At 47.7% G+C, this 70,541-nt stretch overlaps 1 protein-coding gene, 4 long non-coding RNA genes and 1 pseudogene across 5 annotated transcripts in view; 2 read left to right on the forward strand and 4 right to left on the reverse strand.

Annotated features, from left to right (window-relative positions):
- The first annotated feature begins 568 nt into the window (after nucleotides 1–568).
- On the forward strand, nucleotides 569–23,215 carry RAMP3 (receptor activity modifying protein 3). The gene is made up of 3 exons (XM_020893276.2): nucleotides 569–897; nucleotides 19,277–19,409; nucleotides 22,957–23,215. Exons 1-3 carry the CDS (start codon nucleotides 834–836, stop codon nucleotides 23,210–23,212), a joined length of 453 nt encoding a protein of 150 aa, XP_020748935.2. The 5' UTR covers nucleotides 569–833; the 3' UTR covers nucleotides 23,213–23,215.
- Nucleotides 17,455–17,960, reverse strand: LOC139035101 (small ribosomal subunit protein eS24 pseudogene; annotated as a pseudogene).
- LOC139035103 (uncharacterized) lies at nucleotides 22,674–23,695 on the reverse strand. Its single transcript, XR_011487611.1, has 2 exons — nucleotides 23,622–23,695; nucleotides 22,674–23,535 (listed from the first exon to the last, which is right to left on the reverse strand). It is a non-coding gene; the product is annotated as an uncharacterized lncRNA (long non-coding RNA).
- An 8-nt stretch (nucleotides 23,696–23,703) lies between these two features.
- Nucleotides 23,704–37,294, forward strand: LOC110137083 (uncharacterized). Its single transcript, XR_011487609.1, has 3 exons — nucleotides 23,704–31,378; nucleotides 32,143–32,389; nucleotides 34,040–37,294. It is a non-coding gene; the product is annotated as an uncharacterized lncRNA (long non-coding RNA).
- A 4,754-nt stretch (nucleotides 37,295–42,048) lies between these two features.
- LOC139035104 (uncharacterized) lies at nucleotides 42,049–47,485 on the reverse strand. The gene is made up of 2 exons (XR_011487614.1): nucleotides 45,261–47,485; nucleotides 42,049–44,197 (listed from the first exon to the last, which is right to left on the reverse strand). It is a non-coding gene; the product is annotated as an uncharacterized lncRNA (long non-coding RNA).
- A 22,045-nt stretch (nucleotides 47,486–69,530) lies between these two features.
- LOC139035979 (uncharacterized) overlaps nucleotides 69,531–70,541 on the reverse strand; it is a 3,472-nt gene continuing 2,461 nt past the window's right edge. Inside the window, exon 2 of the long non-coding RNA XR_011488655.1 lies at nucleotides 69,531–70,366. This is a non-coding gene — a long non-coding RNA (uncharacterized lncRNA). The remainder of the gene's footprint in view (nucleotides 70,367–70,541) is intronic.

A 70,541-nucleotide genomic window follows, 5' to 3' on the forward strand; every position in this document is an offset into this window, starting at 1 on the left:
AGGACTTGGTTCTAGCTGTGGGCAGTGGGGGGGTGTGTGTCAGTGTAGATGTGTGCATGCCCCCCTCTCTCTGGTCCAGAGGGGTGCAAAGGTTCTTGGCAGAGGGAAGCCCCAGGAAGGTATCCTAGGGCCTGAGGCCCATAAGAACTTGGGGATCCACCCTGAAGTCCCCACCTCGCACCCCCACGCAGAGATGCCTCCACTCACGGCCAACTTTCTCCCCATGGGGCTGCCCCCTGCACCCACTTGCTCCTTCCCTGGTCTCCCATGACACCGAGTCACACAGCCATCTTCCTCCAGACACGTTCCCGGGCTCCTTTGTGGGCTGGGGTGAGGGTGGGTGCACCTGCTGGGTCCCACCCACTCCCTGCCAGGCTCCCACCCACTCCCTGCCAGGCTCCCACCCGCCTCCCAGCCCGCTCCCCAGCACAGCTGGACACCAGGTCTTCTAGGAGCGCACCCTTAGGGCAGAAGGAAGGGGGCTTGCGCTGGGGAGGGGATGCGTTCTGGGGGAAGGACCGGTCAGTGAGGGGAGAACACGTCCTTGAGGATAGGACGCGTCCTTGCGGGGCTCGTCATAGGGATGGGAGCGTCCTGAGGGGCAGCGCGTCCCAGGGGAGCGCAACCTGATGGAGGCACCTGCTGGGGGGGAGGGAGGTGCTTCCTAGAGGGCGGAGAGCACAGCCTAGGGGCAGGCACCTGCTGGGGGCGGGCTCTCGGCGGCCCCTCCCCGCCTGGACTCGGTCCCCGGGCGCCCCCAGCCGGGACGCAGCTGCACCGCGCGCCGCTGGACGTTGCGTCACAGCTGGACCGCGCGCGACAGCTGGCCAGCCATGGGGACAAGAGCGCTGCGGTGCCCCCACTTTTCCCCACTACTGCTGCTGCTGCTGCTCTGCGGTAAGGGGACGCTGGGTCCGGCGCCGGGGCGCCCCAACCTCCTCGCGGGTCGTGGGATCCCCGCGGCCTTTGGCATCCCGCCTCTGCACCTGGCTGCTCCTCCTCCTCAGCACCGACCTGGGCCAGCCCGGCGCGCCGGGCTCTGGAGGAACTGTCCCCAGGATGCTCCAGCTGATGGTGACGGACCGGGCTTGGAAGGAAGGCGAAGGGTCTCCTGCTGGCTGTGTTTCGCCAGCGGGCTCGGCCAGAACCCGCTGCTCCCTGCTCCGATGTCCCCGGCCTCGCTGTTCTGGGGCTGGGGACGGGCGGGCGTGTCCATCACCCTCCTCCCTGTGAGGCAGTGTGCTCCTGCGTGCACAGCCGGCGCAGGGGTGTGCATGAGACGACTAGAAGTGGGAGTGCTAGATCTTCCCTCCTGTGTCTGTCCTCCGAGGACAGTGTTTCAGTGTGAGTGTGTATCCCTGTGTCTGGAGCAACTGGCTGGAGGGGGCAGAGGGCGGCTTTCTGAGGTTTCCCTTCCCAGATCCTGGGAAGACACGTTGCTCACAAACTGGGAATGGATTGAATGAAATGCTTGTTTTGAAAAATCCTTCTAAGGAAATCATCCAAGAACTAGTGAGAGGGTATCCATGTTTGGGGAGGGCTTTCGTGGGAGAGCCTTCCTGAGCCTGGCCAGTTCTGAGAAGGGGAAGCCCTGGCCTGGGGGGACCACTGTCCCCTGGGTCCTTTGGGGTGCTCCCTTGTTCTCACTGGCCTCAGTTTCCCTGACTGTAAGATGTAAAGTTGGGCTTGTTTGCATTGCCACTGTCAGCTTCCATGACCTGGCATTTGGAAAAAGCTGCTTAGGCCCATTGGCATCTTGAACTCCAGGTTATCTTTCCACTGGTGATGTCTGGGGTGGATAAAGTATGACTTCATTTCATATTCAAGGGTTAGAGCCCTAGGGTTAGCTGGATTTTTGTGTTAGAGGAAAGAGTGATTGGTGGCTTCCAGAAATCAGGAGATCAGGAGCACACTTATACAGGATTTCAGCAAGCTTCAAATGCAAAGCCCTTGGATGAAGATTTTTTTTTAATTTTAATTTTTTTATTGGAGGATAATTACTTTAAAATGTGCTGGTTTCTGCCATACAACAATGTGAATCAATCATAATTACATATACATCCCCTCCCTCTCCCCTTTCCCATTCCACCCCTCCAGGTCATCACAGAGCATATATATATACATATATGTATATATACATATGACATATGTATATATGTCAGTGTACATGTATATGTATATACATATGCCATATGTATATATGTCAGTGCTACTTCCTTAATTCGTCCTACCCTCTTCTTCCCCTCCTGTGTACACAAGTCCGTTTTCTACGTCTGGATGGAGATTTTGGTTCTTGTAATGGGAGAAGACTCTGATTCATTACGACGGACACTGAGGCTCTCCTTGCCTGCCTACAGCATGGAATTGAGAAGGACCAAAGGCAGGCCCTGTGGAGAAACCTTCCATGTTAATAGCCTTGGGTTCATGTTGGCGTGGTTCTGGGAGCCACCTCATCTTGTCTCATTGGACCTGGTGTCCCTCGCCCACAGAACCTGGGCTCAGGCTCCCCAGCCAGGGTCAGGGTCCGGGTCAGCCCCTCAGCAGATGCAGTCCAGTGCTGGCCCCATCAGAGTGAGGACCTCAGGAACTGGCTCCTGACTGAGTCAAGGAGATGCAGAGGGTAGACCTGCTCACGGGCACGTACTGCTTTGTCATACATGGGGCAGGGGCCATATCAGCCCCAGAGGCTGCTGCATCTTGAAGGAGAGTCCCAGGGCTGCTCTGGCTGCTGACACCCGGCCATCCCTGAGCTGCCTCTGGGCAGTACAAAGTGGGTACAGGGAGCTGGGCTAGCAAGGGGGCTGTTCCTAGTGATCATAAGGGCCCATTGAAGACAGGCTCTGAAGGGCCCATCAGGGAAGGTGCTTTGAGAATTACAAACCCTAATTCAGAAGCAGGTGCTGCTGTGCAGGGCCCTGGGGTGGTGAGGTCCAGCAGGAGTCTGCTCAGCCAGGGCTCTGCCTCTGTGCCTGTTACTGACCGGGGTGAAACTGAACTCAGGTTTGACTGCTCAATGCTCAGAAATCAGTGTTCAAGACACAAGGGCTAGTGGGGGAAAAAATGCTCTATTCAGGAAGCCAGAAACCTAGGAAGATGGCAGCCCATCCAAATAAACTCCAAGTTGCCAACCAGAGGGCAAGAGCTTTTACAATTTTTTAAATAATAATTTTATGTTTTTTAAAATTTTATGTTTTTTTAATGTGGACCATTTTAAAAGTCTTTATTGAATTTGTTGACCGACCTAGACAGCATATTAAAAAGCAGAGACATTAGTTTGCCAACAAAGGTCCATCTAGTCAAAGCTATGGTTTTTCCAGTAGTCTTGTATGGATGTGAGAGTTGGACCATAAAGAGAGCTGAGTGCAGAAGAAGTGAGACTTTTGAACTGTGGTGTTGGAGAAGACTCTTTTTTAAAAAAAATTTTATTTTTTTCCCCAATTATTTTTATTAGTTGGAGGCTAATTACTTTACAATATTGTAGTGGTTTTTGCCATACATTGACATGAATCAGCCATGGATTTACATGTGTTCCCCATCCTGAACCCCCCTCCCACATCCCTCCCCATCCCATCCCTCTGCGTCATCCCAGTGCACCAGCCCCGAGCACTTGTCTCATGCATCCAACCTGGACTGGCGATCTGTTTCACACTTGATAATATACATGTCTCGATGCTATTCTCTCAGATTATCCCACCCTCGCCTTCTCCCATAGAGTTCAAAATTCTGTTCTATACATCTGTGTCTCTTTTTCTGTCTTGCATATAGGGTTATCATTACCATCTTTCTAAATTCCATATATATGCGTTAGTATACTATATTGGTGTTTTTCTTTCTGGCTTACTTCAGTCTGTATAATGGGCTCCAGTTTTATCCACCTCATTAGAACTGATTCAAATGAATTCTTTTTAATGGCTGAGTAATATTCCATTGTGTATATGTATCACAGCTTTCTTATCCATTCATCTGCTGATAGGCATCTAGGTTGCTTCCATGTCCTGGCTATTATAAACAGTGCTGTGATGAACATCGGGGTACACGTGTCTCTTTCAGATCTGGTTTCCTCGGTGTGTATGCCTAGGAGTGGGGTTTCTGGGTCATATGGCAGTTCTATTTCCAGTTTTTAAAGAAATCTCCACACTGTTCTCCATAGTGGCTGTACTAGTTTGGATTCCCACCAACAGTGTAAGAGGGTTCCCTTTTCTCCACACCCTCTGGAGAAGACTCTTGAGAGTCCCTTGGACTGCAAGGAGATCAAACCAGTCAATCCTAAAGGAAATCAGTCCTGAATATTCATTGGAAGGACTGATGCTGAAGCTGAAGCTCCAGTACTTTGGCTACCTGATGTGAAGAGCTGACTCATTAGAAAAGACCCTGATGCTGGGGAAGATTGAAGGCAGGAGGAGAAGGGGACAACAGAAGATGAGATGGTTGGATGGCATCACCAACTCCATGGATATGAGTTTGAGCAAGCTCTGGGAGTTGGTGATGGATGGGGAAGCCTGGCATGCTGTAGTCCATGGGGTCACAAAGAGTTGGATACAACTGAGAGACTGAACTGAACTGATTGAATTTGTTACAATATTGCTTCCGTTTTATGTTTTAGTTGTTTGGCCTCAAGGCATGTGGGATCTTAGCTCCCTGACCAGGGACCCAACTTGTGCCCCCTGCCCTGGAAGGCAAGGTCTTAACCACTGGACTGCCAGGGAAGTCCCAGGGCAAGAGCTTTTAAGGGAAAGCTTCAAGGATGTGCAGATGGGGGCTATGTGCAGAACAACCCTCCTCAAATTGGAGCAGCTTGTATTATGGCTGCAGTTTGATCATCAGGCAGTTAGCTCTTTCTCCCTGGTGGTTTTATTATCTTAAGACAACTCAGGAATATGTATTGGACAGTGGTATCTAAGTTCTTCAGGGAAGAGCTAAAGATTCTGAGACTGCTATAGGCCTAACTGCTATTTTTGTCACTCCATGTCTACAACCTTTCAGTCATTAATTCTTTTAAAAATATTTATTTCTTTTATTTATTTATTCAGCAGTGCAGGGTCTTAGTTGCAGCATGCAGTCTTTTAGTTGTGGCATGTGAACTTTTAGTTTCAACTTGTGGGATCTAATTCCCTGACAAGGGATGGACCTCAGGTCCCTTGCATTGGGAGCATGGAGTCTTAGCCACTGGACCACCAGGGAAGCCCTACGATGTGTGTTAAATAGGCCACAAACAGGCTGTTTTAAGTTAGCATAAAATTTGAGTTAAATCATGTAAGTCAGAATGACTTCCACATACCTCAATATGTGAAAATTTCTTCTATCATTTTCCCCTTTTGATTGCAAGTCTTTCAGTAGAAAGCATTGATGATAAAACTATTTGTCCCTTGATCATATTTGCTGCTTGCCCTGGGTCTGTCCTCTGCCTTGGTGCTAGTCCTACTTTTCATTTATATGTTCGCCTAGTTATCCATGTTGGAGGAAAACTAACCAGACATAACAAAGGACTACAAAGGTATGTTGACCAGTGGGACATTTTACAGGTTATATGTGTGTGCTGAGTTGCTTCCGTCATGTCTGACTCTTGGCAACCCTGTGGACTCTTGCTGCCAGGCCCTCTGTCCATGGGATTCTCCAGGCAAGAATATTGGAGTGGGTTGCTGTGCGGTACTCCAGGGGATCTTCACACCCAGGGATTGAACCCATGTCTTTTATGTCTTCTCCATTGACAGACCTTGCTAGTTCTTTGCCACTAGCACCACATGGGAAGCCCTTTATAGGTTACACATCTTATCAGTTATATCAAGTTGTCACACAAATATTGTACATGCACTTCAGGCTGTAGACTTAAAGCGAGCAGGATACATGTCATGAGTAGTTATACTCTGACAACTTTACTAGGTCAATTTTTCATTTAATGCTCTCCGTGAAGTTTAATAAACCAAATAATTTGACTAGTTTAATATTTCTGTCAGAGATGCTTCAGGGGCCATTTGGAGAACTCAAAGTTAGCTAGAGAAGGAAACCTAAAATCTCTTATCAAAAACAGCTCAATATTCCAGGAAACATTGCTCTTTTAACAGAGTTAGAAAACCAAACTCCAGTCTTGTATTAGTTTACTTTTGATAATAAAATTCATTTATTAACTTCAATCTAATCTTATTCAATCCTGACCATGCATAAAACTTTTCTTAAGATTCCTTTTACATAAACCTCCACGACTTCTGTATTCATGTAAGTTTGTCCCTTATCTTTTCCCCATCTAGAAACAATGAGCTCTAGGGCAAAATTGTTTTTCTTTTCTCTTTAACAAAACTATCTCCATTCTTTTTTTAAAAAAGCTAAATAGCTGTGCCAGGTCTTAGTTGCGACACAGGATCTTTGATCTTCGTCAGACATGCAAACTCTTAGTTGTGGCATGTGGGATCTTTGTTCCAGCCTGTATATGCTTTGTTGCAGCATATGGGATCTAGTTTGCTGACCAGGGTTTGAACCTGGGCCCCCTGCACTGGGACTGCAGAGTTTTAGCCACTGGCTACCTGACTTTAGTTTTCTTGCCTGAAGAATTCCATGGATGGAGGAGCCTGGCAGGCTACAGTCCATAGGGTCGCACAGAGTCGGACACAACTGACTATTATTTTTAGTAGTTTTAATTACATATTTATTATAATTTTCATCCTTAAAAACCCTAATCTCTAGCAAAACCCAAAAGGCAAGTAATTGAACTGTTTGTTATACTAACATTTTCTAATTGACAAACTTATAAACATGTTTTATAACCTCTAAAAACATACACTTTTATAGCATAATTTCTCTCTTTAACGTGGTACAAACGTCTTTAGTTTTTTCTCTCCTAAGAAGACAAAAGATTGCTAGACTTGTATAATAATCAGTGTTCCAGTATTTTATCTTAAAATAATGACCTAGACCTTCAATGAATTTTTATCATTTAGCTTAATTTAGCAAAACTCTAAAGTTTCAGGTTACTGAGAATCTGAAAAAGTTAAAACATAATCATTTCTAAAGAGTTTGTCTAAAAACTTCTATACCATTTGTATTTTACTACTTATGACAATATCATCATGGCAAATCAATTTTTTTGTTGATAATTTTTTAAATAGATATACATGAATTTACTGACTTTCAGTAAACCTTTGTATAAGAGAAGTATCATATGTAGTACTGATGACTCTGAAGACGTATCTGTATTAATTAACAAATCTTAATACTGGATATTAATTTAATACTTAATATTCTGCAGATCACATGAACCTGAAATTCATTTTGGTTAGTTTTTTGTTGTATTTAGAAATGTTTGATTTGTAAGTGCTCACTTTTCTTTAAGACAGTTAAGTAGAGATCATAGATTAATTTTGGTAATTTATAGATTAATTTTGGTAATATTATCCAAAGATAAAGACACAATTATGATGTGGCTTCCTGGTGGCTCAGACAGTAAGGAGTCTGCCTGAAGTGCAGGAGACCAGGGTTCAATCCCTGGGTTGGGAAGCTCCCCTGGAGAAGAGAATGGCAACCCACTCCAGTATTCTCGTCTGGAGAATTTCATGGACAGAGGAGCCTGGCGGGCTACAGTCCATGGGGTCCTAAACTTACTTGCGTTTAAAAAGCCTTTCCCTGCCCCCCACCTTTTTTTTTTTCCTTTTGGCTTGAAGTTCTACTAATTAACCCAAGGCCTGCTGGCTCAGTTTCATGCCTTGCCCTTGACCAAACTGTTGGGTTTGGATATTACTCCCGGGATGCCTCTCTTGGCAGCACTTCATCCCCATGATCATAAAACATTTAGTGGCACTTAGTCTCAGGTTTTCCCACTCTAGCAACCTAGAAAGGGCTGTTGTGACTGCCAGTTGGGCTTCCCTGGTGACTTAGCAGTAAAGAATCCGCCTGCAATGCAGGAGCTACAAGAGATGTGAGTTCGATCCCTGGGTTGGGAAGATCCCCCGGAGGAGGGCATGGCAACCCACTCCAGTATTCTTGCTTGGGAAATCCCATGGACAGAGGAGCCTGGAGGACTGCATTCCATGGGGTCCCAAAGAGTCAGACATGACTGAAGCAACTGAGCATGCACGCATGCACGTGACTGCCGGTGGGATTCAATCAGTTTAATCCCCATAGCTCTGTGTGGGGACCTAGGAGTATGGAATGGAGGATTGCATGTATGGGAAGCCCCTGCCAGTGCCTGGCACACATTCTGTGAGCACTTGAGTTTGCTAGCATCTGTGGCCCCAGGGGCTCACTTACAGCACCACCGGATGGAGTACCTATGCTGGTGTGTCTGTGTATACACATGGCTCTGTCACTGTTTTTGTCACTGGTGGAGTAATGTCCTGCTGTCGAGCCATCTCCTGTCACATTGGATTCTGTGCACTCAAGCGGGCCCAGGATCTGTGCTGGATATCAGGTACCCCAGTGGCTGCAAGGAGGTGCTTGGTTCAGAGGTGCCTTGGAGGTCCTCTGACGTCACTATATGGAAACTGAGGTCCAGGATGGGGAGGGAACTCGCCAGACCACAAGGGCTGAGGGCAGAACCTTCCAGACACCACAGTGTCCCAGAGCCGTACTGGCCATGGCCCATCACTGCTGAGCCCACTGAGGCCGTGGTCAGCTTGCTGCTTGCTTGCACTGGAGGAGAATGAGAGCTCCTGTTTTTCATTTCCAAATGACTGGCCATAAAAGCCTTTTCTCTTGGAAATGCATCTGTTTGGCTCTTTATCATCTCCCAGAGTCTGAAAGTCCCCTAGACAAAAGAAACACAGGCCTGCCTTTCCTTTGTTTCCCTGATAGAACCACTGAAATGGTTTTCTATTCCAGGTTAATTCCTGAGACCTTTACTAATGCAGCTGGTAGCCTGAATGGATGGCAGCCATCTACCTTCTTGGTGTTGTCAGGAATCTGCATCTTTACCTCATTCTTTTTTTGTTTTTCTTTTTAATTTATTGTTTTATTGAAGGAAAATTGCTTTATACAATTTTGTTGTTTTCTGTCAAACATGAATCAGCCATAGGTATACATAGATCCCCTCCCTTTTGAACCTCCCTCCCATCTCCCTCCCCATCCCACCGCTCTAGGTTGACACAGAGCCCCTGTTTGAGTTTCCTGAGCCACACAGCAAATTCCCGTTGGCTATCTATTTTAAATGTGGTAATGTATGTTTCCATGTTACTCTTTCTATACATCTCACCCTCTCCTCCCCTCTCCCCATGTCCATAAGTCCATTCTCTATGTTTGCTTCTCCACTGCTGCCCTGTAAATAAGTTCTTCAGTACCATTCTTCTAGATTCCGTATATATGTGTTAGAACACAATATTTATCTTTCTCTTTCTGACTCTGTATAATAGATTCTAGCTTCATCCACCTCATCAGAACTGACTCAAATGCATTCCTTTTTATGGCTGAGTAACATTCCATTGTGTATGTGTACCACAACTTCTTTATCCATTCATCTGTCGATGAACATCTAGGTTGCTTCCATATTCTGGCTATTGTAAATAGTGCTGCAATGAACAATGGGATACATGTGCTTTTTTCAATTTTGGTTTCCTCAGGGTATATGCCTAGGAGTGGGATTGCTGGGTCATATGGTGATTTTATTCCTAGTTTTTTTAAGGAATCTCCATACTGTCTTCCATAGTGGCTGTATCAATTTACATTCCACCAACAGTGCAAGAGCTTCCCTTTTCTCCACATCCTCTCCAGCATTTGTTGTTTGTAGACTTTTTGATGATGGCCATTCTGCCTGGTGTGAGGTGATATCTCATTGTGGTTTTGATTCGCATTTCTCTAATAATGAGCAATGTTGAGCATCTTTTCATGTGTTTGTTATCCATCTGTATGTCTTCTTTGGATAAATGTCTGTTTAGGTCTTTTTCCCACTTTTTGATTGGGTTGTTTGCTTTTCTGGCATTGAGTTGTATCAGCTGCTTGTATATTTTGGAAACGAGTCCTTTGTCAATTGTTTCATTTGCTATTATTTTCTCCCATTCTGAGGGTTGTCTTTTCACCTTGCTTGTAGTTTCCTTTGCTGTGCAAAAGCTTTTAAGTTTAATAAGGTCCCACCTGTTTACTTTTGTTTTTATTTCTGTTACTCTAGGAGGTGGGTCATAGAGGATCTTGCTTTGATTTATGTCATCGAGTGTTCTGCTTGTTTTCCCATAAGAGTTTTATAGTTTCTGGTCTTACATTTAGGTCTTTAATCCATTTTTAGTTTCTCTTTGTGTATGGTGTTAGGAAGTGTTCTAATTTCATTCTTTTACATGTAGCTGTCCAGTTTTCCCAGCACTATTTATTGAAGAGGCTGTCTTTGCCCCATTGTATATTCTTGCCTCCTTTGTCAGAAATAAGGTAACCATAGGTGCATGGGTTTATCTCTGGGCTTTCTATCTTGTTCCATTGGTCTATATTTCTGTTTTTGTGCCAGTGCCATACTGTCTTGATGACTGTAGCTTTGTAGTATAATCTGAGTCAGGAAGGTTGATTCCTCCAGCTCCATTCTTCTTTCTCAAGACTGCTTTGGCCATTTGGGGTCTTTTGTGTTTCCATGTGAATTGTGAAATTTTTTGTTCTATTTCTGTGAAAAATGCCATTGGTAATTTGATAGGGATTGCATTGAATCTTGTAGATTGCATTTGGTAGTATAGTCATTTTCACAATATTGATTCTTCCTACCCAGGAACATGGAATATATCTCCATCTGTTTATGTCATCTTTGATTTCTTTCATTAGTGTCATAATTTTCTGTGTACAGTTCTTTTGTCTCCTTAGGTAAGTTTATTCCTAGATATTTAATTCTTCTTGTTGCAGTGGTGAATGGGATTGATTCCTTAATTTCTCTTTCTGATTTTTCATTATTAGTATATAGAAATGCAAGTGATTTCTGTGTATTGATTTTGTATCCCGTAACTTTGCTAAATTCACTGATTAGCTCTAGTAATTTTCTGATACTGTCTTTAGGGTTTTCTATGTACAGTATCATGTCATCTGCAAACAGTGAGAGCTTTACTTCTTCTTTTCTGATCTGGATTTCTTTTATTTCTCTTTCTTCTCTGATTGCTATAGCTAGGACATCCAGAACTATGTTAAATAATAGTGGTGAAAGTGGACACCTTTGTCTTGTTCCTGATCTTAGGGGGAATGCTTTCAGTTTTTCACCTTTGGGAATAATGTTTGCTATAGGCTTATCATATAGGGCCTTTACTATGTTGAGGTAGGTTCCTTCTATGCCCATTTTTTTTGAAGAATTTTAATCATAAATAGGTGCTGTTTTTTGTCAAAGGCTTTATCTGCATCTATTGAGATTATCATATGATTTTTATCTTTCAATTTGTTAATATGATGTATCACATTGATTGGTTTTCATATACTGAAGAATCCTTGCATTCTTGGAATAAACCCAACTTGATCATGGTGCATGAGCTTTTTGATGTGTTTCTGAATTCTCTTTGCCAAAATTTTGTTAAAGATTTTTGCATCTACATTCATCAGTGATATTGGCCTATAGTTTTCTTTTTTTGTGTTGTCTTTGTCTGGTTTTGGTATCAGGGTGATGGTGGCCTTGTAGAATGAGTTTGGAAGTGTTCCTTCCTCTGCAATTTTTTGAAAGTTTTACAAGGATAGGCATTAGCTCGTCTCTAAATGTTTGATAGAATTCTCCTGTGAAGCCATCTGGTCCTGGGCTTTTGTTTTTTGAGAGATTTTTGATCACAACTTCAATTTCATTGGTTGTAATTGGGTTGTTCATAATTTCTATTTCTTCCTGGTTCAGTCTTGGAAGATTGAACTTTTCTAAGAATCTGCTTATTTCTTCCAGGTTATCCATTTTATTGTCATATAGTTGTTCATAATAGTCTCTTATAATCCTTTGTATTTCTGCATTGTCTGCTGTAACCTCTCCTTTTTCATTTCTAATTTTGTTGATTTGATTCTTCTCTCTTTTTTTCTTGATGGGTCTGGCTAAAGGTTTGTCAATTTTGTTTATCTTCTCAAAGAGCCAGCTTTTAGTTTTATTGGTATTTACTATTGTTTCTTTCTTTTTCATTTATTTCCAATCGGATCTTCATGATTTCTTTCCTTCTACTAAGTTTGGGGTTTTTTTGTTCTTCCTTTTCCAGTTGTTTTAGGTGTAAAGTTAGGTTGTCTAGTCGATGTTTTTTGTGTTTCTTGAGGTAGGATTGTATTGTTCTAAACTTCCCTCTTAGAACTGCTTTTGCTGTATCCCATAGGTTTTGAGTTGTCATGTTTTCATTGTCATTTATTTCTAGAGATTTTTTGATTTATCTTTTGATTTCTTCAGTAACCTGTTGGTTATTTAGAAATATGTTGTTTAATCTCCATGTGTTTGTGTTTCTTACAGTTTTTTTCTTGTATTGATATCTAGTCTCATAGCACTGTGGTCAGAGAAGATTCTTAATACGATTTCAATTTTATTAAATTTACTGAGGTTTGATTTGTGACCCAAAATGTGGTCTGTCCTGGAGAATGTTCCATGTGCACTTGAGAAGAAGGTGTATTCTTTTGCATTTGGGTGGAATGTCCTGAAGATATCAGTAAGATCCATCTCATCTAATGCATCATTTAAGACTTGTGTTTCCTTATTAATTTTCTGTTTTGATGATTTGTCCATTGGTGTGAGTGGGGGTGTTAAAGTCTCCTACTATTATTGTGTTATTGTCAATTTATCCTTTTATGTCTGTTGGCGTTTGTCTTATTGAGGTGCTCCTATGTTGGGTGCATAGATATTTACAGTTGTTATGTCTTCCTCTTGGATTGATCCCTTGATCATTATGTAGTGTCCTTCCTTATCTCTTGTAATATTCTTTATTTTAAGGTCTATTTTGTCCGATATGAGGATTGCTACTTCAGCTTTCTTTTGCTTCCCATTTTCATGAAATATATTTTTCCATCCTTTCACTTTCAGTCTATATGTGTCTTTAGGTCTGAAGTGAGTTTCTTGTAGGCATCATATATATGGGTCTTGTTTTTGCATACATTCAGCCAGTCTGTGTCTTTTGGTTGGATCATTTAATCCATTTACATTTAAAGTAATTATTGATAGATATGTTCCTATCACCACTTTCTTAATTGTTTGGGATTGATTTTGTAGATCTTTTTTCTTCTCTTGTATTTCTTGACTATATAAGAAGTTTGTTGTCCCTTTAACATTTGTTGTAAAGCTGGTTTGTTGGTACTGAATTCTCTTTACTATTGCTTGTCTGAAAAGCTTTTATTTCTCCATCAATTTTAAATGAGATCCTTGCCAGGTACAGTAATCTTGGTTGTATATTTTTTCCCTTTCAGTACTTTAAATATATCCTGCCATTCCCTTCTGGCCTGCAGAGTTTCTGCTGAAAGATCAGCTGTTAAGCATACGGGATTTCCCTTGTTTGTTACTTGTTGCTTCTTCCTTGCTATTTTAATATTCTTTCTTTGTGTTTAGTCTTTGTTAGCTTGATTAGTATGTGTCTTGGCATGTTTCTCTTTGGGTTTATCCTGTATGGGACTCTTTGTGCCTCTTGGACTTGATTGACTATTTCCTTTTCCATGTTGGGAAATTTTCAACTATAATCTCTTCAAAAAATTTCTCATACCCTTTCTTTTTCTCTTCTTCTTCTGGGACCCCTATAATTCTAATGTTGGTACTTTTGATATTGTCCCAGATGTCTTTGAGTTTAGCCTCAGTTCTTTTCATTCTTTTTACTTTATTCTGCTCTGCAGAAGTTATTTCCACCATTTTATCTTCCAGCTCTCTGATTTGTTCTTCTGCTTCAGATATTCTGCTATTAATTCCTTCTAGAGTATTTTTAATTTCAGTAATTGTATTGTCTCTGTGTGTTTATTCTTTAGTTCTTCTAGGTCTTTGTTAATTGATTTTTGCATTTCCTCCATTTTGTTTTCAAGGTTTTTGATCATCTTTACTATCATTATTCTGAATCCTTTTTCAGGGAGTTTGCCTATTTCCTCTTCATTAATTTGGACTTCAGTGTTTCTAGTTTGTTCCCTCATTTGTGTAGTATTTCTCTGCCTTTTCATTATTTTTTAAAAAATTTATTGTGTTTGAGGCCTCCTTTCCCCAGGCTTCATGGTTGAATTTGTTCTTCCTTTTGGTTTCTGCCCTCCTAAGGTTGGTCCAGTGTTTATGTGAGATTTGTGCTGAGTTTTTGTTTGTTTGTTTTTCCTCTGATAGGCAAGGCTGAGTGAAGTGGTAATCCTGTCTGCTGATGACTGGGTTTGTATTTTTGCTTTGCTTGTTTAGATGAGGCATCCTGCACTGGGTGCTACTGGTGGTTGGGTGATGCGGGTCTTGTATTCAAGTGGTTTCCCTTGTGTGAGTTCTCACTATTTGATACTCCCTAGGGTTAGTTCTCTGGTAGTCTAGGGTCTTGGAGTCAGTGCTTCCATTCCAAAGGCTCAGGACTTGATCTCTAAAACTCAATGAGGAAACAGCATGAACTTTCCAAAACCAACTATCTTCTTTTCTTTGAAATGGCAGTCAGTTCAGGCATTTAAAGACTTTCCAAGTATTTCATCCAGGGACTTGTAAATCTCACTTATCTTCTCAAAGGCAAACCTCAAGCTCACCAGAGAGGAAAGTTTTACTTCCAAGTCCCAGTCTTGGTACCGCTGAGCCCAGCCCCACATCCCTCTTCTCTCCTTGGTGCTGGACTTTAGACAGATACCTCGCCACCTCCCATCCCGGTACCAGAAACTTACCTCACTCTTATAACACTGGATGGATTGTTGGGTTTTGCTGGGAGTTCCTTAAGCCTGTGTGTCAGAAATGGTGCTCTACTTAACTGTTCCTCCATCCCCTCATGGAGGTCACTTGACAGGTGTCCCATGGTGCCTGTCCTGTGCATCCTCATAGCACACTGCCCACTCCCCCCACGGGCAGGAGAAGTTATCCCAGGAAACTCGCCTCAGGATGTCACGTGGTCCTTGATGGCACATCCTCAACCTGCTCTGGCCAGGCCCCTGCCATGTTGGTGTGTGGCAATTCTGGGATATATATGGAGATTCTTGTCAATGAGGAAGGAGGAAGGGAGAGGGGGAAGGAGTTCCAAGAGGGAGGATGTGCAGGGGGAAGGAGGAGAATGAGATGGAGGAGGAGGAAGCACTGAACTGGGTCTCAGTGATCTGACAGGTGGTGGCTGGGTTAGGCTGAGGATGTCCAGATGTTCCAGGTCCAGGGGTCCAGGCCCAGAGAATTAAAGTCCAGATCATCCAGGTCCATGGATCCAGGTCCAGTTGGATTTTGGTGGTGGTCCAGAGGGTCTAGATGGCCAGGTCCAGTTGGGCTGCACCTGGGAGGAGAGGCAGTATCAGTAGGGGCACACCACAGTGTGAGATCTGCCTGGCTCGTGCCCGTGGGTGGAGGGTGGCACTCAGGAGACCCAAGTAAATACCCTGCAGAGACTGCCAGCCAGACCCAGGAATGGGCACATGGCTGGATGTGGAGGACATTAAGTGGACTGGAGCCTGTGTTGGGGTCCCTGTCAAGGAGCTGCAGGAAAAGATGCCCATGCAACAGGGTGGTCAGAGGGGAATGGAGCACAGGTGGACTTCTCAGTTGCCTCCACACAGCCCGAGAGCCTGTGCCCCCCAGAGCCACTAACTCTAGGCCTGCACGGCCTGGACCCAGGGCTGCATGTGGGTTTGGCCCCCGACCCTGTTACTGAGCAAGTGGTCACAGGGACCCTGTGTTGTTGGGCTGTTGCGGGGCTCAGCGAGTTGGACCACACTTAGGACAGGGCACTCAATGGACATTGGTCAGTACTGAAGCTGAGGGAAGCCCAGCAAGGGGCAACCAGGCCAGTGTTCATTTCCAGAAGGGGAAACTGAGGCTCAGAGAGGAGAGTGAGTGCATCTGGGCTGGGAATAGAGTCATGGAGAACATGCAGGGCTTTTCGACCACCTCTGACTCCTCAGCTCTCCCATTGTCTGCCTCTTAACTCTGCAGAGTGTGGGCAGGGCCTCTTAGCACCTGGAACTTGTCAGAGATTAGCATCTTGGTGCTGCAGGCCTACTGGCTCAGAATCTTCATTGCACAAGATCTCCATGCCTGTGTGCACATCATTGTGAGCAAGCATTGCTTTCCTTACTTGTTTGCAGCTCTGGCAGCACATTGGAATCATGCAGGGGTGGGTTTTTTTTTTTTTTTAAACAAATGCGAATGTTTGGTCCCAATCTCAGAGTCACCCTTGCCATGGGCCAGGGCTGTGGCCTCAGGAAGTGTGGGTGTGCAGCCAAGTCAGACACCTTTGTTCCACTTCACGTGGTCATCCTGAGAGACTCAGTGCTGAGAGGGGCTGGGAGGGAGGCCCCTAGCCCCAGAGATCTCCAGGTGGGCTCTGGTATGGTGGTCTGCACCAGCCTTAGAGGGGAATGGCTTTGTTCTGCCTTCGGAAGAATTGTATTACAATAGATTGTTTCCATCAAGGACTTCAGAATTGAGAGCTATGTTAAAATAGAACTGGATCGACAGCCTGGGAGCACATAAGCCAGACCTGCTGCAGCCTGGGAAGGGGGCTAGGTGGCTGGGGGTCCAGGCAGAGTGGTGTGTGGGTGGGGCAGTTGTGGCCAGATGGAGACAAGTTGAAAGAGATGCATGACTATTAACTAGTGAAAACACCCAGAATCAGTACCACTCTCTTTTATAAAGGAGGAGACACAGGCCCAGCAAGGTGAAGGGTCTGTCCAGAGTCACGCAGCAAACCAGTGACTCCAAGGGGTTGGGGCTGGGCATCTAGCTGTGGTTAACTTCAGAAGGGCACTCTCTTCCTTCCTGCAGAGATGGCAAGGCTCCTCTTTGAGGGGTGTCAGTTTCTGGCTTGGCTGCTGCTTGCCTGGGACTGCATGATGTGAAGGTTCTGAGGCTCAGGGTGGGTTCAGTGGGGGAGTGTGGAGTTTGGAAACCCACCTCTGCCTTCTGTTAGGCTTTATGTGAACTGGGAAGGCCTGCACACCTGCACTAGTCTGCCTTTGGGTCCAGCCTCCAACGTCACTTCTTCCCCTTTCACCCAACTACTGTTAATGAATTGAGTCTTTAGTTATTATGGAAAGACTCATCTCTGGTGATACTCTTGGCTCTGAAATATACTTTGTACAGTATTAATGTAGCCATTACACCTTTCTTTGGATTAGTGGTAGCATGGCATATTGTTTCCCACCTTTTGCTCTGAATCTGTTTGAGTCATTTTAAGGTCGGGTACATATAAATAGTCTGTGATTGGATTTTTCCTTTTGATTTCATCTAACAATCCTTGTTTCATTTTTTGAATTTTGGCTATGCCATGTGGCATGTAGGATCTTAGCTCCCTGACTAAAGGTCGAACCTGCGCCCCCTGCAGGGGAAGCTTGGAGTCTTAACCCCTGGACCACCAATTAAGTCCTAACAATTTTTCTTTCTTTATTGAGGTGCTAAGATCATTTACTTTCAATGTGATAATTTATTGATATGGTTAGTTTTTTTTTTTTTTTGGAAAAGGTCTTAGTTTATTCTTTCATGAAAAATCTGCACAAGCACCACAGATACAGTCACTGCAGAATCTTTACTCCTTCTTTTTGCCAGCACCAACATTGGCCTTTGCAGTCCCCCTAACTTTCTTCATTCTGTTCTTGCGTTCTTTTCGCTGTTTTCTTGAGGTCCTTTTCTTCTCATACAGGCCGTGTCTTGCAAGCCTATGTTTGGGCTCATTCTTCTTCGCGTAATCCAAGGAATCGTAAATCATGCCGAAGCCAGTTGTCTTGCCACCACCAAAATGGGTTCTGAATCCAAATACAAAGATGACATCTGGTGTGGTCTTGTACATTTTGGCCAGTTTTGCCCGAATTTCTGTTTTAGGTACTGTTGCCTTTCCAGGGTGAAGAACATCAATGATCATTTGATTCCGCTGAAGCAGCCGGTTGGTCATGAACTTCCTAGTCCGGATAGGTACTGTGTCGTTCATGATGGCGGCTGATCTTCAAGCAGCCAGGGAGGAAAAGAGCGATATGGTTAGTTTTAAATCTACCATGGTACCATCAGTTCTTTCCCTCACTTCTCTCTTTTTCTTCTTTTAGACTTTGTACTTTTTTCCACTTTTTATTTCTCCTTCTTCCTCCCCTTCACTAATTGGCAGTAATTATTACTATTTTTTGGTTACTGTAGTGGTTGATTTAGGATTTGTAGTATGTATCTTTAACTTATCACAGTCTAAGTGATATTATATCAATTCATATATAGAACAAGAACCTTCCAAACCTTTCATTCCTTTTTTGCCCCGCCTTGGCTGTGCCACATGATTTGTGGGATCTTAGTTCCCCAACCAGGGTTTGAACCCAGGTCCTGACAGGGAAAGCACTGAGTCCTAACCACTGGACCACCAGGGAATTCCCCTTTTGCCAATTTTTAAAGGAGTCATTGCTTTTGTTTAATAGTCATAGGAGTTCTTTATATATTTTAGATATAAACCCTGTATCAGAGATATGATTTTCATATATTTGCTTTCATTGTGGGATGTCTTCACTCTTTCGATGGTATCTTTTGAAGCACAAAAGTCTAAAAATTTGATATAGTTCAATTTCTATATTTTTCTTTTGTTTGTATTTTTAGTGTCATATGAGAAGACTTCATCTTATACAAGAACACAGTGACTTTCTCCTATATATTTATTTTATTTAAATATTTTATTTATTCATTTTTGGCTATGTTGGGTCTTTGTTGCTTCATGCAAGCTTTCTCTAGCTGCAGAGACCAATGAGAGCTACTCTCTAGCTGTGACATAGGGGCTTCTCATTGCCATTTTTCAAGTGGCTTCTCTTGTTGCAGACCATGGGCTCTAGGTGCTTGGGCTTCAGTAGTTGTGGTGTACGGACTTATTTGCCCCCATGGCATGTGGACCTTCCCAGACCAGAGATTGAACCCGTGTCCTCTGCATTGGCAGGTAGATTCTTAACCACTGGACCGCCAGGGAAGTCCTCTCCTATATTTTATCCCACTGGAACCCATCTTCCCTCAGCCTCTCCACTCCCAAGACCCCCATCTTTCTGCATGCTGCCTTCCCCTTGCCTGTTTCTTTCCATGCCTCACTAGAGGACTTCTTTCTGTGACCCCTCTGGGTCCTGTCTCAGTGACACCTCAACGTGGGTTCCTCTTTCTGCACTGGCTTCAACCTTCTTGAGTTACATGGAGGCCAAGGTGATGGAAGAAGACCCCCAGCTGACCTTGAGGGGCATCAGCACGTGCCTTCAGGTTCATGACGGCACCTAGCCTTCCTAGTGATGCTCACAACTCTCTCCTCTCTAGGGGAGTCTCCTCCGGTGGGTGGCTGCAATGAGAAGCATATGTTGGCCATGCTGCCCCACTGCAGCAAGACCTTCGCCGAAAAGATGAAGAAGGTAGAGGTCTGGAAGTGGTGCAACCTCTCGGAGTTCATCGTGTGAGTGTCCCTGCCCATGCCCTGCCCACTGCGCCTGTGCTCCCCAAGTTCCGAGGTTCATTCCAAGCCTCCCAGCCCCTCACTCCCCTCACTGACCACACTAGCTGCTCCAAACTGGACACTCCAGGTTGTGCGTCCTCCACTCTCCTGAGGGTGGTCATTTCTCTGGGAACCACTGACACCCACTCCCCTTTCTGATTGTGGTTGGTGCCCTGCCCTCGGGTGCCTGCCTCTCTTCACGGTCCGTGCTGGGGGGACTTGTCATTTTGGGTTTTCCTCACAGCACCAGCCAGGGCTGGGTTGGCAGTCAGGACTATCGGACCCCAGAGAAACTGAGTCCCACTGGTTTCTACCTGGTGTGGTGCGGGCAGTGCCCCACCACAGAGGGCCCCACTTTCTGGAAGCTTCTGAGATATTTTTCATCTCCCTTGATCACATCCAGCATCAAGTGTCTCGGTACACCTTTCACCTCCTCGGAAATCACTGGTGGCCTGTGCCTGCCTTCCCCCACTTCCCACTTAGAAGTCTCTGCCTGGCATGCTGCTGGTGGCTGCCGCATTCATGTCCTGCGGGCCATGCCTGCTGGGACCCCTGGGTTTCTGTCTGTTGCATCAGCCGTTTCCACTCCAAGGCCCTGGCCCCTATGCTCTCTGTTCCCAGAGGCTGTTCTGTGGGCTTCCATGGCCATCTCCCTAGGGGACAGTGGCTCCTTGTGGGCACATCCACAGCCCCCTCATGGACTCCACACATAGCTGTTCACTGAACCAAATGGAACAAAATTCTTGTGTCTGCTGGGAAAGGGGATGTGGGGTTCAAGAAGGCCTTGGCCAGGCTTCTTATTTTCCTTGGAACCTGGTCTGAACACCAAGCCTGAAGTGGACACACGGGGGTGGAGGTTTAGGGAAGAGGTGTGAGTTTCCTGTCCTGGGCCTCTGTCACCTGCTAAAGCCTCAGTGAGATCAAACAGACATCCAGCCCCAGGGCCAGAGGACAGTAGAGGGGTCAGCCAGGAGGGGGTCTTGGAGTTGAAGAGAGAGGGGCCGATGCCTATTGGACTAGGGAAAAGTTTGCTGGCGGAAGAGGGAATCTGCCAGGGGCAGTTTGCCTGGCTTCTGGGCTCCACATCCCAACTTTCCCCTCTGGACCATGGCTGTGTTTTTGCTCATTGTGAGAGCACCCCAGGGGCTGGAGGGAAGGTGCTTTGGGAGACAGACTGAAGGGAGGGCTTGGAAAGGCCCCGGGGTGACCAGAGTCGCTTGGGAAGAACAGAGCTTGTCGTGACCCTGGTTCCGTGATGCCACACAAATGGCAGCTTCCTTGGGAAGAACACCTTGATTTTATCTCCAGTTTGAATGCAGGCTGATGAGTTAACAGCACCTGGAACCTGTGTGTGGAAAGGTGTGTGTCCCTGCCTCATCTCCCTCCCCAGCCCTGGGAAGGGCGGGGTGCTGGGCTGTGGGTGTTGACTTCTGCAACTGTTGCCTTGTGCCTGAGTGCCTCACCTTTGCTGTCTTTTATTGTAACAACATTTTCTGTCACAATACAGTCAGTTCCCAGTGATCTTGAGAAGCAGCAAGCGTGGGCAGTCTGCACATGGCCCTGTAGGTCTCAGCCCTGCCCAAGTCCTAGTCTTTGGGACTCACCCATGACCTCACTGAGAACCTACTATGTGCCAGGCACTTACCAGAAGTGTATTCACGGCACCTAATGTGGTCTTTTCACCAAGGTGGGGGCTTTCACCTAATAAGGTCCATTACCTTATTGGCTGAGAATTATGAACTCCATTTACAGGTGGAGAAACTGAGGCTCAGGGAGGCTAGGCAATGTGGGCAAAGTCAGGAAGATGGTCGGCCAAGCTGAGGTTGGAAGATATCGGTTCCACGTCCTGAGCCCTAAGCTGCTATCTTGTGCTGTTTTCTGTGCATGGGGGTCACATGGGCCTCAATTCACCCTCCACCTCCTGCTAGCTTGTTGTCCACAGCACAGCTTCCTCAGCTCCTTGTACCTTGTCTCAGCTGCAGTGAGCTCTGGGGCAGGTGGGGGCTCTGCAGGGTGTTGGGTGGGGCCCAGTGGGAGGGGTGGGTCTTGGGGGTGATGGTTTGCCTGAGGACCTGGTTAGTGAGGTGACTCAGAGCCTGGACCCATCCCAAGGACCACATCACAGCCCTGCACGTGGATTCCAGGCTGTCACCTTTGTTTCCTGCCCTCTTTTGCCTTGTGTGGCTCTTCCTTGCCTCTGTTATAAGAGGGATGCGGGCAGATGTGTGCCTGACCAACCAGCCAAATGTTTGGGCTGGGAAACCGGTTGCTCCGGGGCTACCAGGAGGAGTGGCGAAGGGTCTGGCTGAATGGATCCACTGCCCTGTTTCCCACTGCCTTTCCAGGCAGAGATGAGGTTGTGGACAGGAAGCTCCTTGCAGGAAGCAGTTCCTTCCTGTCACTCAGACCACCCTTCCTGGGTCAGTACCGGAAGGAGGAGGGTGGGTGCAAAGCCTAGTTCCCGTGGGGAGCTGAGGCAGGAACCCCTTCCTGCCCCATACCTGTCCTGTGTGAAGCACTTTGCCAGGTGGGCAGTGGTCGGAGCTGGCACACTGAGGCAGATATTCAACCAGCCCTCTGACCAGAGCATCTTGAACAATGGCTGCCAGTCTATAGGTCAGCAGCCCCAGAGGCCAGTAAACCTCGGTCAGTGGGCTTTTGGGTTGAATTCTGGGGACGGCTAGCGGTAACCCTTGGTTGGCCGCACGGACCATCAGGAGCCTACCTGTTTGATGGACGTGGCTCCTCATTCGTGGCTTGCTAAGTGCCTTTCCAGGTTTGGTCAACACAGACAGGAAGACCCTGGGCAGAGGGTGTCCCTTGTGTCCAGTCAGGTGGGGGCTGAGGAAGGTGACTTCAGAGAGGAGGACAGGTTGGGGCTGAGCTCACAGTTGGGATCCCCCCCACCTCCCCGCACCCAGTCAGGTAAATGAAGCCAGGTTAACTTGACTGGGGGACAGCCAGCCCTTGGTCTCAGAGAGATCTCCTCGCCTGGGAGGCCCATATAGTGGTCCTAGGTGAGAAGGGCCCTGCAGGCCAAGGGGCTGTGGCCTTTGGTCTTGGAGAAAGAGCCCAGGCTCAGAGTGTCCTCTGGAAAGACCTGGGGGTACTGGCACCCTGGGGGCTGAGTCCAGACCTGAGGTGTTAGGAGTTCCTTTCCTCGTAGGGAGGAGGTGACAGTGTGGATGACCACGATGAGGGCAGGGATGATGTACGAGATGCAGATGAGGGCATGGGGTATATTTTGGGGAGCTCATGGCCTCAGAGTTTCTTGTAGGGTATGGGGCCACCACGTGAGAGAACCTCAGGGCAAGGACGCCAGGGGGATGGATATTGCCAGACCAGCAGGCCCAAGAGAGGTTGTAGCAGGAAGCTACTCTTCCAATGTGACCTGGGGCCATGCTGAGAACCGGTGGCCACACAGCACTGCCCCCCCACTTTCCTGTAAGTCAGGGCCAAAGTGAGAAGGGGTGGGGGAGCTGAATGGTCAAACCCTCTGCCTTCATAGGTACTACGAGAGCTTCACCAACTGCACAGAGGTGGAGACCAACGTGGTGGGTTGCTACTGGCCCAACCCCTTGACTGAGAGCTTCATCGCCGGCGTCCATAGGCAGTTCTTCCAAAACTGCTCGGTGGACAGGCAAGACTGGGAGGACCCCCCAGACGAAATTCTCATCCCGCTGATCACCGTGCCGGTCCTGCTGACCATCGCCATGACTGGTGTGGTGGTGTGGCGCAGCAAACACACCGACCAGGTGTTGTGAGGGCCTGGTGAGCCCGAAGGGCCATGCCCGGAGAGATGGAAGAAAGTTCTGCAGGGCTGATTGAGCTGGTGCTTCAGTTGCCCCCAACACTGCTTCGGCGGTCTTGAGCTGGTGACAGAAAACGTGCTGCGGCTGAAGCTTGTGTGCTGGGCACAGATCACTGCTGCTTCGCCTGCGCTGTCCCAGACTGGGCTGGGGCCTCTGGTGTGCGCAGTACCAAGTCCCTTAGGGCCCTGCCCTGGCCTGACCTTGACCCCGCCTCACAACTGACTCTACCCCGACCCCATTTCCCACTCTGACCCCACCCCTGGCCCTGGCCCCACCTCTCTGACCCCACCCCTGGCCCTGGCCCCACCTCCTACTCTGACTCCACCCCTAGTTCTGGTCCCACCCCTGGTCCTGGCCCCACCTCCTACTCTGACTTCATGCTCAGCCCTGGACCCATCTCCTATTCTGACTTCACCTCCCACTCTGACTCCACTCTTGGCCCTGACCCCACCTACCACTCTGACCCCACCCCCAGCCCTGACCCCACCCCAGCCCTGACCCCACCTCCTATTCTGGCTCCACCTCCCACTCTGACTCCACCCCCGGCCCTGACCCCACCTTCTACTCTGACTCCACCCCTAGTCCCGGTCCCACCCCTGGTCCTGGCCCCACCTCCTACTCTGACTTCATGCTCAGCCCTGGACCCACCTCCTTTTCTGACTTCCCCTCCCACTCTGACTCCACCCCCGGCCCTGACTCCACCTCCTATTCTGGCTCCACTTCCCACTCTGACTCCAGCCCGGCCCTGACCCCACCTCCCACTCTGACTCCACCCCCGGCCCTGACCCCACCTCCTATTCTGGCTGCACCACCCACTCTGACGCCACCCCCGGGCCCTGGCCCCACCACAGTGGCACCGCTCTGAAAAGGTGTGCCTATTCCCATCTGGCTGGGGTTGGGGTGGTAAAGAGTGTGGGAGGGGGCTTTTGTGGGTCCTCGCTTTGCAGGCCTTGGGTCCTCTTGATGGGGAGCCCACCTAGAGAGAATCTGGAAGACAGAACTGAACTGGGGGTTCCAAGGTGCCGCAGGACAGCTTGTGACCTGCTGTCCGTGGCCGCAGCTGGTGCGGGCCTCCTCGGTCACGGGCCACTCTGTGAACAATGGGCCTCTGTGAGCAGGGGCCTTGTGCGCTCTCCTGGCTGAGCTGTCTGCTGTGCTGTGCTTTCTGTGAGTAAAGAGACCTGCTACTTCTGGGGTTTCCAGTTTTATTTCAGGGAATTCCCAGAGACCCTGCCCGGCCTCGTAGAAATGGCAAGTCCCCCAGGCCCATTTTACAGACAGGGAGTGATTGAGGCTCCAGGAGGTCAGAGGTCAGAGCAGCAAAGAGAGCCTCCCACCGGGGGAGTGTGGGCAGGTGGGAGGGATCTGCTATCCAGCTCTCAGAGGTTTTGTGCTTCCCACTGGCTCCCTGTGCTTTGAGGATGGAGGGGAGACTTCACCTGGGAGCAGCTGGTGGAGGCGCTTTGTCCGCAAGCCTCTCGCTGGTCCCTGGTGGCGGTCCAGTTCTGCAGCCGATGCTTTCGAGTGTGGGCGGTTGACTTCAGCACCCTCTTGCTGGGGCCCAGAAGTGCGGCCGTGGCTGTGAGTGGATGTGGAGAGAACCTAGCAGGGCAGTCCCTATGTCCTTCAGAGGCCCTGCTCCTCTTCCTGCCCAGAGGTGCAGGGGGTCCCCTGAGCTTGCTGGTTCCCTGCAGGTGCTCACAGGTGTAGATGCCCACAGGTGCAGGGACAGGATGGGAATCTCCTGGCACTTCTGGTTCCTGGGGCAGCTTCTGCCGAGGAACAGAGGCTGTGATCTCAACGTGAATCCACAGTGCCTCTGGAGCATCTCCCACCACTCAGGTCTCTGCCGGTCATCTGTGGAGCTGGACATCTGCTGATGAGATAACCTGTGGAGGCACGGAGGGGCGGTGCTTTTGGGTTTCAGACCATCTCAAGCCTTTACAATGTTGGTTCTCTTCTCAGATGGGGGGCCCTGCAGCTGCGGAGGGGGTGCAGCCCAGCCCCTGGCTGGCTCTGGCCACACCCTGGGTGGGGAGCCCCTGGAGGTTGTGTGTGTCTTCCGTGCCCCAGGGATTCTCACTTCCCGGGTCTGCTGAGAGCCCGGGCCTCCAGAGCTGCACCAAGAGGCTACTCTTGTGTGCACATGGCTGTCGAATGGTGCTTCTCGGCTGAAGACCCCTCTCTTACCAAGACTGGAGACCCTCGTAACTGTGGGCCTGGCACTGAGCCACTGACCACCCTTTTAGCTCTCCAGCACACTTTCTTCACTATGCTAACTTTAGTTTTTTTCGTGACCCCTGACCCCACTGAGACCTCAGACCTTCAGTCTAGTCCTGTCCAGCCCTGGCTTGCTGCCTCCCTTCCCCCGAGTCTGGTCTCCTGGTCACAGCTTTGCATGCTCTGTCAGTCCTTTGGCCCCACCTTTTCACTTATTCATGAGTTTTTCTAGGACATGGAGGGTCCTGGGTGCCAGACCACACAAGGAATGTGTGTGTGTACATTTGTGTGTATATGTGTGTGCATTTCTGTCCCTCTTCCCTCAGCTCCATACAAAGGGATGCCATGTCTCTCTACTTTCTAGAAAAGGAATCCCGATATAGTGTTTTCCTGGGAGGGCCAGGATTTCTCATCCCCTCCACTCCGAGCTCCGTGTTACAGAGACTAAATTCCAACATGAATGACTGAGATGTCAGGCCTCCCTCTCCCTGGCCAGACCTCACTGATGGTTAAGAGGGGGCTTCACCCCAGGCTCAGCGTGCTCACACTTCCGTTCACCTGTACAGTGGAGGCTTTTGCCAAGAGAGGTGAATGGAGAAGACCAGAAGCTGCTGCCCCCACCCAATATGCTGTTCATAAGTGAGGGTGTTACGCTACTGTCCACAACTCCAGCTCCAGGAGAGTGGGTCAGAGATCTTTCCAAGGGCAGAGGCAACTGTAAGGACAGGCAGCTCTGAAGCTCTCTCCATAGGAACTTACTTGATTTAGAAGATAGTGTAGGGAAGTCCAAGTCTAAGGGAGCTCTCGAGAACCGTGGGAATTTTGGTGGTGAGCAGTGAAAAGCGACTGGCAGCTCTGCATTAGAGGTGAGCATGAAAGGGGGCTGGCAGCTCCATGAGAGCGGAAGTTAAACCTCAGGCAGTTGGATTTCCCACCAGAGATAAGTGGGGACAGAGACACTTACAAGAGCCCTCATGGGGTCAGAGCAAATCTCATAATGTGCACATGCTGTGTGTGCTCAATTGCCTCAGTTGTGTCCAACTTTTTGTGACCCCATTGACTATAGCCTGCCAGGCCCCTCTATCCATGGGATTCTCCAGGCAAGAATACTGGAGTGGGTTGCCTCCAGGAAATCTTCCTGTCCCAGGGATTGAACATCATAGACTGGCCTTAAAATCACCCCACCAAGGAGCTCAGATTTAATTGGGTTAGAATGTGGAGCATTGATGTCCCAGGTCATTGTCAACACAACGGAGCAGTCAGTTAGACACCAGTAGAGTCTGACAGCTGTCAGACTGACATACCCACAGAGACAACAGATTCACACAGAGATCAGACACAAAGACATCAAAGGCAGCCCCTGCAGAGCCTCTGTGGTCTTGGGTATGTGTGGTAAGCTCAGGGCTGTGCTCTCTGAGAACGACACTTGCACTCATGCTGACAGTCCAGCCAGTCCACCCATGACCAGCATGCAAGCGTCAGCGTCTGTCCCGAATTTGTCCCTCGTCCTCCAGACCCATTGAGACATTTACAGACGTGCCTCCATCTTACGCATGCACATCAGCCCAGGTAACATCCCCTGGAGGGATTGGTGCAGAACTTGACCGAGGTGTTCTCTGTGCGGACTTCTGCACAGTGAAGGGGTGCTGGTGCTGTACGGGGTCGCCTGGGTTCAATCCCAGCCTAGTCACGTGTGATGTGACCTCCGACAAGTATGTGGCCTCTGCACAGGTAGGCTCCTGGTCTACACAGGGCCTTGGGAGGATGGGATGAGATCATCCACACAGCTTCCTGAGCCTGGCACACAGTGGGTATAGTCAGTGTTATTATGGAAAGTCTGGGCTGGGTTCTGGATGGGGGAGCCCCCGGCATGTCCCTTCATGGAGGGTGACACTGTGGGAGTGGACGATAGTCTCAGAGGATGTGTTGAGTGGGGAGCAAAGAGGACTTAGGGCAAAGCCACCCCAAGGGTTCCAACATAGGGAAGGAGGACCCCAAGCAACAGTGAGGGAGCGAGAGAACCAGTTTCCAGAAGGCATCAAATGCCGCTGAGGGATCCGGATCACAGAAACCAAGAAGAATCCCTGGGGTGTGGTCAGGTGTGAATCCTTGGATGCCTCCCAGAACCATCTTCTGTCTTGGAAAGCAACAGGATCAAGAGTATGTCACCCGTGGTGGGAAGATTAACTGGATTTGGTTGGGTCCTCATGGAGGGAGGGGCACTCCTGACCTCTTGATGTCCCCCAAGCCCCAGACAGCAGGCTGTGACTACACAGGAAGTGCTTTTGGGAGACTGATGCTGCTGGGGCTGTTGAAGATTCTGGAAAGCAGAGCCGGTGGATGACTGGTGGGCCAGTGGGTTGGGGGATTGGGTGGTCATGAAGGGTGTGGGAAGTGTGTTGAGGAGCAGGCGGGCAGCCACCAGCTCACGACACTACAAAAATCCAATCAGAGATCTCAGAAAGATAAACAGAGAGGCGGTCCCTTGGCAGGAGCCTTGTGGGGACAGATCTGAGGGATGGAGTAAGGAGTGTTATCAATGCAGAGGCTCCCCCCACACCCCCACCCCCTTAGTGGCTGGTCTAGCTTCTGGCAAAACAGACCCATCCTTTCCCCATGGGCAGAATTCTGAGTGGAGGGAAGTTGGGAGTCCTCTTGGGGAGTAGGAGTTCCCGACAGGGAGGCAGAGATGAGCAGGAGCAGGGCGGGGTTGGGGGGCTGTTGAGATGTGTGAGAAATAGCGAGGAGGCCCAAGTTAGCCTGATAGAGAGAGGGATGGAGGACTCGAGGGAGAGCAGGGGAGGGTGGAGGTGGACAGACCCTGTGGAGCTGGGTGGGACAAGGTGAGGGTTTGGTTTTCACTCTGAGTCATTGTAGCACGTGTAGGTGGAGCCAAGGTACCAAGTAGCGCTGAGATGATAAAGGCATGCTCCAGTTACCACGGTTAAATCACTCCTTCATATTTACTGCTATTTGATGAGAAGCAGAAGGACTTTCTGAATGATGCACCTGTCTATAAGGCTTTTAAATGTAATTTTTAACCACAAGGCTTATACTGTTTATACAAATTGTACATGTGGTTCATTAGAGCTTTTTAAATGTTTAAAAATAAGAGCTTACTAATGGAGGAAGAAAAAGTGGATGCATTTGGGACTCCCCTGGTGGGCCAGTGGTTAAGAACCCACCTTCCAGTGCAGGGGACATGGGTATGATCCCTGGTCTGGGAAGATTCTACATGTCTCAGGGCAACTAAACCTGTGCATCACAATGACTGAGCTCAGGCTAATAGCCTGCAAGCTGCAACTACTGAGCCTACGTGCTGCAACTGCTGAGGCCCTAGCACCTGAACCTGTGCTCTGAAACAAGAGAAGCCACTGTAACAGGAAGCTTGTGCACTGTAAGGAGGAGTAGGTCCTGCTTGCCACAACTGGAGAAAGCCCATGTGTAGCAATGAAGAGCCAGTGCAGCCAAAAATAAATAAAGAAGCAAAATAAAAAAAGTGGATGCACTTAACTTGCAAAATTGTTGTTCCGTCGCTCAGTCGTGTCTGAGTCTTGGCGACTCCATGGACTGCAGCATGTCCAGGCTTCCCTGTCCATCGCCGACTCCTGGAGCTTACTCAAACTCATGTCCATAGAGTCGGTGATGCCATCCAACTATCTCATCCTCTGTCATCCCCTTCTCCTCCTGCCTTCAATCTTTCCCAGCATCAGGGTCTCTTCCAATGAGTCAGCTCTTCCCATCAGGTGGCCAAAGTATCGGATTTTCATCTTCAGTATCAGTCTTTCCAATGAATATTCAGGACTGATTTCCTTTAGGATGGACTGGTTGGATCTCCTTGCAGTCCAAGGGATTCTCAAGAGTTTTCTCCAACGCCACGGTTCAAAAGCATCAATTCTTCGGCACTCAGCTTTCTTTATAGTCCAACTCTCACATCCATATATGACTACTGGAAAAACCATAGCTTTGACTAGATGGACATTTGTTGGCAAAGTAATGTCCCTGCTTTTTATTTTTTTATTTTTTTTAGGTTGAAAAAAAATTTTTTTTAATGGAGTTACATTAAAAATCCTGATATTCTAAAAGGTATTTCTCCTGTGAAGAGCCCTATGAAGAAAAGGAAAGTCTTTTAAAAGATTGGAGACACTATTTTTGTGAATGGCACATTCTGGTTTTATGGGTATCGGTTGCTTTCCCCCATGGGAGATGAAGAATTTCTACAGGTACTTCCTGGTAGCTTCTGTCTCCTCAACTTCCCAGTTTTATTAATTTCATTGTCATTTTGAAAAGGGCAAGTTTTGTAATAATTCAGCTGGTTTCTCAAATTCTCTCCATAATTTTACCTCGGATATTGGGATGCCTTAAAAATAACGAAATTGTGCCATTTGCAGCAACATGGATGGACTTGGCGATGATCATACTAGGTGTGGTCAGCCAGGCAGGTAACATGCCCCGTGATGCCGCTCACATGTGGGATCTAAACAATACAGCGAACTCGTGACGTCACACACAGGCACAAATCAGGCTCGCAGATACAGGAGCAAACTTGCGGTTACCAGTGGCAAGGGGAGGAGGGACAGTGCAGGGCTTGGGGATTCTTGTTTTTATCAGCAGGGAGCACCTTAAATAGGTTTACCCTAACTTCGTTTAGAACCTTAAAAGGTGTATATATGAGTGCTGTTCACTTTACAAAGAGCGTTTTATTGTGCGTCTGTCATCAGCTGTATGTACTAAACACCTGCTCTAGTAGGTGCCTGTGATGTGTGTGGCACATGGTGGTGCTTGGTCTCAAGGTGACCTAATGTCTGGCCCTTAGTTTACAGCTGCAGATTGCAACGCGGGGAGCTGAGCAGCTGGTGGAGGGGGGCAGGATGGTGTACTCTACGTGCTCGCTGAACCCCATGTCCCTGCTTTTTAATGTGCTGTCTGGGTTTGTCATAGCTTTTCTTCCACGGATCAAGCATCTTTTAATTTCGTGACTGCAGTCACCATCTGCAGTGATTTTGGAGCCCCCAAAATAAAGTCTCTCATTGTTTCTATTGTTTCCCCGTTTATTTGCCATGAAGTGATGGGACTGGATGCCATGATCTTTGTCTTTTGAATGTTGAGTTTTAAGCCAGCTTTTTCACTCTCCTCTTTCACCTTCATCAAGAGGTTCTTTAATTCCTCTTCACTTTCTGCCATAAGGGGGATGTCATCTGCATATCTGAGGTTATTGATATTTCTCCCAGAAATCTTGATCCCAGCTTGTGCTTCATCTAGCCCAGAATTTTGCATGATGTACACTGCATAGACATTAAATAAGCAGAGTGACAAAATACACAGCCTTGATGTACTCCTTTCCCTATTTGGAACCTGTCCACTGTTTCATGTCTAGTTCTAACTGCTGCTTCTTGATCTGCATACAGGTTTCTCAGGAGGCAGGTAAGGTGGTCTGATATTCCCATCTCTGAGAATTTTCCACAATTAGTTGTGATCCACAGTCAAAGGCTTTAGCTTAGTCAATGAAGCAGAAGTAGATGTTTTTCTGGAATCCTCTTGCTTTTTCTGTAGCTGAAGCCAATAGAACCAGGAGGGTGAGGAGGAAGATGCCAGAGGAAGATGTTCTTCTGAATGGTTCTAGCATCCATCCAGCAGTTTCCAGGAAGATGAAAGAGGCCCCCAAATGTCACTCTTCATGTCTTTGACCATAACTGGGTGTCAGCATCTGACAGGCTGACATTGTCCCTGAAACCTGCGGGAGCAGGGATGCTGAGTGTGGCTGCTCATGTGCCCAGGACCCAGGCTCCTCCCAGAACTGATTGATAAGGGGCCCCAGGAAAGTCCCTGGTCCAGCCCTCAGTCAGCAGAGGACACAGGATGGCAGCGGAGAGGACCCACAGAGACTGCCAGAACCAGGTCACTGGGACTTTGACGACTGGTCATGCCTGAGCAGGGGCGGAGGGTCAGATGGGGTCAGGACAAGGGAGGCTGGAGGGGAGGCCAGGTGAGACGCAGGCTTGGACTTGGTAGGCTGTGGGAGGGGGCAGTTCCAGAGGAGGAAGGTGGGGGTTGGGGTCCCCCCACACTTGCCTCTCGGTGAGAACCCTCCTTGTCTGGAGGCTTGGCTCTCACTGTCATGGGGCTCTGGACAAAACTGTGATGAACTGCAGAGTCAGCGGGTCCATGTGTCTGGTGTCACCAGGAGGGACTCTGACAAAGGCTGTTCTGGCCTTGCTGTGTGCTCGGGGGGGGGGGGGGGGGGGGGGGGTGGCACTGCCCCTGCCCTGAATTGGGTTTGACTAAAGGCCCCAGCAGCTTGGAGAGTGGGCGGGTTTCTCCCCATCACTCTGCTCTGCCAACCTCTGCAGTAGCTTCTGTGTGGCCACCCCTCCGGCTGGACAGGCTCTCCCTCTGAGTGCGGGTGCCAGCTCCTCCCACCGTGCCCCAAGGACCATGGGGACAATCACAGGATACAGAATACTTGTGCATGATTCCCAGAACGCAGTGAACATTCAGGAAGGACATGTTATTGTTCATTCCTGGAAGGCTAGGTCCCATGTTCCTCCTCTGGTAGCTTTGTTGTTGGGAAACACTCTGATTTCTGGTGAAAGGAGCCACCAAGATTTCAGCCTTCACATGGCCCCCTCTCTGTCCGTGTCCCTCTGTCTCCTTTCTTGCAGGCCCAGGGGCCCACGCTGCTTCTGTCTCCGGGATCGCCCATTTTTTCTTCTTATGGGAATAGAACACCATCTCCCCAGCTCCCATTCCTGGTGTTCCTGAAACACATCCTGTGAATTGAAGAATTCACTGTCAGGAAACAAGCAAAGAAGGGAGAAGAAAGGAGAAATACAGGGTTCAGAATCTCCCAAAATGTTTTCACTTTTGTCCTGGTTCCTGAACCCCTCTCTGAGGTCATTCTGCTTGCAGGTGAGGCTCTCCTGAGTGAAGAGGGGCTAGGACGAGGGGCTAGGATGGACTTGCAGCCCTGAAGATGGGAGGCTGGGATGGGGGAATATCCTGAGTGATGAGAAATAATGTGACCATCATTTTTTCAAAAAATTTTTTTTGTCTGCCTCTCTGCATCCTTTTGTTTTACTGTTTGTTGTTTCAGTCTCTCAGTCATTTCTGACTCTTTGTGACCCCCCCATGGACCGTGACCCACCAAGCTCCTCTGTCCATGGGATTTCCCAGGCAAGAATACTGCAGGGTTGCCATTTCCTCCTCCAGGGGATCTTCCTAACCCAGTGTGGAGGACTCCAATTCCGCAATGATCAGGCCACTTGAAGTTGTTCCCCAGCTCAATGATGTTTTCTTCTTTTCTTTAAAAGAGTTAATTAATTAATTAATCTGGCCCTCCTGGGCCTTCGTTGCTGAGGGGCCTTTTCTCTAGTTGTGGGGAGCAGGGGTTACTTTCCGGTTGCAGGACATGGGCTTCTTGTAGGGGCTTCTCTTGTGGAACGCAGGCTCTAGAGCATTTGGGCCTCAGCAGCTGCAGCACAGAAGCCCAGTAGGTGACTTTTACACACATGAAAAGATATTCAACCTCCCCATAATGAGAAATACACAATTTAAAATATATGACGACACCATCATTCTTCACTGATAAGATTGGCAAAAATCTAAAGTTGATAACATGCTGTGTGTGGGAGGATTGGAGGAAAAAGTTCTCTCCTATGTTGCTGGTGGGAATGTAAATTGGTATAGTCATTGTAGAGGGCACTTCAGCCATATCTGTCAACCAAAACTAGAAACGCATATACTTTTGGTCCACAGTTTCACCTCAACAAATTCATCTTACTGACATACATACATATATATAATATATGTATATATATATATATGCATATGTGTATGCATATACATCAGAGAAGGCAATGGCAACCCACTCCAGTACTCTTGCCTGGAGAATCCCATGGACGAAAGAGCCTGGTAGGCTACAGTCCATGGGGTCGCTAAGAATCGGACACGACTGAGCGACTTCACTTTCACTTTTCACTTTCCTGCATTGGAGAAGGAAATGGCAACCCACTCCAGTATTCTTGCCTGGAGAATCCCAGGGACGGGGGAGCCTGGTGGGCTGCCGTCTATGGGGTTGCACAGAGTTGGACACGACTGACGTGACTTAGCAGCAGCATGCATATACATTCACTATATTCACTAGAGCAGAAGTTTGGGAGCAACTTGAATGTTCAGGAGCAGATTACTAGTTAATTGCAAGGTGGTACATTTGATGTTTGTTGAGCTTCGTGGTGTGTTGTCAGCTTCAGGGCATTATGCATTTCGTGGCTCCTCGTGGACCCAATCCAGGGATGGACATGGGAAGGAGAGACTGACTTTTCATTTTATACTTTTTTTGGTAGTCTTTAAATATTGAACATGTGCATATATTATCAATGATAAAAATAATATTTAAAGTGTATTGCTGAATCTTGTTGAATTCCTCTTTATTAACCTGACCCCACTGCCACAACTGTCCAATCTCCAGGCCTTATTGATTCTACCATCTAAAGTTTTCTCAAATCTGTTTCCATTTCTATCCATTCCCTGTCCCATTTCTGCCTCCCTCTCTCCTGCAAGGAGAGATGCTGGACGGGATGAAGCACAAGCTGGAATCAAGATTGCTGGGAGAAATATCAGTAACCTCAGATATGCAGATGACACCGCCCTTATGGCAGAAAGCAAAGAGGAGCTAAAGATGAAAGTGAAAGAAGAGAGTGAAAAAGTTGGCTTAAAACTCAACATTCAGAAAAGTAAGATCATGGCATCCAGTCCCATCACTTCATGGCAAATAGATGGGGAAACAATGGAAACAGTGAGAGACTTTATTTTGGGGGGCTCCAAAATCACTGCAGATGGTTACTGCAGCTGTGAAATTAAAAGATGCTTGTTCCTTGGAAGAAAATCTATGGCCAACCTAGATAACATATTAAAAAGCAGAGACATCACTTTGCAACAAAGGTCCATCTAGTCAAAGCTATGGTTTTTCCAGTAATCATGTATGGAATGGAGTGAAATTGAAAGTGAAAGTCGCTCAGTCATGTCTGACTCTTTGCCAATCCATGGATTGGCTGTCTATGGAATTCTCCAGGCCAGAATACTGGAATGGGCAGCCTTTCCCTTCTCCAGGGGATCTTCCCAACCCAGGGATCAAACCCAGGTATCCCACATTGCAGGTGGATTCTTTACCAGCTGAGCCACCAGAGAAGCCCAAGAATACTGGAGTGGGTAGCCTATCCCTTCTCCAGTGGATCTTCCTGACCCAGGAATCGAACTGGGGTCTCTTGCAATGCAGGCAGATTCTTTACCAACTGAGCTATGAGGGAAGACCAATGGATGTGAGAGTTGGACTATAAAGAAAGCTGAGCACTGAAGAATTTATGCTTTTGAACTGTAGTGTTGCAGAAGACTCTTGAGAGTGGCTTGGGCTAAAAGGAGATCAAATCAGTCCATCCTAAAGGAAATCAGTCCTGAATATTCATTGGAAGGACTGATGCTGAAGATGAAACTCCAATACTTTGGCCACGTGATGGAAAGAACTGACTCTGGAAAAGACCCCGATGCTGGGAAATATCGAAGGCAGGAGGAGAAGGGGACGACCGAAGATGAGATGGTTGGATGGCATCACCGACTCTATGGACATGAGTTTGAGCAAGCTCTGGAAATTGGTGATGTACAGGGAAGCCTGGTGTGCTGCAGTCTGTGAGGTAGCAGAGTCGGGCACGACTGAGCCACTGAACTGAACTGAACTCCTGCAAAGTGCAATTTAAGGGCTTCACGTCCAGGTGGCGCTAGTGGCAAAGCACCTGCATGCCAATGCAGGAGACAGAAGAAAAGTGGGTTCAGTCTCTAGGTTGGGAAGATCCCTTGGAGGAGGGGATAGCAACTCACTCCAGTATTCTTGCTTGGAGAATGCCTATGGACAGAGAGGCCTGGTGGGCTATAGTCCGTAGGGTCACAAAGACTCGGACACAACTGAAGCAATTTAGCATGCACACCTTGTCCGTGGAGTCTCCCTGAACTTCTTCCCCTGGTATGAGCTCAGTTCTAGATATATTAGGTTTGGAGTGCTTGGGGTACACATCTGAAACTGGAGCTTAGGAGAGATTTAGATCAAAGATGCAGATTTGGGAGTCATCAGGTATATTTGTGGCTGTGCTCTTGGGCACGTGAGTTAACTGGTGGTTACCAACCAGAAATGCTAGGGTTTTCATCTAGGACTGAGAATTGGGAACTGCTGTTTCTGGGATGGAATCTGGTTGTCAGGGGTAGTTTCTCCTAGGCCTCCAATTTGATATGGGGCTTCTGCATAGCTACAGGAGCTGTAAAAACATAGTGAACTGCATCTAGCAGGATTTCCTCTGCCTGCCCAGGAGACTGCACAGTGTGTGTTTTCCCACAGTTTGGACGTCGTCCAGAAGCCCCTCCCATGTCCACAGTGCAGGACTCAGCAGAGAGAAGGCCTTTCCCTCCATTGTCTCCTGGGACACCCAGAGAGCTTCCAGTGGAGCAGCAGGTCCATTCATGACAGAGCTGCTGCGTGGTGCCCCTGAGTTGAGCACAGGATCCAGCCTGGTGGGAAAGCATGGGTGACAGGTCTGACCCCAGTGCCTTTGCTTGGTACAGCAAGGCTCTGACGTCACCCAGCCTGGGCATGGGAAGAAAGCCTGGCCCTACTGAGGGTTGATTGACCTGGGTCCGGATGGAGCCATGCTGAGTGTGAACTTTAAACAGAAAACAGGCAGGTCTGTCCTGGAAGCCTATTGTCCCCTTGCTGAATGACCAGAGTTTCCACTCTCCCAGAGAGGAGAAGCCCTGAACCTGAAGCATCAGAGCTGAAGGCCATAATGAATGGGCTGGCACAGCAGAGCCACAGGCACATCCCATTCCTCTCGGGCTATATTAACACCTCCAGCCTTCAGTCTGAGTCCCTTACCTCCCTTGAAGATCCAGTAGGGCCAAAATCCCCTGTTGCCTGTGCGCACTGTACTGTGAATGATGGTGGTGGCTGTTCAAACATCAGACTGAAAGGCTGTTGCTGAGCCATGAAAGACGCTGGGATTCTTGGCCTCCAGAGGAGAGGAATTCAATCCGGGGCCAGTGATGAGGCTCGATCGCTCAGAGCTTTTGCATAATAAAGTTTTATTAAAATAGAAAAGAGATGGGGAAAGCTTCTGTCATAGACATCAGAGGAGGGCAGAAAGAGTGCCCCCTGCTAGTCTTTAGCCAGGTGTTATACAGCTACCATCAGGCTCCTAATTACAGAAAGGGAATGTCTCAAAACTCAGAGACTGTCACCAGGCCCCTCACCCACAACATGCCTTTTGAGAGACCATTGGCACAAGGTGAGTCATCCTGGGCCATAAAACAATTGACATGAATCTTGACAAAAGGCAGGTTTCCAAGTAAATATATAGTTTCCTTAACATAGATTAGGAGAACAATGTATGAGTAAAACATCCTGGTTTGTTGAGCCCTTATTGGTTCTGAGTCTCAAGCAGAACCCACTTGAAGAAAGACAGAGTCTAGGGTACATATATAGTTCATTAACATAGCTTAAGAAAAGCATTTCTATAAGAAAAATGCATTGGTTAGCTCAAGGTTTGAGAAAAATTAAGTTCAGGTGGAATCAGGTGTCTTATGGCAACACAGAATTTTTAAGAGAAACCTCCTTTTAAATTTGTATCAGTTCGGTTCAGTCACTCAGTCATGTCTGATTCTTTTGAGACCTCATGGGCTGCAGCATGCCAGGCTTCCCTGTCTATCACCAACTCCTGGAGCTTACTCAAACTTATGTCCATAGAGCCGGTGATGCCATCCAAACATCTCATCCTCTGTTGTCACCTTCTCCTCCTGCCTTCAATCTTTCCCAGCATCAGGGTCTTTTCCAATGAGTCAGCTCTTCTCATCAGGTGGCCAAAATATTGGAGTTTCAGCTTCAGCATCAGTCCTTCCAATGAATATTCAGGACTGATTTCCTTTAGGATGGACTGGTTGGATCTCCTTGCACTCCAAGGGACTCTCAAGAGTCTTCTGCAACACCACAGTTCAAAAGCATCAATTCTTCGGCACTCAACCTTCTTTATAGTCCAACTCTCACATCCATACAAGACTACTGGAAAACCCATAGCTTTGACAAGATGGACCTTTGTTGGCAAAGTAATGTCTCGGCTTTTTAATATGCTGTCTAGATAGGTCATAGCTTTTCTTTCAAGGAGCAAGCATCTTTTAATTTCATGGTTGCAGTTACCGTCTGCAGTGATTTTGGAGCCCCCAAAAATAAAGTCTCTCACTGTTTCCATTGTTTCCCCATCTATTTGCCATGAAGTGATGGGACTGGATGACATGATCTTAGTTTTCTGACTGTTGAGTTTTAAGCCAACTTTTCACTCCTCTTTTACTTTCATCAAGAGGCTCTTCAGTTCTTCCTTGCTAAATTTAGTTCTTCTTCTTAAATTTGTATAGAGAAGGGAAAAAAATCTGACACGTAGTTTGTTTCCTCCTGCTGCTTGAGAGAGATAAAAAACGTCTGACACGCCAGCCTATTTCCTTTGTTTGGAGGCCCCTAGCCTTCCTGCCTGTTACCCTCTCAAGATCAATGCACGTCTGTTTCCCCATCATTAGGTAGTCCTGTGGACTCCCTCCTGCTGACTTTATTCCACTCAGATAACAGATATGACAAAACAATCACTGCTTGACTTTGAGTTTCAAGACTGACTTGAATTTCTAGTGAGGCAACAGGTCTAGAGAGCCAGGCTTCATTGTGTTTGAGATGAGACGTCTAAACTCCACACCTTTCAGCCAAAGCTCAGGGTTCATGAGGACATGGTGTGATGTCAGAGGTGTGCCTGCTGCAAAGAGATGGGAAGCAGTAACTGAAGGCTTGGAGACAGGCAGGCCTGAGTGGGTTGCCCAAACTGATCACAGTCACCCCCTGTTTCTTCCTCAGTCGGGAGAGAACCCTGGGTGGGGCATGGAAACTCATGGACGGGACTTTATATTAAAGTTAAGTAGGTGGATTAACACGGTCATTTACCTAAACTGCACAAACCCACCCAGAAGGAACAAGAGGATGAGGAGAATAACAGGAAACCATAGATGAGGAGAGCCAGAGGCACATTTTGGAGCTAGAAGTGGGTGGACTTTGAAAAGTGGAGGGAAGTAAGACCTAAGAGGGGTCTGGGTGGGCCAGGCTGACAGGAGACAAGTTGAGGGAGGGACCTCAGGACTCGGAAGGAGCCAGGGTGCCAGCGTGAGTGGTGGGCTGGCTCTGTCTGAGGGGTGAGCAGTGAGGCCTCCACACCCTCTCCCCTCCACAGGAGACCCTGGTGACTCCAGAGGGGCTGAGGGGTGAAGGTGAGGGCCCAAGTGGGGAGGTGAGGCCCAACCACTTCTCCTGCTCCTCCCTGGAATGTTCCTCACTTCCACAGAGGTCAGACAACACCCTAGAGGAAGCCAGCCAGTGAGGAGGCCAGAGTTGTGGATGCTGACTTCTGGGCCCCAGTCCATTGAGGCAGTGGGAATCATCCATCCCCAGGCCCTGCCTTTTTTGTCAGAGTCTCCCACTAGTGTATCAGTGTTTTCCTTCTAAATCGTCACAGATGCTCCAGGGTCTGATGACTTTCCCAGAGACCCTCTGTGATACTGTGATGTATAATAAGAAATACATGCTCTTTGTTCTGTTTATGGCCCAGAGCTCTTCAAACTCTTGGAATTTCTTAAGAGGAGAGAATGATAAAAGTGTCTCTTGTTATGTTAGTGAAGTGATTTTTGGAAAAGTAACCTCTGGATGGGGCTGGTTTCCAAGGGATCCAACCTTGGAACCACGTGATTAGAGGGTTGGAAATTGCAATCCTAACACCCCAATACCCCACCAACTGAAAGGGAAGAAGAGTTGGAGGCTGACTCAGTCACCAATGGTCAGTGATTTAATCAATACTGCCTATGTAATGAAGCCTCCATAAAAGCCCAAAAGAATAGGGTTCTGAGGCTTCCACTTGGTGAGCACTTGGAGATTCGGAGATTCAGGGTGAGGAGAGGCTGAGGAAGCTCCACCCCCTTTCCCTTTCCATGCCTTGCCCTGCACATCTCCATCATCTGGATGTTCCTCAACTATATCCACTTGGGGATTCCCAGGTGGTGCTAGTGGTAAAGAACCAGCCTGCCAATGTAGGAGACATAAGAGACGTGGGTTCGATCCCTGGGTTGGGTGGATCCCCTGGAGGAGGGCATGGCCATCCACTCCAGTATTCTTGCCTGGAGAATCCCATGGACAGAGGAGATTGGTGGGCTACAGTTCATAGGGTGGCAGAGTCGGACATGACTGGAGCAACTTAGCATGCACACATATTAAACTGGTGATCTAGTGAATAGATGGGTTTCCTAAGTTCTGTGAGCCACTTTAACAAGTTAATATCAAGCCTGAGGAAGGAGTGGGTCGTGGAACCTCTAGTTTAGAGCCTGCTGGTCAGAAGCACTGGTGACAACCTGGGTTTCCCACTGGCATCTAAGGGAGAGGGTCACTCCTGTGGGATCTGACCTCATCTCCAGGTAGATGGTGTCAGAAGTGAGTGAAATTGTAGGACACCCTGTTGGTGTCAGAGAGTTACCTGGATGTATGTGTGGGTCCCTACCTCCAAACTTGACACACACTTTGGCACTTGGTGATGGGAATTCCAGCTTCTAATGTGAAACACAGTGAGTGGAACAAACACAGCAGATAGGTACTGGGTGGGCCCTGAGACTGTGAGGAGGGTGGAAGGGAACACAGATAGCACCACCAACAACCCTAGAGTTACTGCCCTCAGAGAGACAGGAGGCCTTGTGTCCACCACACTGGATGCCTTTGAAGGCCAATTCAGAAGGCAAGAGAGACACAAAAGCAAAGCTCCCAGTGGAAGGGTGGAAAGGAAAAGCCGTCCCTGTTCACTGTTCTCACTGGTGTCCCACGCACCTGTCGTGTCTTTTCCTGTTCTACCTGTCGCCTCTGTCTCTGCCTCTTCTTATCTCTGCTGTCCCTAGTGTGCTGAACAGGTTAGGGAACAAGGGGTCCTCATACATCTTCAGTAGACTCTTACTTCTCTCATTGGCTATCACTCTGTTGGCATGGACACCTGAGAAGAGTGGATACATATGCTCTCCAGGCTGCAGGTAGAGGTGGGGACTGCATGTTGGGTCAGCGAACAACCTGGTACATTGACTTGGTTATTCTCTTCCTGAGGATGCCGGGGTTGTCTGCAATCAATACCTTGCTGCCACCCTGTATCTGGCGATGGACATCCTCCACAGACCCCTTCTTGGAGCCCTGTGAGGGTCTCTCTGGGAGGTCTGCTCTGCAGCAGAGTTCTTGGTTGTGGGCATGCACCTGCTTCACCTTCTGAGTGCTGCATATTGCTTTCCGAGATGGCCGAATCCAGTTTATTCTCCTCCTGGTGGAGCAGGAAGATCCCCATTTCTTCACATCTTAGCCAGCACTTGGTATCATACCACTTCTAACTTTTGTGTATGATTCTATTGCGTACAAACTGGCCTCTCTTTTTAAAAGCTGTGCTTTATCCTATTACCGGTGAGGGCAAGGGTGTCCCATAGACTCGTTAGACAATTGGGCTTCCTTTCCTATAATTCCTGCTCATCCCCATCTATCTGTTGGAATTTCTGACTTTGCAACATTCATTCCAGGAATTCCTCACAGTCCAGATTTCACTTTGTCAGCTTGAGATGTGGTTTCACCCATTAATTTGGATGTTGTGTTCATCACTGGACAGAGTCCTTCATATGGATATCATCAAATCCATCCCTTCTTCTCTTTGTGGTTGTGCTTTTATTTAAGAAGACTTTACTTATTATTTTCATTTTATTTAAGGAGACTGTCCACATTCCTAGTGATGAATATGCTCTTCCCATGGTTTTATAACTATACATTTCCAAGTGAGGTCTTTAATATGCATGGTGTCCACCTTTGTAAATGTTGTGATGTGGGGTCTGGCTTTGTGTATCTCCACGTCAGGAACAAGGAACAAAACCTCCCACAAAACTGTCTTCTCTCCTCTGCTTTCTGGTGTTGCTCCCTCCCATATTGAGCTCCTCATGGGGGCCTTTGTTTGTTTTGGAGCAGGATCAGCTTGTCTTTGAGATGGGTTATCAGGGAGAGCCCTGATTGGTTCATTCTTGTGGATTTCCTGGGCCAACACATGCACAGAGAAAGCCCTTAGTCTAGGGGAAGGAAAAAAGGAGGGAGAAGACACGAGCTAGAATCCATTTTGACTGAGAGATGCATGCTCACATCAGGACCGAATATGGAGATGACTGGCCAGAGACCAACCCAGAAAATGCCCCATATAAGCAACCTAAGCTGCCCCTATTGGGCGCAACTCACTCTGAATTCGTCTCTGTGCTCTTTCACATGTATTTTGATTTTTCCACATGTACTGTGCTTTGAATAAATGCTTTTATCTTTTTCACAATGTTAGTTTCTTCGCTGAGTTCTTTCTTTAGTGAAGATAAGAACCAAGGTCCTTCTTCCAGCTTTTCACCTCTGAAATTGTTATAGCCACGCATTCTGGGAAGCAAACTCACTCAGAAGGACAATGCAGATAGTGGAGTGCAGTTTATTACACCGGTGGGCCCAAGGCAGAGTCTCCTCTTAACCAAGGACCCCGACAAGCATTTGTGAAAATCTTTTATACCCCATGTGTACCTGTCCAAACCCACCACCCCAATTCCCTTGAGACTTACATAAACAAAGGTAGGGTAAATACAACTACAGTAACCCCATCATTCACGTGTTATGTGTTCAAACAGTCAATAATCAATAAGCCCGCAGTTACATTCCAAACAGTTAATAATCAATAAGCTTGTGGTCACGTTCCAACCAGTTAATAATTGATAAGCCTGTGATTACATCCTGATAGATACGGAAAATGTTTATGACTTGTCTGGAGACAGGGGTGATTACGGTATGTTTCCTCTTAGGCAATGAGTAACCCGGATGTGATCTTCAAGATTCCCCTGTCTGGAGGGGGTCTTATCCTTCCATTGCCGTTCCCACAGGCACTAAGCAGAGAGTTCAGAGTCCACTGGAGAGGCAGCGGAGCATGATCAGCACAGACAGGCCTGAGATGGAGTCCTGGCCCTATGCATTCCTTCTTCATTCCCCCCTCTTGATGCTCTTAGTTTCCGTAATGAGCATCATTCATTGAGATATATTGTACCTTAGCCCTCCTGCCACCCACATGAGAGAATGCTATCAACCTCTGGGTCACAAAATTCACAAGGCACTGTAGGAAGCAGGGCCCAGAAAGCAGTATGATCAAGATTACTATAGCAACAGTTACAATGGTTTCCCACCAGTCTCCCTTCACCCAGGAGAGGACTGAAGTCCAAAAGGGAATATTTTCATTAGACATGGCTTTCACTTGATTTTGCATATCCTCCAAGGCAGTAGATATGTTTCCAGACAGGTCAGGGATGTACACACAACATTTGACTTTAATTATGGCACAAGTCCCCCCCTGGGCTGCTGTGAGTATGTCTAATGCCATCCTATTTTGAATTACTGCCTTCCTCATCTGAATTTGTTCTTCGTTCAAAGCTTGAATGGCCTTTAGTACTGTCTAAGAGGGCCTGTTTAGTGAAATTAGTTAAGGCCTCTACCTTAACCATGATATCCGTTGTCCCTACAGAGGGTACAAACAAGGCAGCAAGATAGTCATACCATTGGAACACAGATCGTGTCCATCTTGCATGCAGATAAGGCAGGTTTACTGGAGGCTGGTGTAGGCTAGGCTTAATACTGCCATGGGCGAAAGCAAATCCTAATGTGCAACGTCCCACCCAGCCAACTGGTAACCATGGCCATAAGTTAAGCCCACAGAGCCACTGGGTCCCACTGGGGGCTACCCAGCGGATTTCAGGATTATATTTCCAGTCGGAACTGGGCCACTGAGCAGACTGATTGGGATGATAGGTAACTTCCAAGATTTGTTTACATTGTTCAGGGGCCAAATAACCCATATATTTTAATTCTTTTGGGACTAGGGGGTGGTCTCCAAATCCAATTTTCTGTTCTTTTTGTTCCCAGCAAATAGTAGCAGGGGTAATCAACTGTCCTTTCTCAGGAGTCATCCAGAAATATTCATCCCAGACCTGGTAGTATTGCTCAAGGTACCAGGAGGCCTGTCCCCCTTTTGTAAGAGAGCCCTTCTCCTCTTTAAGTTTCATATAAGAGGTATAAGCCTTTGTTATCTCCATAAGGCTGGTGTTCATGTTAAATGTAACCCTATGTCCCTGGCCCATTGATGGCTTCTTCTTACACCAGGAGAGCAAAGAAAGGTTATTGTTGGTGAGAGAGAGGAAAGTTCCTTTCTGTTGTTCTAAAAAGGAGCACAGTGGTATAAAGTCCCCATAACGGAGTGGCGATACCCACCAGGGGAGTCTGTCCATTACTGACAGGGGCATAGCCCACATACCCAACAGTTGGAGGAGTTGTAGAATTTCACGTAAGAATGTGCCCATGAGATGAAGACGTTGTCCTGTGCAGGAACAGTGGTCAGGTTCAGAATTGCGTTGGTGAGGCCGAGCAGCAGGAGTCTTTACCCAGCTCCATCTTGTAGAGGGCTCGTCCGGGACCTCTTTTTCTTCTTCCTCCTCAGAATGATCTTGGTTTCCCGTGGGTCGGTGGGGTCCTTCTGGGTGGTCCACTCGGCATCCTCCGGGTCAGCGTGGTATGCCTTCTTCGCTCTGGTGTGATGGATCAAGGGACAATTCCTGCAACTTTAACTGCAGTGGGGGTAATTTGAATAACATAAGGGCCCTTTCACCAAAGGGCTAGCAAATCATGTTTCCAATCTTTGACCCATACTTGGTCACCAAGCGTAAACTCATGAATCTGTTCCCCAAGGGGGAATGGCACCCTTTCTTGTACAAACTTAGTTACCCGATTTATTACCTTACCCAGTTCCATCTGCTGTGAAATCCTATCCCCCCTTACCTGAGGCAAATTTGTTGACACCTGTTTTATTATGGGAGGAGGCCTCCCATACACAGTTTCGTATGGAGAATAGCCTTGGGACTGTGGGGTCATCCTGAGTCTGAGCAGAGCCATTGGAAGCAAGTCCACTCAGGAGCAGTCAGTCTCTCTGATCCACTTGGAGAGCCTCTTTAAGTGTCTGGTTGGTTTATTCCACCATCTCAGAACCCTGGGCCTATATGCAGTGTGCAGTTTCCATTTGGTGTTTAAGTTTTGCTTACTTGTTGTACTAAATCAGCTACAAAAGCCGGGCCATTGCCTGATCCAGTGCTGGTAGGAAATCCAAATCTGGGAACCATTTCCCTAAGCAGGCACTGGGCTACTTCTGATGCTCTTTCAGTCCAGGTAGGAAAAGCTTTTACCCATCTCGGGAACGTACATACCATGACCAGCAGATAATGGTAGTGTCGGTGAGGTTTCATTTCAGTGAAGTCCACTCCCAGGTGTTCAAGGGGTAGTGTGCCTTTCAGTTGAATACCCGGCAGTTTTTGTCTAAATACCCAAGAGGCAGCATTAACCTGTGAGCAGGCAGCATGGCCTAGGTGGGTCGCTTGGTGTGTTTGGCTTACCAGAGTGTGTGCCAGCTCCTCCGGTACCAATAATTTGCCATTTGGCAATTCCCACCATCTCTTTTCAGTCTTGATGGCCCCTTCTGCTCTGGCTAACCTGACAGCAGTTGTCCTTGTTTCATCAGGCGAGTGCCATCAGTATATAGGACCCAATTAGGGTCTGGAACCTTGAGCCCTTCTTTAAAACAAACCCCAGATAACTTACCTCCTCTTTGTAGATTGTGCCTTCTTCTTCAACACCCGGTAACCTGCTTCCATCAACAGCTGGAGCAGTGCATTTGTCCCTTTCAAGGATTTTTCCTTGTTCTCAGGCAGCCAGCAGCAGGTCATCCCCGTATTGTAGGAGCTGACATCCATACTCTCCCGGATGGAAAGAGTCCAGATCAGAAGCCAAGGCTTCCCCAAAGATGGCTGTGGAGTTAGCCTTTGTTATCTGGTGCTCCCGACTGGATCTTCCCGTTCAAAGGCAATGATGGGCTGTGACGCTGGGGAGAGGTGTATACAGAAGAAGGCATCCTTGAGATCTAGGCAAGTATAAACTTTAGTCCTTGGCGGGAGGAGGCTAAGCAAGGTATAGGGGTTTGGAACAGTGGGGTGTAAAGTCACAGTAGCCTGGTTGACTAGCCTGAGATCTTGTACAGGCCTATAGTCCTGTCCTCCTTCCCTTTTGACTGGCAGGATTGGCGTATTCCAAGCCAACTGGCACTCTACTAGAATACCTGCTTGTTTCCTATTGATGTAGGGCAATATGCCGGTTCAGGCCTCGATCCATAGCGGGTACCGGCACCCTCTAACCCGGATGGTGCCTGGTTTGAGTTCCATTATTACTGGGGCATGATGTTCAGCCAGCCTGGGGGGAGGGGGGGGTTGTCTTCCACCCAGACCTCAGGGAATAATTGAGTTAGCTCTCTCATGCTCTTCCAGCCCACCCGGCTCTGCCTTCAGAGGCTCATGCAACCTCCACTCATCTTGGGTTGGCACTGAGAGAGAGGGCAAATCAGCCATAGAGTCCGTCCAGAAGGTGGGCCTCTCCTCAGGGGAGAAAGTCACCTGTGCTCCTAGTATGGAGAGCAAGTCTCCTCCCAACAGGGGTACTGGGCACTCAGGAATGTAGAGGAATTCATGAATCACTTGGTGCCCCCCCCCCCATCTGACATTTTCTGGGATGGCAAAACGATTTAATCATCTCTTCTCCCAATACCCCAGTTGCAGCGGTAGTCTTTTTGGACAGTGGGGCCACAGGTTTTGTTACTACCGACAGTTCTGCTCCTGTATCCACCATGAAGTCAATGTTTTGGTCCCCTACTTTTATGGCTACCATGGGCTCTCAGGGACCTGATATCTCTGAGCCCCAGCAGCCCTAGTTAATTTCCAGGTCAGCAAGCCCCACTACTGCGGGAGCTTCCTCTTCCTTCCTTGCCTTAGGGCATTCATTCTTCCAGTGGCCAAAACCTCGGCACCAGGCACACTGGTTTGGCTGTAAGGGGCCCGGGGCCTCCCTTGGGAGCGGTTGAAGGACTGTCCTCTTCCTGGGGCAGATGAGGTTTTCCGGAGGGCCCGGGATAGACTTTCCCAGAGCAGCAGCTTGCACTGTAAGTCTTTTGTCTGTTCTCTTTCATTCCCTCCGGCTCTCTGGCAGCGTGCAGTCTCTGCTTAATTCCAACGTCTCCCTCCCCTTCTTGTCAGTACTCACGGGGAGAGGCGGGTATAGCTTGGGCGGTTTGGTTGGAGCTGGATCCTGGAAGTGTTGGCCAGAGGCTTCTGTTACCGGGATCGGAGCCTGCCCAAACGGCGGCTCTACAACCTCCGGGAGAGTTGACCGAGGAGCAGCGGCTGCTGCAGAAACTTCACCTGGCCCTGGATCGGGCATTAAGGCGGCCTCCGGTCCTGGTGGAGCACTGGGAGGCAGGCGTGTCATTATCCAGCATGGGGGAGGGGTCAGGTCATCCCCGTCCAAATCCTGTAGAATTTCCTTTTTTATCATCAGTCAATTTTTGTGCCATTAATATTTTTCCCTTTTCCTTCTGGATACAGAACCTTGTCCAAGTAGGAGGGTCTCAAGCGAACCCTAGCCATGAGTCAATAGATGGATATTGATCCAGGTGTCCTGGCTCTCCTGTGACTACTGTATAGACGCTTCCACTATTTTTAAGTTCACGGTGTTCTCTGGTGGCCATCCTGCTCCCATAGGGGGCCATTCGACCTCACAGAGTATGTGGAGGCAGTTAGGCTTCATCTTCACCCCATAGTCTCCTCCTAATCCCTTCTTTAAATTTTAAATCATGCACTCCAATACAGTTGCCTTAGATTCACTTCCCCCATCTTGCTTACCTTCTCAGACCTTCTTCTACTTTTCCTTTCCGTTCTGTCTACGAAGTTCTCAGTACCTTATGATTTCCACTCAGTGACACTTAAATTGCCGTCCTGCCTCCTTCCCAGAGGGAGAAGGGGGATTGGCGTGTCTTCACCTGCTGGTCAGCACAGCTGAACCAGAACACCACGTGGTCCAAGACTGTTTCTCCCTTGAAGTCCATTCTGCCTTGGTGGACTTGAAAACACAGGTGGGTTAAATGTCCCATGTCCCAGGCCATCTCCAGAAAAGCCAATTTATACTCACTTCTGTATCCCCCTCCTTCTAGCCTAACAATTCCGAGGGGGTCAAGAATTTCACAGCAGACAGGACACCTCCTGGGGGAGGGCAGAATACGAGCATACAAGGACCAGTTTCCTATCCTAAAAATCCCCTGGCGATCGCTTGGTAATAATTTTTCCCGAGACGGCGTGGCCACACCTCCTAAATGACCTTCACAAATTTCCTTCCTAAACCCTAGCACGCTCGTCGACCTGTGTACCAAGCAATCTCCACCTGCCTATTCCAGGCTCCTGTGGGTCCCCGCTCCTTCTAGTCCCTCCCAGGGGGTTGATCAGGCCCCCTCTTCCACCCAGCTGGGTGGGCTCCTCCTCACCTGAGCGCTCAGTTCCCCTACTGCCGTTCACTACCTGCCAAAGCGAAGAAACCGGGCTTTGAAAGGCTGAATTCTTCCAGAGCGGCGAGGAGCCTTCCCCTCCTTGGAGATTCAAGCCACAAAGCCTCGGGGTGGCCTCAAATGAGACCTGTCTCCTTAAAGTGAGGAGCTTCCCGGCCCATGCACCAAATGTTATAGCCACGCATTCCAGGAAGCAAACTCACTCAGAAGGACAATGCAGATAGTGGAGTGCAGTTTATTACACCGGCGGGCCCAAGGCAGAGTCTCCTCTTAACCAAGGACCCCGACAAGCATTTGTGAAAATCTTTTATACCCCATGTGTACGTGTCCAAACCCACCACCCCAATTCCCTTGAGACTTACATAAACAAAGGTAGGGTAAATACAACTACAGTAACCCCATCATTCACATGTTATGTGTTCAAACAGTCAATAATCAATAAGCCCGCAGTTACATTCCAAACAGTTAATAATCAATAAGCTTGTGGTCACGTTCCAACCAGTTAATAATCGATAAGCCTGTGATTACATCCTGATAGATACGGAAAATGTTTATGACCTGTCTGGAGACAGGGGTGATTACGGTATGTTTCCTCTTAGGCAATGAGTAACCCGGATGTGATCTTCAAGATTCCCCTGTCTGGAGGGGGTCTTATCCTTCCATTGCCGTTCCCACAGGCACTAAGCAGAGAGTTCAGAGTCCACTGGAGAGGCAGCCGAGCATGATCAGCACAGACAGGCCTGAGATGGAGTCCTGGCCCTATGAATTCCTTCTTCCAAAATCAGTCTGAGTGCCTGGGAGAGCAAATCCTCCTTCTATTCCTTTTCCAAAGGGTCCAGAGCTGTCTGCAGATCTCTTCTGTCCTATATGAATTCTAGAATGTGCTTGTTTGTGTTCTTCCAGCTGGAGTTTTGAATGGAATGGCATTGAATTTGTAGTTTATACAACTGCAACTTTACACATACTTGTGTTAATAGTCTGACTGCTTCCTGCCTTCTGCATGGAGCCCGGGCTTGGGGCAGTGGTACGGCTGCCTCTGGTGACTATGACTACAGCACTAATGCACTCAGCGTGTGGGCTGCAGAAGGAGCCCACCAGTGCTTTGTTGGGTGAATCCGTTTAAATAATGATGCCTGTGAAAATGCTTTGCAAACCTGGAGGCAGCATGCAGAGGGGTGCAAACCATGGGTCAGTGCAACACGGGGCTCAGTTCTGTTTCTCCCTTCCTGGGTGTGTGGCCTCAGGCAGGTAAGGGCTGGTGTCCTCACCTGCTTCATGAGAGATACCTATAGCCCGGGGTCACTTCGAGGATCACAGTGACTCCTGACATGAAGGAAGCATCAGCTATTAGCATTATTATTGAAACTGATGTGAAGGTAAAATGATACTAATTCTATTTAAAAAACCATCTCCTGATGGCTAATGTGAATCTGCTGGCAGGTTGCTTTGGCACACTCGATGTGTTTTCCATCTGTCTTAGTCAGCTTGGTTGCCATAACAACATACTACAGACTGGTGGCTCAAACCGCATTGATTTCTCACAGTCTGGAGGCTGGAAATCTGAGATCAGTAGGGCTATGTCCTGGCCTGTAGATGGCTGCCTTTCTGCTATGTTCACACGTGTCAGAGAGAGAGAGAAAGAGCAAGAGACAGCCCTGGTGTCTCCTCCTTTTATAAGGCCACCAGTCCTGTGAGACTAGCGCCCCATCCTTATGACCTCATTTAACCTTAATCATTTACCTAAAAGCCCCACGTCTTTTTCTGAAAGTCACACTGGGGATACAGCTTCATCACGTGAATTTTGGGAGACACGGTTCAGTCCATTGCCCTGTCCTACGGTACAGGATACAGAGATGGAAAGGTTTCCCTTCTATTTGGCTGAGACCCCAGGACCTCAGGGGCCCACTGACTCCCTTTGTGGAGGGAGGTGACCGGCTGGGACTAACCTCTGAGGTAAGGCAAGGGGCAGCCGACCGGAGGGGACTCAGGGCGGTGGGCTACCACGCGGGAGCCCTCAGTGCTGTGGTCTCAGCCTAATGTCATAAGCAGGGATGGAGGCACAGAGCGCTCTGGGATCCGGGGCAGAGGCTCTGTCGTGCATAAAGTCTGTGCGCTGCCCTCAGTGAGGTCCCTGCCCCCACTCTTGTTCCCCAAGGCCAGTGCGGCCCCTCCTTCCTCTTCTGCTTGCCCCAGAACAGCTGTGTCCCTTGATTCCCCCTGCTTTCCATCTCGGGGTCCTCCATGCTTTTTGGGGTGCCCCTTGAGCAGGGGCCTGTGCCAGGGAGGTCAAGTGTTTGCCCCACTTCCAGCCCTCTGGGCCAATGTCTTTACGTGGAAAGTACTGGAGCAGTGACCTGGGGGTGGGCGGTGCCTGGGGAGGTGACAGCGGCTAGGTGATGGGCAGTAGGAAGACATAGGCCTGTGCTCTAAAACAGCTCTCCTGAGGGTGCAGAGGCTATCTCACCCTGAGTCTGTCAGGACAGCAGAGTCTGGCCAGGGGCCCAGGAAACCTGGGAGAGGGGAGCTCCTGAAATAGCCCAGGCCAGGGTTTCCCGAGGTTCAGGGATGCCGGATCTTTGGGGGACAGGTTACATGAGGCCCAGAAGCAGGATAGTCTTCAGGCTCCTGGTAGGTCAGAGGTCCAGTGAGTCCCAGAGAAGGGCCTGTGTGGACAGAGCTCACAGATGAAGCCCCGCATTCATCTGACACAGATTTGGGTCATCTTTCCAGAAAACCCAAACCCTGGTTCACATATGATGTTATTTAAAAAATAAAAAACTGTTTATTTTGAGTAATTTAAAATATATCAGGAAGGTTGCAAGAAATCCCATAAACTTTGTACCAGGACCCCCAACTGTGACCATGGCACACAAGCGTGACCGTCTTGCTCTCTTTCTGTCTGTAGATCTACACCTACCTGTGCATGTCATGTATATGCGCACACATGTACTTTATGTACTTCTTAAGCTCCTTCATATTCATGTGTATACCAGGACACCAGGGTGCAACTGGACTATTGTAACTGAAATTGGGGGCCAGCTGATCGCCACTCAAAAGCCAATAAAGAGGCAAGACTGGTGGTAAGGAAAGTTTGCTTTGTTTAGGACGCTGGCAACTGGGAGTTGGTGGATGGACTCCTGTTCGAAGGCTGACTTCCCACCTCTGACAATCAGTAGGCATTTTTTTATAATAAGACAGAGAGAGGGGGCTACCTCTAGAGACAAAAAATCAGCTCTGACAGTCACCTTGAAATTGGTCATGCGGCGGTCTGACCAGCGTCATCTATTGTTTTAAGTACAATTAATCTCTAGTTCCAGGGTCGATTTGTTCTCACTTCCCTGAGGCCAGTTCTCGGAACTGCGGCAGCTTCTGTCGTGGCTACAGTCTGGTCCTCAAGCAGTTGACTTCTTGCGCTGGGTGGAGGGTTCCCTGTCTGTAAGACAGCTCGCAGAGATCCTCGGAGGATCGTCTGTAGCCCTTTAAGAGGAGCTAAGGGTCCTTGACTTTGCGTAATGACTCAACTGTTATTAAATGGTCTCCTTTGACTGTTTTCCTTTGTTTCTGCATTTTCTTACATTTCTGATTAAACTTATTCTTTGGGTTAAGTTTTTTTCACAGACAAAAGGCACCCCCAAGAGGACATGGGGGCGGGGCAAGGACCATAGTGTCCTGCTCCATTTCACTATGACTGGGTAAAGGGATCATGAAGTGACAGAGTGGAAGCTCTGTAGCTTGAACAAAAGCCGGCAGACCTAGACAAAGGGAGGAGATGTTAGACCTCCCCGATGTGCAATGAGGCCGGTTGGCTGTGAGCCTGGGTAATCCTTCAAGGAAAGGTAAGACCAAACTCGGGCTGACTCAGGTCAGTAGGACTGCCCCCCTCCCACTGCAGGCCTGGGTGCACTCTCTGGAGAGGGCTGCCTTCTCCTCCCTGCCAGCAGGCGGGTGGCCACCGCCCAGTGCCTCAGGGGCAAGCCTGCCCCCAGGGCAAAAAGGCAACACAGCTGCCGGGGGAGCCCGGGAGGCCATTTCTTCCCTGTGCACCCAGGGAAAAAACCACATTATACTCAGGGTCACACCCTCACACCCGGGGTCTCACAGCACACCCAGGATCATATCCACACACACTAAGGTCACCCTCACACTAAGCTGTCCCATTCCCTCGCTGGCCTGCCTGCTTTCGTTTCTCCTGGGTTAGGGCCTAGGCAGGCTTCCCTGGTAGCTCAGCTGATAAAGAATCCACCTGCAGGATGTTTTGAGAGAACAGCACCAAAACATGTATATTATCTAGGGTGAAATAGATCACTAGCCCAGGTTGGATGCATGAGACAAGTGCTCGGGCCTGGTGCACTGGGAAGACCCAGAGGGATCAGGCAGAGAGGGAGGTGGGAGGGGGGATCGGGATGGGGAATACATGTAAATCCATGGCTGATTCATGTCAATGTATGAGAAAAACCACTACAATATTGTAAAGTAATTAGCCTGCAACTAATAAAAATAAATGGAAAAAAAATAATAAAGAACACCAACAGCTTCCTAAAAAAAAAAAAAAGAATCCGCCTGCAATGCAGGAGACCCCAGTTCGATTCCTGGGTTGGGAAGATCCCCTGAAGAAGGGATAGGTTACCCACACCAGTATTCTTACTTGCAGAATTCCACGGACAGATGAGCCTGGTGGACTACAGTCCATGGGTTTGCACAGAGTTGGACACAACTGAGCGACTCAGCACAGCACAGGGCCAAGGTTCTGGCCTTTCTGGGCGCTGCAGGAAGGTTGTGGCTTGAGGGCTGCCCGTGTGCTGCCAAGAGAAGTTTTGGTTACTGGGAAATTACCCTGTGTTCCCCTCCCTCTTTTTGGCCTTGGGAAGTTCCCCTGGGGCTGCAGAATGGGCATCACTTGACACCAACGCCTGAGTCACCCTGGGTGCCCCCACATCCCCTCCTGGCCTCGCTCCCCCAACACCACAGCCAACTTCTGAGCTCTTGTGGAGGCCCAGAGTGGGATTCTTCTTAAACCAGGCCGGTTCCAGCTGGTACAAGGCATCTTGGTGGGATGGGGTGTGGGTAGTTGGGAAAGTTTGGAAAGAGAAGCAGTGATGGCCACTCTGGCATTTGTCCAGTGCTCTCCAGGTGTGCAAGGACACACCCCCTTGGCAGCCGCTCTTGCTTGCTGCAGACTCCCTGGGGAAGTGGAGGGGGCATGGTCCCCCCTGGGCAGTGGTATGCCAGCCAGTCCTACCCCACCCATTTCCTGTGATCTGGTTGCGCTCTACTCAGTCATGTCTGACTCTTTTGCAACCCCCAGGCTCCACTCTTTCGTAGCCCGCCAGGCTCCACTGTCCATGGGATTTCCCAGGCAAGTGTAATGAAGTCGTTTGCCTTTTCCTTCTCCAGGGGATCTTCCCCACCCAGGGACTGAATGCGCATCTCCTGCATTGCAAGCAGATTCTTTACCATCTGAGCCACCAGGGCAGCCCCACTTCCTGTGAGGGGAGAGCAAAGGCAGCTAGGTGGGGCTGGGCACTGAGATCCAGGCGGTTTTTCCGGGCCAGTCTCGAGGGTCCTATAGGCTGCCGAATCCTCAACTTGGAGGACTGGACAGTCCTTTGCTGCTCAGAAACCTCCCACCCCTCAGGTGAGCACCCAAGAGATGACCTACGTCCTGAAGAAGACACACCTTGCCCCCTGCCCCTGCCCCAGCATCCCCCCCAAAGTTGCCTGACTGTAGACCCGACATCTGGGAACGCTGCAGGGAGCTCGGTGTCAACGCTTTTCCTCTTCTGGGTGAACCGAGAGCTTGGCAGCTGCACTTGGCCTCTGCTGAGTGACAGGTAGCTGATGTTCCCACACAAATTGCATATAATTTTAGCTCAGAGCAGAGCCACTAAGTTTTCTAGCTCCATGGTGTGGGTTTATTGAGAGCTGAGGCACAGGCCCTGAGGTTTTGAAGGGGTGGATGGAAGCGTGTGGACTGGCCAGGCTGGGCCCTCTGGTCTGCAGGGTGCTGGCTTTTACAGGGGTGTCCTGAGCCTCGTCCTTCCCCATACCAGGTCCCCCACACACCCCCAGGAGGCCTCCTGCCCTGCTCCATCAGGGTTCTGCCGAACTGCATAGAATCCCACCTTGCAGTTTACCTGGGTTCAACCTCAGTGTTTTAATTCAGAGACTGGCTGGGGGTGCTAGATGTGAGGGGCTCTCCCACAGCTGAGGCCCCTCTTCAGGGGCCTGCCTGTCCCCAGGGCTCTGTGGAAAGGTCTTGGGCCAGCCTTGTCCTGAGAGAGAGCAGAGCCCCTGGCCTGACACCCTCCAGGTGTGCCCCTCACATCTCTCTGAAGACATGGAAGCCTTGCAGCGACGTGGCCACCACTTACCCCTTCAGAAGGCTGGATTTCCAACCATGGAGGTGACCTCTGCCACAATCAGCCTTCAATGCATATTGGAAGAACTGGCTGGTGGGCATTTGGCTTTTTAAAAGTTAGACATTGAATATCATTATCCCATTTGTATTTCAACTGCTGCCTTTGTTGTTTTGGGCACATACTTCTTCATTGCACTCCTGGTCCTTGGGTGGCGGATGTGCCCGCCCTGGGGGCTGAGCAGTTCCTGGACCATCTGCTCCGGCTGACGGAGGGTGAGGATGCAGAGCCTGGGCTCCAAGTCAGTTCTGCCTGGGATATGGGATCAGCTTCCTGTCTAAAAGTATGGGAAAACCCATTCACTCATCCAGCCAGCGAGCCAGCAGGCAAACATTTCTAGGGTCTGCTCGGTACCAGCAACACTGTGGGATTGGTATGGGGTCATTATTCTGGGGTCGTGGTTAAGCCCAAGGTGCAGGCTGAGAACTTGTTTTGCGGACATGACAGGACAAGCTCTATTAGGGACAGAAGGGACTGGCCTGCTGCCATCTCAGAGCCTCACACCCCAACAATCCTCACTCTTGATTTCTGTGCAGTAGACTATAAACAGCCCCAGGCAGTCACGGTGCCCTTGGACTCAATAGAAACTCTCTCTAAATTGCACCCTAGATCACACCAGCCTTTAGTGGTCTAAGAGGGCTCCCCTCAGCAGACACCACAGGCTCTATTGCAGGAGGTCTGATCTGCACCACTCTTGAGCCAGACCCCATCTACATCAGCAAATTGAAGGTGATAATTGGCCAAGTTACTCAGATAATAAGAGCAAAAACACATTCTTGTGCCCCAAGCCTTTAAGCATTTTGGGGAAAATGGGGTTCCTGATGCTGGCAAACTAAGGAAAACTATGTTCAGAGGTGGCAGGGTAGGAGCTTTTAGTGTTGGCCTTGGGGAACAGATGGGTGCTGTGGGTGGGATGGGCACACAGTATGGAGTTGGGGTGGAGCCTCTTTCTCAGTCAGGTCATTTTACAGATGTGGAAAGAGAAGCTCAGAGAGGCCAGTGGAGTTGCCAAAGGACACACAGCAAACAAACAGCACAGCCAGGGTTGGTGCTCAGGTTGGCTGTCCAGTCAGCACCATGTCTACCAACCGTGTTTCTCAGATTTGAGGTTTCTCATCTGCTAAATTGCTCAGTTGTGTCCTATTCTTCTCAATCCCATGGACTGTAGCCTGCCAGGCTCCTCTGTCCATGGGATTTCCCAGGCAAGAATACTGGAGTGGATTGCCATTCCCTTCTCCAGGGAATCTTCCTGACCCAGGGATTGAATCCATGTCTCCTGCATTGGCAGGCATATTCTTTCCCACTGAGCCACCTGGAGAGCTTGGGAACTAGTGAACGCCAACAGAGCCTGTGTCAGGGTGTCTGTGAGTGAGATGGGCTCACAGAGGAACAAGAATGAAGGGACTGGCCCTCTCCACATATGCCTCCTGACCCAGCAGATGCTCCCTGCCTTCCCTGTGGGCTGCACTCTGTGGTCCTCCCTTCTTGCCTATGCACTGGTAAGCAGCTCCTTGGAAACCCCCTCGATGGAGTCTGGTGAAGGTCAGTGCCTTTGTTCTGGTGACTTACTTTCTGGCCTTAAAGAATTTTCATTCCCTCCTGAAGGTACTTTCCCAGGCTGACTTTCACCCCTCCTGTGCTCACCAGTCATTTTGCTGATCACCACCAACCTCCACCTGTCAGTTCTCAGTGTCCAGTAAGCTGGTCTCTGCTCCCACTATCTGGTTCCTGGTCACTGCTCCCTTGGGTCTCACTTTGTCTCAGACCTCTGAGGGAACATTACCCAGGCCTCTGTCCTCCCAGAAAGCCTCTTTTCTGTTGGCGATTTTCTGTTGGATTTAATTCAATCTCATGGTTAAAGATCACTATTAAAAATATCATTCTCTTGCAGATAGTCTAATTCATACCAAAGCTGGATTTGACTCACTAGTGAGGAAACCTGCAAAGAAGATGAAGAACTCTTCCAAGTTTGAACCAAGTTCTCCTTAATAATTTGCATTAAATACCAACCATTTCTAGAGATTTGTCTCTGGAGATTCTGGTCTCCCTTCTGTTCTTTTTTAAAAAATTAATTATTTTGGCTGTGCTGGGTGGGTCTGTGTTGCTGTGTGGGCTTTTGCTGTCTGCTGAGAGGGACCTTCCCTGTCTTCTGTGATGCCAGCCCTAGAGCCTGAGGACATGGGCCACCTGCCTCCTGGGGCTTTGGGGGTTGGGGTGCTGCCTGAGGCTACAGTCCCATTCCTGAATGACTGGCTTAGTAAAGGGCTGGATTGTGTTCCCCCAGATTCATATGTTTGAAGCCCTAATGCCCAGTACTTTAGAATATGATCTCATTTGGAGGTAAGGTCGTTGCAGATGTAGTTAAGATGCAGTCATCTTGGAGTAGGATGGTCTTAATCCAACGACTGATGTCCTTGTAAGTGGGAAATTTAAATGCAGAGGTGCACCTGAGGAGAAAGCCTTGTGAAGTTGGAAGCAGACCTCTGGTGATGCTTTTATGGGCCTCAGAACACCAAGATTGCCAGCACACCACCAGAAGCCAGGGTGGAGGCTAGGCACAGAGTCTTTCCCACAGCCTCGGGAGGAACCAGCCCTGTGGACACCTTGATCTTGGACTTCCAGCCTCCATAACTGGGAGAGAATAAATCTCAGTTGTTTAAACCATCTGTTTTGTGGTGCTTTGTTATGGCGGCCCTAGCATACGGATGCAGCATCCAACTTTAGCTTCATGATACATTTTTTCCCCTAAAATTTATTTATTTATTTATGGTTGTACTGGGTCTTCATTGCCGTGCGAAGGCTATCTCTAGCTGCAGTGAGTGGGGCTACTGTCTGTTGCGGTGTGTGGGCTTCTCACTAAGGTGACTTCTCTTGTTGGGAAGCATGGACTCTGGGTGCACAGGCATTAGTAGCTGCAGCACTCGGGGTCAGTAGTTGTGGCTTGTGGGCCCCAAAGCTGGCTTCACTAATAGTGACGCATGGGCATAGTTGCCTGTGGCATGTGGAATCCTCCCTGATCAGGGGTCGAACATGTTTCCCCTGCACTGGCAGGCGGACTGTCATCCACTGTGCTGCCGGAGACGTCTGCTTCACAATATTCTTAACCTTATCAGCACATGACAATTCCTATGTCCAAGTTATCATCCCAATGGAAACTTGAGAAAGAGCAAATCTGTTTTTGTATAGATGAACATGTGTAATAACTCAACTTTTAGTACTTTCTCTCTCTTTGTGAAATTTATTAAAAAAATTTCCAGATAGGGGACTTCCCTGGTGGTTCAGTGGCTAAGACTCCATGCTCCCAGTGCAGGGGGCCAGGGCTGGATCTTAGTCAGGCAACTAAGGCCCCACATGCTGCAACTGAGACCCAACACACCCAAATAAGTAAAAATAAAAAATAAATATAAAAAAAATTCTGGATAATCAAAGATCAATCACTAGTCAAGGACTTAGAGCCAATGAGGCATCTTGGAAGTTGTATTTCAGCCAACTATAGCCACACGCTCCCTGCGGATGTTGTTGGCCTGAATGTTGATCCCACAGCATTTGCAGCCCGTTTTGACATGTATAACTGAATTTTTAAAAATATAGACATTAGTTATTACAGTTCAGTTTGATTGAATACATGATTACATCCTCATAGTGCTAAACATTTAGTGGAAACGATGATAGTGGCTCATAAAACCAGAATAGGAAATTTAAGGCCTTCGAATTAATTCAATGTATTAAGAGGAAATAAACACAACTACTTTGCCTGTATTGTATTCCACACCATGATTATAATGCAGGAGAAGATAAACAGTAGTATTTTATATCAAAATGATTAGACCAGTTAAATTTCTCCGAGGATGAATTGTGACATGTAATATTAAACAAAAAATTTTTTTGTAACCCAAAAAATCCTTGTATAATTCTTTTGTGTTCTCAGAGCATACTGACATTTAAAAAATCTTGATATTTTAGGCTTTTTTGAGTACTGTTTCCTTTTTACTAACAACTAGTCACATTCTTTGCTCCTGGTCCTGTTGCTTAGCAACAGCATCTAAATTCAAGGTTTGTGGACTTCAGTTCCATTTGCCTGTCTGAGATGGAGCCCCCCCTCCACAGCATGGGGAATTTTTTTTTTTTAGAGAATCAGCATATTTGAATTCAAAGCACTAGGAGGCTTTCATTTCCTTTTTAAAGGTCTTATGGAAGTGCCTATTAAGGATCTATTAATCAATACAGATTTGCCTCTAAAATGTGAGGCTTATTGATTCCCTTGGACAGGGGCATGTCCTTCTGAATCCATCTTCTGTGTTCCCAGGACTGGCTAACAGGCAAGGGCACAGATCTAAGGCTACACTTTCCAACTCGTTGTGGTTGCTCCCTTCTAGACACAGACCTGCCAGAGAAACCAGAGCACAGAGACATGCCCAAACATGCCTGCAGTGGAAAACGACAGAAAAGGGCCCCTGCAGATACACAGAGGCCTGGCATGGGCTATCTGCTGCCTAATGAATTCAAAAGGAGGTCACTGTTCCCTGCCCAGCAGTGAATGCCTCCTGGTTCATCACCAGCCAGCACAGTGTGGGCCCGCAGGGTCCATCACAGAAGCCAGAGGCCAGGGCTGCCCCTACTGTGGGGTCTCCAAGGATTACACAGCAAGTGGTTGTCAGAGTTGTATTTGTCACTAAACAGCAAAAGACCCCCCCCCCCCCCCCCCCCCCCCACCCCGCCACCTACTGTCTGTGTGTATCTGACAACAAAACCACACCCTGGGCCTTCCTCTCCGAGGTTCCAGGGCTATTGACAGCCTGCTCTACCTGTCAACAAGGGTGATTACAAGCATGCAGGGACCACGGTTTATATTTTCCCACAGTGGGAGATGCAGCTGAGGTTGGCCTCCCAGGTAGGGGTGCTTAGGAATATTGGACCCCAATCCCCTGAGCCCTTGGGATGGACAGAGAGAGACAGATAGCAAGAGACAACCAGATCTAGTGAGCTGGTCTAAGGATGCAGATCCTCGAAATCATTCCTTGGTTCCACCTGGGGGGTCTCAGAGGTCTCATATCCATTACCTGGCAGCCCTGGACTGGGGTCCAAAGTATTGTCTCGAGTCTGCAGAATATTGTGGGCAGGGCTGTGGAGCTCTGCCCTCAGCCTGTGATGTACCCAGGGCCTCCACAGCTCATCAGACACCAGACACAGAGTTGGGGTGCAGTGGGAACTGGAGACAAGGCAATCTGGTCTCTACAGAGCCTGCACTGCTGGGATGATAGCCTCACCCCCAAAAAGAGGGTTTGCTCACTGTTTCAGGTTCCAGTTTCTGTTTTACATCTCCTAATTTCTGCCATTTTTGTAGGAAGTGATAAGTCAAGTACCCCAAAGCACCTCTCCATAGAGGCAAACTGGACTGTTATATAATTACTTCTTTTAGAGAGAAGTTTCTGGAGCCAATCATATTTTACATGGAGCCAACCAAATACACATAGCAAGCTGAATCCTTTCCTTCCCTATGAAAGAGGGCTTACTCAGAAATAATCCCACCAGTTCCTCCACTTAGGGCTGAACTGTGAATTGCCCATACCCCCGAAGACTGTTACATTGCTGTCCTAGTCGGAATGCTGGGTGAGGGGTTCCACACCCAGTGCCTTCACATCTCCTGGATGGAAAGTGGTACCCACGGATGCTTGCTGTGGTCCATCCTAGCATCCTCCGTGCAATACTATCACAGTGAGCTTATATGGGAGGTCAATCCTAGATGGATAAGAATCTAACGGGTTTTCCTGGGCCATGCCCCAGAATCCCACGATGACTAACAGAGTATAGGTGAGGTGTTGCCTGGGATGGGTGCTAGCCACTAGGAGTCCTTTGGGGCTGTGTAGCTAGGAAGGTAAAAGGTTGATCACTTCCCATAGCTGAGATGGTCTGAGCTCACCTGTCCTCAGGGACAAGGTACGTCTCAATTGTGGAGGGTTTGGAGACATCAGAGGCTGTGCCTAGGAGTTGCCAGTCTGTCCCCCACAGGTATATTTGTTGTGTCGTATCCTGAGCTGTAGCCTTCCTTAAAGTGAATTAAACTTTGTTTGGAGTGAGGGCTCTTGGTTTTCAAGAGTTCAAATGCTTGAACTCAGGGTGCTGCTGCTGGCCACCCAGGGTGGGTGTTCACTCTGTAAGACAAGATGTCCCCCGAGCTTACCTCTCACTTGTAATTATTAGGAAACTTCTAATGTTCTGGGCAAAGACCTCCTGAACACTTCTTCTCTCCCCATTCCTGACCTGGCTGTCTCTCATTTCTGTGATTCAGAAGAAAGGGTACGATCATTTCAGTAGGAGTGCTTGGAAATGATCTCCGCAGGATTTGGCCTTCTTCCTGGACCTTGAAAGCTGGGTCACAACACGAGTGAGACCTGGCTGAGGATGAAGGCATCTGTATTCATGGAAAGTGTGAGCTCTGTTGCCGGCCAAAATCTCTGTCTTCTCTGTCCACTGAAGCCAAATGAAAAATATGGAGACAGAGTTTGGAGGAAGTAGAAAGGTCACTTTCATTCTCAGTCGGAGGAGAGGGGAACGCAGTAGGCTTGTGCCTCAGGAACTGTGCCCACCTCCATGAGGAGTCTAGGGGCTTATATAAGGGAAGGGCTCGCAGTCAGGAGTCGGTGATGAGGAACAAAGTTGATAGGATCTTGATTTTTTTCCTCTTTCATTGTCTCAAAGACAGTCATAAGCTGTTGTGAGTAACCCAGTAATTGAGTCTGGCAGTTTGGTGTCTCTGCAACCTTCTTTCTGATACGTAGGAGAAGGAAATGGCTACCCACTCCAGAAGTATTCTTGCCTGGAGAATCCCCTGGACAGAGGAGCCTGGTGGGCTGCAGTCCATAGGGTCACAAAGAGTTGGAAGCAACTAACACTTCTGATATGTAACTACAAGGGGAAGGGTGTTGTAAGGGTAAACACCAGACAGGGGATGTATTTAGCATAGACTCAAAGGAGAAAATGTAAATTGTAGCTCCTGCTAAGTTAGGGGGCAGAAAAGTAAACTTAGTTACAGACAGGCAGAGGTAGGAGCAGTTAAAGTAAAAAACCTAGGAATCCTAGTTCAGGCCTGCTCACTGTTCTTTTTATCTTCTTCTTTCTCAGACAAGGGAAAGAGAAAAACCCATTGCTCTTTTTTCCCTTTTCACTCCAACAGCTCCTCTGGGGGAGGGTGTTCTCTGATCTGTGACCACAGGCCACTTAGTCCAAAGCATTTAGGAACTGGAATGCTGTGAAGCTGCAGATCTTCAGGCAGGCTGGCCTAGACCCAGTCAGTCCACGAGCATAAAGTGTATACAAGTGAGTGTAAAACAGCACACTGAATGTGCACTTTTGAAATTTGCCTGTGCTGTATTCACGCTGACTGGCTTGAGAACAGACGGCTTCACCCTGGTGCCCCAAATCAACACGCCTGGTTTGTTGCCTGAGGTCCCATCTCAAACGCTACCGTTCACACTGCAGAGCTGTGCAGTGAGAATTTTGCACCTTCTCGCTTTAGTCAGGTCATTAGTTTGCTTCTGTAAACATCGTTTGCTCATTTATTTCTTGTTTCTTCCACCAGCGCGGAGAGGACCAGCAGGTTCCACAGTATTTAGTGGGTTGCCATTTGCTGCTCCCACATTCTGAGAATTTCCTCTGAGAATAAATCTATTGCTTATTGAGAAAACAAATTAGAACGACTTCCTGGTAAAGATGGTATAATGAACCCAGGTCTTAGAATCTCCCTTATCCAATTCTTGATGAGATTAATAAACCAAAAAGATTAGCAAGAAAATTTCCAGCTATCAAAGAAAGAGGTACAAACTCATGCCACAGCATTTGAGAATGGAAGCCATGGAAAGCAGGAGATGATTCTTGTGAAACATTGAACACCTTCACAATTCCCCAGAGAGGATACTGGGAAAAGAGGAGAAAACAAAATTCTAATAGTTTTCATGTAAATTTCCTAATTCTGGGAGAAGTAGACAAAGGGTGGGTATACAGCTTGGAGAGACATTTCAAGAAGACTTCATGTTTGGAAGTTCTTATCTACCTCTGTGAAATGGCAAGATCTCTCAGAGGCAAAAAAAAAAAAAAAAAAAAAAAATTTACCAAGGTTTGACATTTTCTAGAACTCCATGGTGAGTTAAAGGAAATGCCCACATAAGTACCCTGCCGAGGGCGCCAACATTCCTCTGAGTAGTAATAGAGTGACATTTGGTGCAATCTCAGGAAAGACTGCAGAACTCAGGAAATCCAATAAAGTCTGGTAGAGCAAGATAAGGTGAAATTTCAGAACCCACATAATATCATGTTTTTTTTAAACTTAATTTTTCTTCCTCACTTTATTCTATTATTTATTATTATTTTTGGTTGCACTGGGTCTTCATTGCTCCACGTGGGCTTCCTCTAGTTGTGGTGAGTGGGAGCTACTCTTCGTCGCAGTGCTCGGGCTTCTTGTTGAGGTGGCTTCTCTTGTTGCAGAGCGCAGGCTCTAGGCGTGTTGACTCAGTTGCAGCACCCAGGCTTAGTTGCTCTGTGGCATGTGGAATCTTCCCGGACCAGGGATCGGATCCTTCTCCACTGCACTGGCAGGCGGATTCCTATCCACTGCTCCACCAGGGAAGTTCTCACGTTTTATATAATGAAAAAAATAACTAGAAAGCAGAATATACACCACTAAATTTTAGTTAATTTTTCTAGAGTAAAGCTTTGAAATAATCATGGACAAGTAGGAGCTATAAGCAGATATGAAAACAATTAGAAAAAAAATATCACAAGTTTGATGAGACACTTAGATGACCCAATAAAAATTTATAAACCTTAATTAGAAAACCCAATCAATGAAGTTTTAAAAAATAAGGTAGAAAAAAATTATTGAAATCAAGGAAATCTGAACTTACAGATTGAAGAGATTCAATTAGGAGATAGTCTAGAAAAATTTATTATTAAATGGATGTAGTAAATGGGCATATTTTGTTACTGAACTTTAGAGAAAAGATGTTTTGAGGAAAGTGCAATTCATATATAAGGAGAAAAAAAATGCAATTCATATATAAGGAGGAGAAGGAAACCTGGCTGACCTCATATTTCTTAGCAATATTCAACGTGAAAAGATAATTGGGTAATTATCTGGGGGCAATTAAACAATTACCCTAAAATGTTAAACTTAGTAAAATTGTTATTGAATATAAGGGTAATAGGAGACATGGAAACATTCTTTAAAATTTCAAGGTATATAAAGCCAATGAGTAATTTCATGCAAAAAAAAAAAAAAAATCTCTACTGAGTTAATTCAGTTGACCCCAGAATGAGTAAGAAGGCTATGCCAGGGTTGGAGATCAATGATCACTGGAGAAACACCCAAAAAGTCCTGAGGAAAAGAAAGTGGGACCTGAGGGTTGAGTTTGATTATAAAGTTATAGTAGGGACTTCACTGGGACACAGGTTTGATCCCTGGTCCGGGAAGATTCCACATGCCGTGGGACAGCTAAGCCCATGTGCCGCCACTACTGTGCTTGAGTCTAGAAGCTGTGTGCCATAGCTATTGCAGACATAAGTGGAAAGGCCCAGTATCAGCAGCCATCTTGGGAAAAAAATCAGGCTGGGCTGAGAATGGATCGTGGCTGGGTGTTTACCTGCCATAAGCCTTGTAATTACTGAAGTTACACAGATGAGAGCAAGTATGATAAACAGTGGTTGGGTCTGACTCTAATTTCTCATTGGCTGGGTACATTTTAGGTGTCAGTTCCTCTTTTATCTTTGGTGATGCCTGACTGATTTTCTCTCTGTGAGCAATCACTGTGCTATGGCAACAGAAAGCCCACAGCTGATGGATATTGGTCTCTGAGATGTGTGAATTCCTTGCCTGGGGCTTTCACCCTTTATAAATTCTCCAAAGCAATGTGCAAGCTTTGTGAGCACCACATGCATCCATCATCTTGGAAATATTCAGAATCAACAATCATAATAACTGAAAACATTTTGAGCAGTGGGAGTGGCTTATCAGCTCTTTGAAGACTTTCATTTCTGTTTTTAATAGGCTCTAAAAGGAAATGCAGATTTTATTCCACCAGGGTGTTTCTTAAATATTTTGGTGAGGTGGCTGCCTAGATACAGGTGTGCTAAGATTTTCCACCCTGTGGCTTTAATCAGACATGATTTATCAGTGGTTTGCATTTGCTGCTGCATTGCTTGGCAGATTTTTTTAAAATTTTTGAGTTTACAAGTATTTGTTCTTGTCAAACTGAGGAAATCTTTAGATAATAATAATAGCTTCTTGATGAGGTTTTAAAGGATCCTTATGAGTCAGGTTCACAGACAAAAGTATCTTACTTGTTTGGAAGTACATTTTAGTTTGAATGCCATATTAGGTTCTATTGAAAGCTCTATTCTTAATGCTTTGGAAATTCTCTTAAATATTCCAATAGTGATTTTTTTTTAAAGGAAGGTTTTTAAAAAATGAAATCTTATAGGATGACTATTATCATCATTTCATGCTTTACACCTTACCAGCTTCCTAAAGGGTTCCAGGGCAGCTTAAAAATATAGGGTGTTGAGAAGGACTGACTTTTGGAAAGGTGGATCTTAGGAAACTACTTTCCCCCAAAAGCAACAAACATAGTGACAAATCAATAAAACCCCCACCTTTTTAGAACTCTGGAAATTAATCCCAGACACAGAACAAACTAAAAAACATATTTAAAAAAATATGAGTTTTCCTAAGAGCAGCAGAGTACTTGGTGGTGAAACTTCAGGCTCTGACATTTGCCCTTGCACCCCAGCTCAATGTCAAGAAAAGTTGGCAGACTCACAGCTGACAGAGAAATAACCATTTTGAGAGATCCATTGAAAGCCCGAAGCTTGGAACAGAGTCAACTGTTTGACCAACCTGGAAAATCTTCACTCCTCTGGTAGTCTCCATTTGATATGACTCAAAGTTCAACTCTGAAAAAAAAAAAAAAAAGCCCTATCCAGTGACAGAAAACACTAGCAATCTGCTAGTAATATGGTAGCCACACAGGCTATAACTTCAGCTGAGGTGAAAAAAAGCCTGGCCAAAAATGTAAAAGGAAGACCTGGAGAGCTAGATAACCACAGGAAACCTCAAAAAACTGGCACTTTCCTGGGCATGCAAAGGGCTTTGTCTACGCCCAGGAAGGAAATGGACAAGCAAAATAGCAATGGGTGGTTCATTGCATTGAAGAACATCATAAGCTGACGGCCAAATGACACTGACCTTGGTGACTCATAGGAAGCCAGGCTTAAAAAATAAAAACAATGAAAAAAAAGAAAGCTAGCAGAGAACTCAACGTGCATGTATTGCCTGGAGTACAGAATCTACAGAATTAATCCAGGAAAGTCACACAAGAAGTAGCAGCAAGAACAAGAACAAAAATGAACAGGAGCAACAGATTCTCTGTGTGTTTGTGTGTGTGGTGTGTGTGTGACAGAGAGAGAGAGAGAGCGAGCGAGAGTGGGGAGATTGATTGTCACATCCTGATTTCATCACTGGTTATCAGTTCTGCCTCTGGGTAAGGGGAACAGAAATGCCTGACTCCCTGCCCCTCACCTGAAGAGCCGGGGGACCTCAGCCGTGTCTTCCCTGCTCCTCCTGCTCGAGGCTGTGTGGCTCAGGTGCCTGGAGCGGCTCTGCAGGTCTGGCCCGAGGGCACTCTGTTTGCCTCTGAGGTGTGAGGGACACAGAGGTTTGGCTTGGCCCTGGTGGACCTGACCCCCCTGCTCCTGCCCTTGCCTATGCATTCTGCTTCCCTCATCTCCAAGAAGGACTCTGCCTTCTGAATTTTCTCTCCTTTGTTCTGTCTCTCTGTCTCTGAATCTCCCAATCTCTCTTTCCTTTTCCTCTCTGTCTTTCTCAATCTCTGTTACTCCAAGTCTGCCTGTCTGTCTGCCTGCCTGTCTATATCTATCTATCTGTCTGTCTGTCTGTCTATCTATCTATCTATCATCTATCTATTTTAAGGAGTTGGCTCATACAATTGTGGAGCTGTCAATTCTGAAATCTGCAGGGCAGAAGGCAGGCTGGAGACCCAGGAAAGAGCTTATGCTTCAATCTTGAGTCCAAAGAGTGTATGGAGCAAAATCCCCTCTACCTCAGGAAGTCTCAGTCTTTTTTTCTCTTACAGGCTGCACCTGATTAGATGAGTCCCACACCTATCTTGGAGGATAATGTACTTTGATTAGAGTCCATGGATTTAAATGTTAATCATATCTTAAAAATACCTTCATAGCAACACCTCGGTGGGTATTTGATTAAACACCGAGTACCATGGTCTGGCCAAGCTGACAAAATAAGTCATTACAGGCATAATGTGAGATTGAAACAAGAGGTTTTGTTTAGGGTCTAGAGGTGGGGAGGGGGTAGGAGTCTCAGCCACGCTCTCTTCTTGTCCTGGGGGAAGTCTTCTGGGGGCAGAGACTCCAGAGAGTCATGAAGAAGCAGCAGCTCCCTTTGGAGATGGCTCCTGTAGGCAGAATCAGGACCGCCACCCAGCACTGCAGACCCTGAGCTTCAGGGGGAAGGCCAGCGGGGGCATGGAAGCCCTCCCTGCTCCTTGCTGGACCTGCGAACCAGGAGCTGGGAGGGCAGCCTCTCCTTCCATGCTCTGACTGGTGATGTGAGGAGCAGGGACAGGCATGAGCCCCGGGACTTCACCTGTTGGACTTGCCTGAGGCAGCTGGTGCCCCAGAGGTCAAGTTCACGAGTCCCTCCTTCTAGAAGTTTGGAAAGCTGCCTCTCTCTTTCTTCTTTGCACCTGGGGATCCACTGGGGCAACTGTCTGCTCCATGTACTTGAACTGCCGTGGAGGGTGTGACAGACAGGATGTGACAGACGGAGAGTCAGTGGTGGGAAGAAGCCCAGCTGTGGCTTCAGCCTGAGTTCGGCAGCTCCCAAAGCGCCTTATCCATGATAAAGGTGAAATACACACACATACACACATGTACATGCACACATGCGTGTCTTCTGTCACTCTGACTTCGGTGTTTTTAGCTGGTTTTTAGAGGTGGCAGAAAAAGCTTGACTACCACTCTTCACACCTGACTGGAGGTGGCTACAGCACTGTCAGCAGTGCCTGAAACTTTTGTCACCAAGAAAAATCACAAATGGTTCCATATCCATTCCAGTTGTGCCAGAGAGTCTGAATGTGGTTTATCTTTATCATTCCATTTCATTACAATTATGATGTCTGTTGCATACTCTGATGGATTTTGCTTTATTTGGTGTGTTAATAGGGCTTCCCAGGTGGCCCTAGTGGTAAGAACCTGCCTGCCAATGCAGGAGACATAAGAGACCTAGGTTTGATCCCTGGGTTGGGAAGATCCCCTGGAGGAGGGCACTGCAATCCAGTCCAGTGTTCTTGCCTGGAGCATCCCATGGGCAGAGGAGCCTGGTAGGCTATAGTCCATAGGGTCGCACAGAGTCGGATATGACTGATGTGACTTAGCACAGTGTAATAAAGAAGCATACATATCACAATATCACAACTACCTTGCATCTGAAATTGTAAGAATCGTATTTATGCATTTAAAAACATCATCCTGTACCTAGTCACATCCTGGGCTGTTAAGACTCTCTTCCCTAAAGTGCTTATAGTGCAGGTTAAAAAAAAAAGACTGTCTTCCAACATGTCACATGACTACAGACATTATCGCACTATGAATGACATACAGTCAAGGCGAAGTTCACAGACAATCAAAATCCTCAGAGATGAATTCACCTGGGTTATGCTACTCAGTGAAAACTTACTTAAGATCTCAGTCCTGAAGAATCTAGAATCCAGATTTGGTTTTAGAATTGAAGAACCAGACATCCATTCCAGGAAAGGCAACACTAGAGTTAAACTAAGATCATTTAAGACAAGACCACTCTCAAGTGAAGAATGAAGGTGGAGGAGTCAGATGGCATAGTACCCTCAACCATTCCTCCCAGGCAGAGGCACCCATCAAAGCATTCACGGATAATCCTTTCCTGGCATCGATTCTAGACTACAACTTGCTAAATAAACAGGGATTCTCGGATCAGGAATCCAAATTTGGTTTCAAAATCAAAGCTCTAAATTCTTTGCCCAGAGGAAGAGAACTCATGAAGCCTTAGAACAAAGTAAGGCCAGGGACAAGGTCCTTATGATGACCAGGCATGGGCATCAAAGCCACCCAGAGGCCCTCTGGGGCCAGGACAGAAGGCATGGCTCTGCATCTGATGTCCTCACCCTGGCCTCACCATCCCTCACTCCTCCTGGAGCCTGCCCTTTGCAGCTGCAGGCTGGGTTTCCGAAGATGCTGAGCAAGACTGCAGGAGCCACAGGTATGAGAAGCACTGCCTGGTCCCACAAGCAGTGGAGCTCCGGGCAGTTAAGAAAACATGAACACAGAGAAAGTGCCAATGCCAGCAGTGTCACCGCTTTCAGTGGACATTTGACACATTGTCTCAAACGACTTAACTCATCACAGACTAATTTCAGTGATTTTACAACAGACAAACCTGTGCTGCGGACTCCTCCTTTTTTAAATTGAAGTAGAGTTGATTTACAATATTGTGTTAGTTTCAGGGATACAGTTTCAGACACACAAAGTGATTTAGATTCTTTTCCATTATAGATTATTACATGATATTGAATATAGTTCCACGTACTACACAGTGGATCCTTGTTGTTTATATATTTCATATATAGTGTGTGCTAAGTCGCTTTAGTCATGTCTGACTCTTTGTGATCCTGTGAACTGTAGCCCACCAGGCTCCTCTGTCCATGGGGATTCTCCAGGCAAGCATACTGGAGTGGGTTGCCATGCTCTCCTCCGAGGGATCTTCCCAAACCAGGGATGGAGCTTGCATCTTTTATATCTCCTGCATTGGCAAGCAGATTCTTTACCTCTAGCATCACCTGGGAATAGTGTGTATCTATGAATGTCAAACTCCTAATTTACCCATCCCCTGCCCCTAGACTTCCCTTTTGGTAACCATAAGTTTGTTTTCTATGTTTGTGAGTGTATTTCTATTTTGTAAATAAGTTCATTTGTATCATTTTTTTAAAAAGACTCCACATATAAGTGATATCATACGCTATTGGCCTTTGTCTGGTTTATTTCACTTAGCATGATAATCTCTAGGTCCATTCATATTACTGCAAATGACATTATTTCACTCTTTTTTATGACTGAGTAGTATTCCATTGTATGTGTGCACAACATCTTCTTTACCCATTCCTTCGCTGATGGACATATAGGTTGCTTCCATGTCTTGGCTATTGTAAATAGTGCTGCTATGAACCTAGGGGTGCATTATCTTGATGAATTAGCATTTCTGCCTTTTCTGGATATAAGCCCAGTAGTGGGATTACTGAATCATATTATAGTTCTATTTTTGGTCTTTTTAAGGAAACTCCATACTGCTCTCCACAGTGTCTACACCAGTTTACATTCCTACCAACAATGTAGGAGGGTTTCTTTTTTCCCACATCCTCTCCAGCATTTATTATTTGTAGACCTTTCGATGATGGCCATTCTGACCAGAGTGAGGTGGTATCTCATTGTAGTTTAATTTTCATTTCTCTAATAATTAGCAATGTTGAACATCTTTTCATGTGCCTGTTGCCCATCTCTATGTGCAGACCCTTCCTTAATTGAGTGGTCAAGTTTTGTGTCTCTCAGGGGGATACACTGACACACGGTGTCTCCTGGGAGGAAGCGATGACTTCTTTAGTCTTATGAGTTGAATCACAAGGAGATGCCAGATAAAGCCAGGTTGAGTTACTTCTGAGCAACTGGGTGTCCTCTTCAGAGGCAGACGGAGTGGTGGTGGTGATGGGGTGAGAAGGCAGGCTAATTCAGGAAATACTCAGGAGGTAATCTCATAAAGAGTCCTTTTCTGTAGGTGGCATGTGCCAGTTTGTCTGTAAGAAAGAACACACACACACACACACACATACACAAGTACATAACAGAAGCCTATTTGTCTGAAATAATGTTGAGGAAACTGGTAACTGTGGTAACCTCTGGGAAAGGGATGTGAGAGACAGACACACTTTTCATTATAAATCCTTTTATCTTGTCTGAATTATTAAAATG

Source organism: Odocoileus virginianus, chromosome 1 (assembly GCF_023699985.2).
Source record: "Odocoileus virginianus isolate 20LAN1187 ecotype Illinois chromosome 1, Ovbor_1.2, whole genome shotgun sequence".
NCBI classification, from domain to species: domain Eukaryota; kingdom Metazoa; phylum Chordata; class Mammalia; order Artiodactyla; family Cervidae; genus Odocoileus; species Odocoileus virginianus.

What these genes read in the sequence shown, in the direction of transcription:
- RAMP3 (XM_020893276.2), top strand. Translation starts at nt 834, where the DNA reads ATGGGGACAAGAGCGCTGCGGTGCCCCCACTTTTCCCCACTACTGCTG. An exon ending in GCTGCTGCTGCTGCTCTGCG is followed by an intron (nt 898 to 19,276) that starts GTAAGGGGACGC and finishes TCTCCTCTCTAG; the next exon opens with GGGAGTCTCCTCCGGTGGGT. An exon ending in AACCTCTCGGAGTTCATCGT is followed by an intron (nt 19,410 to 22,956) that starts GTGAGTGTCCCT and finishes CTGCCTTCATAG; the next exon opens with GTACTACGAGAGCTTCACCA.